The sequence below is a fragment of the Kogia breviceps genome, chromosome 5 (genome assembly GCF_026419965.1).
Source record: "Kogia breviceps isolate mKogBre1 chromosome 5, mKogBre1 haplotype 1, whole genome shotgun sequence".
Taxonomy (NCBI): Eukaryota; Metazoa; Chordata; class Mammalia; order Artiodactyla; family Physeteridae; genus Kogia; species Kogia breviceps.
In genome coordinates this window covers 134,278,836-134,350,924 of record NC_081314.1, presented here as the reverse complement: position 1 = coordinate 134,350,924, position 72,089 = coordinate 134,278,836, and the positions used below count along the sequence as shown (strand labels likewise).

Genomic DNA, 72,089 nt, shown 5'->3' with positions numbered 1-72,089 from the left:
AGATGTAAACGGATTATAAATTATAGAAAAAGGACCAGAGAACAAATAGGAAGCATAAAGACTGAGGGCTTGTTTTTCCATATGGAGTGTCTGGGAATACGTGTCTGTGTGTTTGCGCTTCTGCGTCTCTGTGTTTGGCAGGGGTAGAGGTTACAGAGGGAAGGAAGGCGGGTAAATATATCCTAAGCCTAGTGAAGGTATTTCCACATATTAGTGTACAACATGGACTATTTGGAGGTGATTCATGGTTAACAAGAGATGAATGTTAATATTTTTCCATTTTGAACATCATCTGCCAAGGGTTAGGAAAAGCTTCTTTTTATGCATATATAGTTGTTGCTCTTTATAAATCATGTACCCCATAATTTGGGGATTGCTTCCACCAAATGCCCTTTAATTCTCTCCATTTGGTGAGGGTTATCACAGTGTGTTATTTCTCAAGTCCTAAAGAGAAGTGTTAAGGTATCTGTGCATGAGTCACTGAGAAATGACTCAAAACTCATCTACCCCACATTCTTTCAGCTTCTCTACAGGATGAGTAAGGAGATTAATAAGGAGTGGGAAGAGTCTTCTCTCTCTTTCTCAAGCTGTCTGAGTCAGTTCTGGCTGCTATAACAAAAATACTGTAGACTGGGTGGCTTAAATAGCACATATTTATTTCTCACAGTTCTGGAGGCTGGGAATTCCTAGATTAAGGTGGCAGGCAATTCAGTTCCTGCTGAGAGCTCTCCTCCCAGTTACGTGGCAGACAAAGAGACAGGAACCAAACTCATTTGTGTCTCTTCTTATTCAGGCATTAATCCCATCACAAGGACCCCACCTTAATGACTTAACCACCTTCCAAGGGCCCCACCTCCTAACAGCATCACGATGAGGACGAGGGCTTCAACATGATGAATCTGGGGCGGACACATTTAGTCCATAGCACCCAAAAGAACCACTTACAGGGACTGGGGTGTCTTGCAGGAGGGATTATGACATCTCACCACCACTACTCTCTCCCCACTGAACCCCACCCCCCGACAGCTGATGCCCACTAAATTGGAGCAACTCCTGGACCCCGCAATGGCATGGGTCCTGGGTGGAGTTTCTCAGGGAAAAATGAACTAGAGTTTCCTGGATTTGTGGGGAGGGATACAGGTGCCCGACTCTCACCTGTCAACACCTAATGAGAGGCTGGGCTAGGGCTCCCTCCTAAGCGAAGTGAAGAGAGGGCCCACACTTTCAGACTCCGTCTGGAACCAGGTGGGGAGTGTTCTATGTGTTAAATGGTCATTCTGGCAGGTAACCATCTTGAGAAGTCTTGAGTGGACCCTATGAAGGGAGTCTGCTTGACAGAGCAAAGAAACCTTTGTAGAAGAGGCTGTGGGAGGAGCTCCATCAGAGGAGGTTGCTAAGCACAGCTCCTAAGCAGTCATCCAGACACAGGGTTTACTTCATAACCGGAAGGTCTTGAACTCAAAGCCAGAGAATGAGGCAGCCCGTGAGGGCCCTTTGGGCATTCTCACAAACCACTGCAGGAGAGAAAGTGTTGAGTGTGCATTTGAGCATCTGTGCCCAGAGGGCCCAAACCACCAAACTGCAGCAGTGCCAGCCAGCTAAGCTTTGCCTCTCCTCTGGCACTCCCCACCCTCCTGCATCCTACCCTGGAGGCGTAAGAAAGAGCCGGTAGTCTGTGAAAGATAAGGTGGAGGTGGAGGGAGTAAAGAAGCAGACCACACAGCCCTGTCCCAACTGCAGACCTCCAGGCCCAACAGACCTGAGCTAAGTGGGGGCGGGGAAGGGGGAGGAGGGTTGAAAGAAGATTATTTTCTACTCTGCCTCCTGAAAAGTCCAGCCCATTCAAAATGGGTTCTATATCCAAAGCACAATTATCAAGCAATGGGACTGGTCCCCTTATGTGGTATATAAACCAATCCGGAAGGAAAGGCCCAAGGAAGATGATGTTTAAACACCATTAGCATTCCATTTAAAGTAAGGAAAGAACTCGCAGGGAGCCAACCATTCCTGCTAGTTCATTTTCTGAGGTCTTTACTGGGGGTCCAGTAAGCAGTGTACACATCTGAAAACTGAGTCTCTTAATTACTTTAATTTCAAATTTTAAATGCCAGCTAGAAAAGGATAAAATATACCAAAGGTCTTGGTAAAGTCGTTCAAAAGTAGTATAAACAGAAGCGGAAGATGGAAGAGTTATGGTAGCAGCAGTGATTTCCCAGCGCCAGGCTCGTGTGATTTTCAGTGTACTCAGATTTTCCTCCGTCCTTTTTCTGGACACCAGTAAAGCCTCCCCTAGAGACTACAGGTGTGAGGGTGTCTTGGACTTTATGTCAAGCACTTCTATCATTTGTCTAGCATCATCTAATGGACCACTTACATTATTATTTCCAAGAATATAACTCTAAACAATGGTTCTACAAATATTACGAAATTTGTTCTCATCTGAGGTACAAAAGGGCTTTTTTCCTACATATCAATACATAAACTAGAGAATAGCAATAACAAATAAAAATGTTGCGTAAATTTTAATTTAACAAAGGAAAGAAAATATTCCTAGGGCTGCATTGTTCAACATATTACATGTAGCTATTTAAATCTGAATTAACTAAAGTTTAAAAAATTAAATAAAATTGAACTACCATGTGATCTAGCAATTCCACTTCTGGGTATTTATCCAAAGGAAATGAAATGTGTCTCTAAAAGATATCTGTACCCTTGTGTTCAATTGCAGTGTTGTTCGTAATAGCCAAGACATGGATCAGTAAACGAATGGGAAAGGAAGACGTGAGACAGATAGATAGATAGATGTATATACATATAGATGTAATATATACAATAAAATATTATTCAGCAATAAAAAAGGAGGAAATCCTGCCATTTGCCACAACATGGATGGACCTCGAGGGCATTATGCTAAGTGAAATAAGACAGAGGAAGGCAAATACTATATGACTGTAGAATCTTAAAACAAAATTTATATGTGGAATCTTAAAAAAAAAAACCAAAACTCACACATACAGAGAACAGACTTGCAGTTACCAGAGGCAGAATGTGGGAGGGGTAGGCAAAATGGCTGAAGGTGGTCGAAAGGGACAAACTTTTAGTTTTAAGATAAATAAGTCCTGGTGATGTCAGGTACAGCATGGTGACTATAGTTAACAATACTGTATTGTGCATCTCGTAACTATGCAGTGATGGATGCTAACTCGATTTATTGTGGTAATCATTCATATATATATATATATATATATATCTCACATCATTATGTTATACACCTAAAACTAACACAATGTTACATGTCAATTATATTTCAATTTAAAGAAATAAATTTTTAAAAATTAAATAGTGTTTTGGTCACACAAGTCATGTTTCAAGTGTTCACAAACCACATGTGCCTAGTGGCTACCACATTGGACTGTGTAGATATGGAACATTTTCATCATTACACAAGGTTCTATTGGACAGCGCTATTTTAGAGTTTCAGAGCCAATCATTTTTGACACTGAGAAAACACTCCTTTCTCCTCTGCATGACTAGATTCTTAATATTTTAATCCTCAGTGAATTGAGCTTTTATAAAATATGAAGGTACATGCTATCAGAAGCTTGTAAAAACAGAATATTATTTCTTATTTTAGAGACAGGCCAAGTTCCCTTGATAACTCTATTTTTAAACCGCCTTACTAGGGCCAAAAGACTTATAGAAATCCAAAGCTGCAAAACTTTTTTCCTATAAGCCTGAATGCCTTTCAGATTGCTTACAAACCATAAGAATTCAGCACTGGGAGATTTAAAATGTTGAATTAATAACCTCATGCATTCAGCTTTTTCTCAGAAGTTTTCATGGCTTCTCTACTAAGCATACAATGCATATCTTCGTATTACATTCTTTTCCCATATTTGACATTTTCACTTCCCTTTTGCATGATACATATTTTAATGTATTAATGCTACATTATCTGCTGATGTGGATAGATATTCATGCGAATATTACAGAAAAGAGAACATTCGGGAACATTTTTGGAATTCTGTCATCTTAGAGTCTGATAAAACTAGAGACTTTTTATTTGCTTGGAACAAGAAAAATTATGAGTTTTGAATATTTTAGAGTTCATTATACAGCTCTTCTTCTCCACCAAAGAACAAGCTGAGGAAATCTTTGTCAGAGTTTAAATTTTTCTCTAATTACTTCCTCCGGAAAGACTTGGAAGATTGGGTCATCAAAAACAACATTCGTTGTCTAGGGAAGACATGTTCAAATCTCAGAAATTTTATCTAATGTTTAGCCAGAATATGTTATTTAATCTGTCTAGAGTGGGAAAATCTGTGTTTAACCTCTAAAGTCTCATTATGATTTTTTTTTAAATGTCAGCAGCTTATAGGGAGACTGAAAAGGCATAGCTTCTTTATAAGCAATATGGCCGCCAACACAGAGTAACACCTCCATGTCCTCCTGGTACACTGAAGCCCACAGGGAAACAACCTGGCTAGAGAATTCTACATACATACTTGTGTGATGTTGACTGTGGCTACCACTGCACGGTTCTGGTGCCAGACTTCTGAAAATAAATTATTGTGATGAAGAATGTTATTTTTCATATATACAGAATTTTTTTAACTCTTAGGAACCTTTTATAAATGGAAAGGGATGATTCATACACCTCCCCCCCATCCCCATTTCTTACAGTTAAAGAAAGACAGAGAGACTGACTTTAGAAAACTAACGGACAATATTCAACAATATGCAAAATGTTTTTTAATTTTCTAAAGTTTACTGCAGTCCTCTTAGTATTATCCCAGGCCCAGCATGTGTTTATATAAAATAAACCACCAATGATATTAGAATCCAGAGGAAGGAAAGAGTATTAAAGGTTTGGATTGAAATGAACGGTCAAGGTTTTGAATTTCCAGGAAGGGAAGCATTGCAATGAATTCTAGATGGAGTAGGCAGGGAGAGAAGGAGGTGACAGGAATGAACTAACCTCTGTCAGGAAGAGTAATAATGCAAAATGCTGTCATCAGTGATTTCAGACTTTAGAATGCACAGGAATCACATCTTTCCAAAATGTAGCTTTTGATAAAATAAGTCTGGATTAGAGCCTGAGATTCTGCATTTCTAACAGACTCCCAGGTAATCCAATGCTTTGCTTCCATTTTGAGACCACATTTTGAGTAATAAAATTGTGATAGATTCAACTACCACAATCACTAAATAAATCACACTTATATTGATGCTTTGTTGTCTAAGATCGGCTTTCATATGTTTTACTTCATTTGATTCTAAATGAATGAAACAGGATTCTGTGAGTATCTGCTCTTATACGTCACCTCAAATCTCCTACATTGCCTTTCCCAAACCGGATGTGATTAGATATGCTGGCAATAAAAATGCTCTTCACTCAAAGAAGTTTGAAAAATGTTGGGTTAAACACAGTTAGATAAGTTCCTTTACTACAAACCTTTCAGAGCCTTTAACACAAATGTACATTATGAATCTTCAAGAAAGAGAATTGATCACACATAATGCTTTCTTCGTAGTAAAGCTATTAATACTTCCTGGAGTAGCTTCCTTACGCTGTGAATAATGAGGTTTTGAATACAAGTTCTGAGGTCTCATTGGTTCTTAAGTTCACAGGTACTACTTTGCTCAGTGCAAGTGGTGACCTATACTTAAGTGAAAGTCGCTGATAAGAGAGTTTTCAAAGATGACCAAAGCATCAGGTTAGAAATAATGATCACCTTCGGGCCAGTCAGGGCAATCTTTGCAATCAATCAGATGAGATTGAGCAGAGAGCGACTTCTGTAGAAAACACTGGAAAGAGCATGATGCTGAGAATGTACAGAACACATGTTACAGAATTAGGATGTTACCATTTCATGCGGTACAACATAGCTATAACCTGTTAAGAAATGATGGTGGCAAACAGAACAGACCAGTCTTCTGTGTACCAGACAGAAATGGACTGACTCATGAAAAGTAAGGCGCGAAGTGCCCAACCCAGGGATACGGTTTAAACAGAAGTTTTCCAATTGTGCTGCATAGTGCCTTGTAATCATTGCCTTTGCAAGTGAAGACTAAGAGCAAATGCTTTGCAGCACGAGATTTGGGAAGTCTGATCTCACCCTTGCCCACTATGATGACTGGATAAGAAGCTTCTAACTATATGAAATACGTGAAGCCCAAAGCTTCAAGAAATACTTCTCTGACGTTTACTTGGACAGGTCCTCTTGAAATAAATGGTAGATTGAGGGTTTCCCTACAACAAATGGACACAGGGTGTTGATGGGCCACTTCCTTCAGTGAATTCTGAGTTAGCCAATAATAAACTTCTTCCTTTTAACATAAAAACTGAAAAGAGCTTCAACCAAACTGGCTTTATCTTTTTTTTTTTTTTTTGCGATACGCCGGCCTCTCACTGTTGTGGCCTCTCCCGTTGCGGGGCACAAGCCCCGGATGCGCAGGCTCAGCGGCCGTGGCTCACGGGCCCAGCCGCTCCGCGGCACGTGGGATCCTCCCGGACCGGGGCACGAACCCGTGTGCCCTGCATCGGCAGGCGGACTCTCAACCACTGCGCCACCAGGGAAACCCTAAACTGGCTTTATCTTTTATGCATATGTAGAATTTTATGTTTTCAAACTTCAGGAGAAGTAGCAAACATACTCTCATGATAGCTAAGGAGGCTCCCTGATATCAAAGTCTCATCTCATATGGAACTAGAATGCGATGATTCTCAACACCTGGAAAACTTATTAAACACAGATTACTGCAGCCCACCCTAGAGTTTCTGATTCAGCAGGACTGGGAGAGGGCCTGAGAATTTTAATTTGTAACAAGATCTCAGGTGATGCTGCTCTGCTGGTCCAAGACCCACACTTTGAAGAAGACTCCTAGAATGGAAGGAGCCTTAGTGATCACCTGGGCCTTACAGAGGCAGAGTCTGAGGAACACAGAAGAACTTAGCACCCAAGCTGGGGCCAGAAACCATCCCCTTGACCACAAGTCACGTGCCATCCCTGCAGTAGACCCAGATCTCCGCTGCTTCAGTCATGTCGTTTCTCAGAATGTCACACAGCTCCTCCCTACACTTTCCTCCTCTCCATTCCTGTATCAGGAAAAATTGTGAAAGACTTTGACGTGGGCAAAAAATTACTGGGTGTCCTGTTCATCTACCTTTCTAGTCTATCTTTGCCTTTTAATGTCTTTCAGCTATTTTATGACTCTAAAAGTTGTAGAAAACTGATAATAATGCAAATGATTCTTTTCTGTAAAAATGCAAGTGGGGCTTCCCTGGTGGCGCAGTGGTTGGGAGTCCGCCTGCTGATGCAGGGGACACGGGTTCGTGCCCCGGTCCGGGAAGATCCCATATGCCGTGGAGCGGCTGGGCCCGTGAGCCATGGCCTCTGAGCCTGCGCGTCCGGAGCCTGTGCTCCGCAACGGGAGAGGCCACAACAGTGAGAGGCCCACGTACTGCAAAAAAAAAAGCAAGTGAACTGAGCCTTGTGAAATAAAGTTGATGATTGTGTTATTAACCAGATATGCCTCTATTTGTAAAACTATTTCAGCATTCTCAGTTGCCTGTGTGTATGTGTATGTGTGTGTTTCTTTTAATTCTCTCTTGATTTTGTAACACCTTACTGGATCCCACATTAAGTAATGAGTTAAGTAAAGTCACTGGCATGTGCTCATTTCATATTTGTATGATTTGTGTATCACAATTTTACTTTTTTAAAAAACATTATCTTTTAACATCCCCAAAAGGGTGAGTCTTCTTGAATGACAGATTAAGGATCTTCAAAAATCAGCTCCTTCATAGAAGCAATAAAAGCAGTGTCAAAAATTGTCCAAATCAACTTTTTCCGGAAGTCTGGAAATTAACTAAAGGATTGCAAAATTCCAAGGAGTGTTTATCAAGAAAAATCGTTGAATTTTGGTAAGAACAGCTAGCTGCTTTGTGGCATTTTAACTTGACCTAATCCCATCTTCCTCTCCCCATCTCCATAGTAGCCTTGAAAACAAAAGGCATCACAACTAGGGTAGTTGTGCAAACTAGCAGACTAGCAACCAGTGGAGAGGGAAGAACGGATTTAGAACTTCCCAAAAGCCCTGTAGTTGTTAAGATTTGACCAGTGCAGCAGCTCATTGAAAATCCCCATTCTCAGGGCTTATATTTATTTGACCTGATTCAGGACATGCTCTGTGCCAACAGTCCCATCTCTAGGGAATTTGCTGGAAAAAAAAAAAAAAAATCAGTGACAGTTGTTTAATATTGCAGCTCACTGGGATGATATTACTGGGCAGAGTTAACCAAAACACTTAAAAAGAACAACTGGGGGGCTTCCCTGGTGGCGCAGTGGTTGAGAGTCCGCCTGCCGATGCAGGGGACGCGGGTTCGTGCCCCGGTCCGGGAGGATCCCACGTGCCGTGGAGCGGCTGGGCCCGTGAGCCATGGCCGCTGAGCCTGCGCGTCCGGAGCCTGTGCTCCGCAACGGGAGAGGCCACAACAGTGAGAGAGGCCCGTGTACCACAAAAAAAAAAAAAAAAAAAAAAAGAACAACTGGGGAATGAGAGGTCCATGCAGAACTTTTAAAAGCTCACGCATATTCTTAGGAATCTAGAAGACCATCATAGGGCTGTGTGTTTGCACAGGAAAGACCAAAGAAAGTTCTAAACTCTCATTGTTAGCTTGCCTTGATGCTCTGCACAAGCAGAAAGTAAAGGCTAAGGTAGAATTGTAAACTGCCTGCAGAATCGTTGAAGATATACCCCAACATACACATATAGCCAATCAACAAAAGCTGGGAGAGTTACTGGTTCAAAGCATTTATGAGAATCTCTTCTAATCATGAGCTGAGACTTCAATGGTCACACATGACAAAGAATACAGACTTTACAGAATTAGTCCAGGAAAGTCACAAACAAATGAATAAACAAACAGCAACAATAATAACAAAAACAAAAACAGCAACAACAACAAATCCTGGGGACAAGACAGTGTCTGATTGTAAGAGTCAAAGCAATACATTATTTTAAATGTCCAGTTTTCAACAACAAAAAAAATGAGATACACAAAGAAATACAAATGCATAGCCCAACCAAAAAAATAAATAAATAATCAGTCAATTCTCGCTGACTAAGTCCAGATTTGGACTTACTAACCAAAGACTTTAAGATGAATTTTTTAGTTCATCTAGTGAACTAAAGGAAACCATGTCTAAAGAATTAAATGAAAGTATAATAATTCAAAAATACAATTAAGAAGACAATTCCATTTAAAAGAGTATAAAAAATTAAGTATTTAGGAATAAGTTTTTTTAAAGCATAAAACTTGTACTGAAAATCTATAAAACATCATTGAAAGAAATTAATATCTAAATAAATGCAAAGATATCCCATATTCATGGATCAGAAGACTCTATCATTAGGATAGCAATATTCCACTAATTGATCTATAAATTCAATTCAATCCCTATCAAAATCCCATCTTCTCTTTTTTGCAAAAATTGACAAGCTGATTCTAAAATTTACATGGAAATTCATGGAAACTAAAATACACAAAGCAATCTTGGAAAAGATGAAGAAAGTTGTACGATTTAGACTTCCCAGTTTCAAAACTTACTACAACATTACAGTAATTTAGACAATGTGGTGCTGGTGTAAGGATAGACATATAGATTAATGGAACAAAACTGAGTTCAGAAATGAACCCTTACATTGATGGTCAACTGGTTTTCAGCAAGACAATTCAACTGATAAACAATAATCCTTTCAACAAATGATGCTGAAACAACTGGATGCAAAAGAATAAAATTGAGCCCCTACCTAAACACCATATATAAAAATTAACATAAATTTGACCATGACATTGTGTTAGGCAATGGTTTTTTAGATATGACACTAAAAGCACAAGCAACAAAAGAAAAAATAGATTAATTCAATTTCATAAAAAGTAAAACCTTTTTGTGGTTTTATTTTACAGTAAAGAAAGTGAAAAGACAGTCTACAGAATTATAGAAAATATCTGTAAATCATATTATATATCTGATAAAGGGCTTATATCTAGAATAAAAACAAAACAAAACTCTTACAACTCAACAATAAAAAGAACCCAACGAAAAAAGGAGGAAGAATTTCCTCCCTGTAAATGATACTCATAAAAAGATACTCACTATTAGTCATTAGGAAAATGCAAATCAAAATCACAATTTGAGGGCTTCCCTGGTGGCGCAGTGGTTGAGAGTCCGCCTGCCGATGCAGGGGACGCAGGTTCGTGCCCCGGATCGGGAAGATCCCACATGCCGCGGAGAGGCTGGGCCCGTGAGCCATGGCCGCTGAGCCTGCGCGTCCGGAGCCTGTGCTCCGCTGGGGGAAAGGCCGCAGCGGTGAGAGGCCCGCGTACCGAAAAAAAAAAAAAAAAAAAATCACAATTCGATGCCACTTCATACCCACTAAATGGCTGTAATCAAAAAGACCAGTAAGAACTATTGAGAAGGATGTGGGAAAGTTGAAACTGTCAGACATTGCTGGAGGGAATGTAAAATGATGCAGCCATATTGGAAAGCAGTTCGGTAGTTCCTCAAAAAGTTAAACATAAAGTTGACCCAGCAGGGCTTCCCTGGTGGTGCAGTGGTTGAGAGCCCGCCTGCCGATGCAGGGGACACGGGTTCGTGCCCCGGTCCGGGAGGATCCCACGTGCCGCGGAGCAGCTGGGCCCGTGAGCCATGGCCGCTGCGCCTGCGCGTCTGGAGCCTGTCCTCCACAATGGGAGAGGCCACAGCAGTGAGAGGCCGGCGTACCACAAAAAAAAAAAAAAAAAAAAAAAAGTTGCCCCAGCAATTCCTAGGTATATACCAATTCCTACTCCTACCCAAGAGAACTGAAAACATAGGCTCCCCCAAAAATTTATAAATTAATATCCATGACAGCATTTTCATAATAGCTAAAAAGTAGAAACAACTCAAATGTCCATCACCTGTTGAATAGATAAAATGTGGTATATCCATGTAATGGACTATTATTCAGCATGAAGTACTGATACATGCAACAACATGGACGAAACAATATTTTTCTAAGTGAAAAAAACAGATTCAAAAGGCCACATATTATATGATTCCTTTTTTATGAAATGTCCAGAATGAGCAAATCCATGGAAACAGGAAGTAGATTAGTGGTTGCCAAGGGTTGAAAAAGGGGGAGTAACAGCTGTGGTAACAGCTGGGGTGGTAAAAACATTTTGAAATTAAACAGTGGTGATAGTTGCATGACTCTGTGAATATACTGAAAATCACTGAATTGTACACCTTATTTTTTCCAGGTTTATTGAGATATAATTAACATACAGGATTGTGTAAATTCAGGGTCTACAGTGTCATGATTTGATACAACTATGTACTGTGAAATGATCGCCACACTAGGCTTAGTTAACACCTCCATCACCTCATATAATCATCATTTCTTTTTGGTGATGAGAACACTTAGATATACTCTCTTAGCAGCTTACAAGCATATAATATGATACTGTTAACTATAATCACCGTACTGTACATTAGATTCCCCAAAACTTATTCATTTTATAACGGAAAATTGTACCCTTTGACCAAAATCTCCCCATTCCCCCGCCCCCTTCCCCTGACGACCATTCTACTCTCCGTTTCTAAGAGTTTAATTTATTTTTTTAGATTCCACATATAAGTGAGATCACACATATTTCAAGGTCCATCCATGTGGTCACAAATGGCAAGATTTCCTCCCTTCTCTGGATAAATAATACTATATATTACAGCTTCTTTATTCATTTATCTGTAGACACACTTGTTTCCATATCTTGGCTATTATGAATAACGCTGCAATGAACGTGGAAGTGCATATATCTCTTCAAGATCCTGATTTCATTTCCTTTGGCTATATGCCCAGAAGTGGGATAGATGGATCATATGATAGTTCTATTTTTAATTTTTTGAGGAACCTCCATACCATTTCCCATAGTAACTGCACCAATTTACATTCCCCCTAACAGCGCAGAGGGATTCCCTTTTCTCCACATCCTTGCTAATATCTTGTGTCTTTTGATAATAGCCACTCTAACTTGTGTGAAGTGATACCTCATGGTGGTTTTGAGTTGTATTTCCCTGATGATTAGTGATGTTGACTGCCTTTTCATGATACTCTTTGGAAAAATGTCTGTTCGATTCCTCTGCCCATTTTTTTTTTGCTATTGAGTTGTATGAATTCTTATATATTTTTATATGAACCCCTTATCAGATATATGGTTTGCAAATATTTTCTCCTATTCTATAGGTTGCCTTTTTATTTTGCTGAACATGTCCCTGTTAACCAAACTGGAACACTGAATGTATCTTCCCCACAGAAATAATACTACACGTACTTCAGCCACTTGGCAGTAGGATATGCTTGGGGGGCTAACTCAGGAGTCCTCCTAACAATCTTAGAGGATATGTAAGAAACAGAAACTGCATTCCCACTTCCAAACAACCAATTTATAAATAAACGTTTAGATCAAACTCATTCATTCTTCTGTTCTTCAGCCAAAGATTACGCGGGCCTCTCACTGCCGTGGCCTCTCCCGTTGCGGAGCACAGGCCCCGGACGCGCAGGCTCAGCGGCCATGGCTCACGGGCCCAGCCACTCCGCAGCATGTGGCATCTTCCCGGACCTGGGCACGAACCCGCGTCCCCTGCAACGGCAGGCAGATTCTCAACCACTGCACCACAAGGGAAGCCCCTAAGCTTCTAAGTTTTAATAATCCCAATTCTTCTGAGAGGAAGGGGTACTGGGGAGTCTTTTTTTTTTTTTTTCTTTTTTGCGGTACGTGGGCCTCTCACTGTTGTAGCCTCTCCCGTTGCGGAGCGCAGGCCCAGCGGCCATGGCTCACGGACCCAGCCGCTCCGCGTCATGTGGGATCCTCCCGGACCGGGGCACGAACCCGTGTCCCCTGCATCGGCAGGCGGACTCTCAACCCCCGCGCCACCAGGGAAGCCCAGCCAAAGATTTTTATGTCTGTCCTTCTTTCTGTTTGTAAGCAAACTGATGCTGCAGTTCTACAGGAAACTCTTGAATATACGTTCTGAAAACTTACCTGCGGTGACCCAGGACCTTGGCCAGAGAGACCACAAGAGGAAGATGAGCAGGGGTTTTCCTGAGGGCGTGGCAATAGTAATGACTCACGCTACTTCCTTATTCTAACATTTTCTGTCAGTGGGGTGGAGAGAGCCCAGTCAGGCCTGGGGGAAACCATCTTTATTTAGAGGGTGCCCTTTGTATCATGCCTGCTTTATTTTTTTATTTTGCGGTACGCGGGCCTCTCACTGTTGTGGCCTCTCCCGTCGCGGAGCACAGGCTCCGGACGCGCATGCTCAGTGGCCATGGCTCGCGGGCCCAGCCGCTCCGCAGCATGTGGGATCCTCCCAGACCGGAGCAAGAACCCGCGTCCCCTGCATCGGCAGACGGACTCCCAACCACTGCGCCACCAGGGAAGCCCATGACTGCTTTTTGTTTTCCTTTTGCCACAATGCAAACAGGGAAATTAAAATGCAGAACAAGATAGAGTTTAAGATGACAAGAAGAGTCATCTGTTAAATAAATGCAACATACACTAAAATTAATTCCCTAGTGTATGCAAAAAAGAAAGGCAAACTCAGCATATTTGTTTTTTGTATGTAGTCAGGTACTAAATGTCTCTTGAATCATACAAAGCCAATAAAGAGAAAAGAGACCAAGAGGAAAACAAGAAGAGAGAGGAGTGCAAAGAAGAGGATAAGTGTGAACATAAATTAGCTTTCCAGTGTGGGTAGTCTAGATAGTATCTCAGTTCCCCAAACGATGTTTGTTTTGTAATTTCACTGCATTACTCTTTCAGATGTTTTCTCTCTGAATGGCTAGAGGTCCACAGTTCCAGACTGTAAATCTGTCTGTTAAAGTAAAGCACTCATGTCCTTTCTAGATCTCTCCACTCATAAAAAGAGGAATAACTGAGGTTTCTATACCTTGAGAGATTTCTCAAAGTATTGCACAGAGATTAAACATCAGCAATTATATAATGCTATCCATAGCTTAAAACGGAGGGGAAAGAAGCCAAGTTGTTGAAACCAGAGCCAAAAAAGAATTGCTGTTTGGTTCATTGAACCATACTCGTTTTGAAATACTATAACTCAGATCATTCAGTGAAAGAAATATGTTTGCTTAAAATTTTTTCTTCTTTATTAAAAAGAGAGACAGAGTAAGGAAGGCATGAATTGCTATTCCATAAAACAGGTATAATTAAACCCACTGTAGGTGATGTTATAAAAATTAAATTTTAAAAATTATAGGTAAAAAACTACAGATAAAACACAGTGTCTGGCACATGTATCTGTAAGACTTGTCTGTCATAGTTTTTACTTTTACTGTTCTTACTCATTGTTATTATTATAGAGGTGGATCTGAGAGTGACAGAGGGCCTGCAGTAAATGGATGACTGATCCAAATCATTCAGAATGCTTGTGTTGTATCTCATAGACCATGTACAGAAAATAGAATGATATTTCAGTTTGTATTTGAAAGTATGATTAGTCGATACCAGACCCTCAAAAGAATCCTTAATTTTCATGTTATTATCCAAAATGAACTTCAGTGCCAAATTCCTGTATGTGAATCTTTGACCCCCCCCAATAATTAATTGTATTCACTAGCTAATTTCTGAATCTTGAATTATTTATAAATACAAATATGTAAGATGCACCAAAAACACCTTTTAAAGAAAAAGTATGAGAAAAAAATGTGAAAGATTTTGAACTTTACTAAGTGTCCTGTCCAACTCATACATCTGGGTTATCTAGGCCTTTATTTGCCTCGAACTAGGCTATTTCACAACCTTTTAGATACAGACGTTAACTTAGAGAAAATTAATTGTAGTGCAAGTAATGCCTGTCCATAAAAATGCAAATTGTGTTCCTGTGGATATTGACCAGTTTTACCAATTTTGCATCTATTTTTAAATTGACATCCTTTATCTGACTATAAATGGGTGCTTCTCTTTTGCACTGGTTGCAGAAACTATTGGTCTCTCATTAATTCCTGAGTTAAGTATTAGATACATGTACATTTTATATTGTATGAAAGTCATGATTTTATCCTCATTAAAAATTTATCTTTTAATAAGTATAAGCTTCAAATGTATATGACTCTCTGAGGAACACATCTGAAATTCAAACAAGTTACCTCCCTTGCGCCAGAATTATCTTCTTGTGGTTCCTGAACAGTCACTGTTAGAAAATCAGTAAGTCAAACATGGCTGTGTAAGCTTACTAAGTAAAGAGCAGTGCTCTGGGCATTTTTGGATAGCTTCTTCTACACACACACACACACACACACACACACACACACACACACACCTGCAAAGTTTCTAAGGCAACGTAGAAGTAGTTTAACCAAAATGAGTTAAGATCTGTCTAAAGGACTTCCTGGAGAGAAGATATGGAAGCCAGATGTAAGTTAAAAGAGGACAGCAATATTTGCCCATCTCACAAGAGTTTATTCAAGGCTACTACTCTTTGATGTTTTAAATTAAAATTTAATTAATGTCTTTTGAGATAGAAAAGCACTGAAAACATTTTGTTCTCATATTTTATTATTATAGTTGTATTTTTTTAATATAAGAATAGAACTCTTCAGCCTTTCTCTAGGAAATAGGTTGTTAAAACTTCAGACCTTTCTTTTAACTTATTTTAATCTTACATAATTACAGAATTGAATATTTTACAACTATAATACCATTCCAGTTAAGTAACATTTTATATAATTGAAATAATTATATGGGAGGAAGTTGGTCAACCCAGCTATATAACTATTCCTGTAGGTTATAGAATTGTAAAGACGTTTAAAACATATTTCTATGGGAAGGTGTAGTGTTTCTAACAAAAGTGGTATCAAACTATAATCATATGAGTAGCTGAAGATTATAAATAATGACCTTTTAATGATTATGACTAATGATCTTAGTGGGTGTTTAATAGAAAAGGGGAGAAAGTATGAGAATTTTATTGTGTGTCATCGATGTGGAACACTTAATAAAAGATTACAGAAACCTAGAGAGAGCTTTTTAGAATGAACTGCAATATCTGTTTTTAAAATTATTAATACTTCTTTTACTTGTGAGTATTCTTCATGCATTGCCTGTTATTAAACTTATTAGAAGGTGAAATAATTTTGTCAATCACTACTCAGGCATCACTTCCCCTGCAAAATAATCCTTGATGTCTACAAGACAGAAATGTTCTTTCCTTTCTGCTCACACAGTGTATATGCCATGGGTACTCAGTAATTGCTAATTATACATGGGTCTATATCTATAATGAATTCCAAAATAATTGCTAGTTGAGTGATCATAGATGAGCAAATAAACATTATGAACCTCAGCAAGATGTGCCTAACAATTGTTATAGTATTATTGTGTATGCTTATTATATATAATAAGTACAATAGTATTATAGTATTATCGTCAAGATTAAGGGAAATTACATATGTTGTCACCTGGAGCATAGTGAGTGCTCAATAAGATTATATAAGTATTTCCACCTCTTTCCTACATCATAAATAAGCTATTTTTGTCTGTTTCATTATATATTTGCCATAGAGCATATTACCATATTTACTACAAAATGCTAAATAGATATAATAAAAAATTGGAAGAAACCTAACATTACAAGTTCCTTTAATACAGGAAGTCCAGTCCAATCTTAATTTTAATAAACAATTAAAAACTTTTAGTATTAGTATGTCCCAAATATTCCATGAGATGTATATATACTACTTGTTGTTTATCTTGAATTCAATTTTAATCGGGCACCCTGTATATGTGTTTAGTAAATTGTGCGCCCCCACTCTCCCGTCTTGCGCTGTAGTATGGTCTTATGTCACCCGTCTTGTATCACACCATGAGTCATAGGTGTTATCCAGGCTGCAGGCTCTTGAAGGCCTGGGACTGTGTCCAGTTCCTTTGTGTCACCACCACTTGTACCTCACCCATCCTGATGCTCCACACCAGTGTCTCAAATGCCACTGAGAGAGGAGGATAGGGTCCTCATTCATTCTTTCATTCCTTCCTTCAGTTATCAAATATCCATTAAATACCTACCAGCTGCCAAGCACTGAAGTATATTCTGCAGATACAACTTTAAACAAGATACAACTACTGTCCTCAAGGAGCTCCCAGCTCATTCAGGAAGACAGGCATGTCAGGAAGCCATTTCAATCAGTACGATAAATTCTAAAATAGGGTAAGATGAGAACTCAGGGGAAAGGCACCAAACCCAGTCTTCAGGGGTCCAAGGAGACGTCTGAGAGGAAACAGCAGTGAGGCAGAGACCTAATCGTTAATAAGCGTTAACCAGGGGATGGCAAAGAAGGCATTCCAGACAGAGAGAGTGGCGTGAACAAAAGCTGAAAGTAAGAACGAACATGGCATCAATGTTTACTCACTGAATTAAATCTTCCTTTCAGTTCAAGTTTTTTCTGACCCATGGATGCCACTGTCTGAGGACTCAAGCCTCTTAACAGGTTTTCTCAAGGAATTCAATGATGACAGCTCTTCTTTCTCTCTTACCTCATCACCTCTAGGCTGGTTTCTTTTCTCCTTGTAATCCAAGCATTTTGCTCAATAACGTAGAGCTAAAAGTGACCAGCTGTCTTGGCTTCCTCACCTTCCTTTCATCGGTCTCACTCTCCCTGCTCCATCCAAGGTTCCTTCTTATTTTTCCCTCTGTTTACTTCTTCCAACTCTTGTTCTCCCATGGAGACTGACGCCTCTAACCATAGCTATTTCTAATCCTCTTTAGGTGATTCCCCATTCCTGATTCCCTCATTCTCTCTTTCCTACATAACCCAACTATATTCCATATAGTAGTGGTGAGACATTTGTAGGGTTCCAACACTAAAAGTGCAATCACAAGGGAAAAGAAAATCACATCCCTGGTGAGAGGGATAAAAAAAATGAAGAAAGGAAGTTCACAGGTGAAACCCATGGAAGTAAAGCTGCTTCTCAACAATGCCTTCTGGACTCACCAGCTGTTCTTAGTCATTTCCACAACCCTAGCTTGTAGCACAAAGCAAGCACTCAGTAAACTGTTGATGTAAGAATGTGCCTTTTTCTAATTTTCTAATGTACCTTGTTCTAATTAAATCTTCAGTTATGGCAAGTGGTAGAATTGAACAAATATGATGAACAGTAGCTAGCTGTCTGTATAAGTGTGAAGCTAGGAATTTGAATATAGAATTTGTGATGACACGGTATTTGTGATGGTTAATTTTATGTGTCCAGTTGACTGGGTCTCGGGATGCCTTGATATTTGGTGAAACATTATTCTGGGTGCTTCTATGGGGGGTGTTTGGGGAAGAGAGTAACATTTAAATTGATAGACTGAGTAAAGGAGATTGCCCTCCCTAATTGGGTGGGCCTCGCTCAATCAGTTGAAGGCCTGAATAGAGCAAAAGGGCTGACCCTCCCCCCAAGAAAGAGATTCTTCCTGCCTGAAAGTTATAAAATTGGGACATCAGTCCCTCCTAGGTCTCAAATGTGCTGGCCTTGGACAAGAACTATACCACTGGCTCTCCTGGTTCTCAGGCCTTCAGACTCAGACTGGGATGTACACTATCAACTCTACTGAGTCTCCAGCTTACAGACTCACCCTGAAGATCTTGGAACTTACCTGTCTTCATAATTGCATGAGTAATATATATATATATATATATATACACACACACACACATATATATATGTATGTGTATATATATATGTATATACATATATATATGCATATATATATACATATATATATGCGTATATATATATATATATATATATATATATATATATATATATATATATGCTATTGGCCCTGTTTCTCTAGAGGGCCCTAATACAGTATCATAGGAAATAAGGTAGTCAGAAGCTACTTTGATTATAATACCCGACTCTAATTTAGCTTATAAATTTTTCATGACCCAGGTACATCCCTTCTCCCTGGGTAATTAGATCACTCTTTACTACATGTGGGTGATTTGATTCTTATAGGCCATTTTTCCATATTAAATGTCAAGGTCCTTTGAAGAATATTCCTAGTTTGTTTGGTAGGAATCGATCCCCTACAAACGGCCCCACAATGTTTGCCACTTGTGTATCCATGACAATAAAGCTGCCTCAGGTACTGCATCATATTAGGGGTGGTCAGAAGACAGGGAAATGTCTGTGAGCTCTGATATTCAGGAATAAAAGGTAAAAAACTAGGTTAAAACCAAGTAATGCTTTCTCATCAGACACTCTTCTGTCCCATACCATTATACAAAAGTAAAGATTGCAGAAGTAATAGAAGATGCAAGGACATGGGATGAGGGGATGAGGTGAGAGTTCAGTGAGGACTTCAAGGCCATCAACGTGCTAAATGTACAACGCTAAGCAGGGCCAACATCACAGATGTGCCGTCTGCACAGATGCTCAGAGGGCACTGCACTGACTTTAGCGCTCTACCATCACCATCTTGAGACTCTTAATAAGTTTTGAAACAAGGGGCCCCAAATTTTCATTTTGCACTTGGCCTTGCAAATTATAAAATTGGTCCTGGTGCTACGTAAATCTTCCTTTAAGTTTGGTAACCAGTTGTAAGTTAAAAGTAAATGTTTATTCAACTTTCCACCTACTGATTATTCTAATGGTCTTATGTTAGGATCCAAGAATAATAGCAAACCAAACTGAAATCCCATCATCCCATGCTCTTCCCACAGAGGGAAAGAACAGCAGGCAAGAAAAGACCTTGAGCCACAGCCATCAGAAACTACGTAACAACCGGTCCTCGTGCAGATCTTGAGAAGAGATGCAAGTTAATTAGCAGTATTTACAAGAGCTTGGATAAGTGCTTCTAAAATCAAGGACTGAACCTCTAATAATGGGATGACATTGGCCCCCCGCCAGTGAAATGGCTTCAAAATGCTCAGTCGAGGAACTGAGTAAAATAATTTGGCACCATTGTCAAAACCTTCTTCTGCCATCTTTCACTCTTGACAAACTTCCCTTGGTGTAAGAAAAAAAACCTGCCTACAATCTGCAAGTGTATTACTTGCTATACAAAAATAATCACCCTGACTTCCATTTCAGGCATGAAAAGAGACCAAATATCGTATTTCTAGGTTTTGGACAACACATTCATATAAACACAAATGTTCATCAGAGCTTTCCATTTGTCGAAGCATTTGTATTTAACATACTCTGGATAGGCATTAAAAGTGCAGGAATTTGAATATGATTAATATCTTCCAAGAACTCTCATCTGGTGGGACAGAGGAAGGCACTGCCACCCAATCTGATAAATGGAGAACTTGGCCTGCTGATGTGGCAATACTTCTGACCAGCTACCAAAATAAAAGACTGCACCAACATCACTGCTGACTCACAACTGACCTGAAGGTTTGAGTTTCCCTCCCGTGGCAGAATATCCTACTTGTACCCTACAAGTTTCACCCCCTATACTTCTCTCCTTCTTCAATGCTAAGTTCCAGGCAATAAGATTGTATTAGTCAGAGTTTGCAGAGAAACAAAACCAATAGACATACATATAGAGAGAGATTTATTATAAGAAAATGATTCAAGTGATTATGAAGACTGATAAATCACAAATCTGCCATCTATAAGCTGAAGACCTAGGAAAGCCAAAGGTGTAGTTCCCATCTGAAGGCCAGCAGGATTGAGACTGAGAAGGAGCCAATGTTTCTGTCCTACTCTAAAGGCAAGAAAGAACCGATGTCCCAGCTCAATGCAGGCAGGCAGGAAGAGTTCTCATAGAAAAGTCAGCCTTTTTTCTCCATTCAGGCCTTCGACTGATTGAGTGAGGCCCACCAATATTAGGGAGGGCAATCTGCTTTATTCAGTCTTCCAAGTTAAATATAAATCTCATGCAAAAGCACCCTCACAGGGCTTTCCTGGTGGCGCAGTGGTTGAGAGTCCTCCTGCCGATGCAGGAAACACGGGTTCGTGCCCTGGTCCGGGAAGATCCCACATGCCGCGGAGCAACTGAGCCCGTGAGCCATGGCCGCTGGGCCTGCGCGTCCGGAGCCTGTGCTCCGCAACGGGAGAGGCCACAACAGTGAGAAGCCCGCATACCGCAAAAAAAAAAAAAAAAAAAAGCGCCCTCACAGACACACACAGAATAATGTTTGCCCAAATACCTGGGCACCCTGTGGCCCAGTCAAGTTGACACATAAAATTAACCATCTCAGGAAGGTCATTGGAAGCATATTGTGGCAGCTCCCAAGATAATCAGTCCACTCCTAGGCTGCTCCCCTTCTTTGTCTCTTCCTCCTCCAGCTGCCACCATCTTGGACCATGACAACAAGGGACATACCTAAATAATGGCAGAAAAATTGGGGGCCCTGAAGATTTTATGGAGCAGAAACACCATATCAGCCCAGGACTCTATATCCCCAGTCTTCTACATCAGAGAAGAAAGAAACTTGCACCTCGTTTAATCTGCTGTTATTTGGTGATGATGGTTTGTGGAAAAGGAGATCTGTGAAAGCTGATGCTAATCCTAACTGATATATCTCCCTTTTTCTCCCATTTCACACTACACGAGAGAAGGATGGATTGGGCAACAAATTAGCTAAAATACCTATGACTAGAAAGAGAGAAAACCCTAAGACCTGTGGAGGCCTCAACTCTACAGTGAAGGTAACAATCAAACTTTATACAGCACCGTAAAGCTTTAGTGCAGCCTTTCATGACATTACTTTATATCTTTCCAAAAATAACCTTGTGAGGCAGAGAAGCTTTATGTTTTAATCCTCATTTTTCTCTCTGAAAAATCTAGGATTGTCCTGCTTAGATGATAATTTGGTTTTTGTTTTGTTTTTTGCGGTACGCGGGCCTCTCACTGTTGTGGCCTCTCCCGTTGCAGAGCCATGGCTCACGGGCCCAGCCGCTCAGCGGCATATGGGATCTTCCCAGACCGGGGCACAAACCCGTGTCCCCTGCATCGGCAGGCAGACTCTCAACCACTGCGCCACCAGGGAAGCCCGATAATTTGGTTTTGATTCTTCATATTAAGCTAAGCAAAACCATTCAGTGTCAAGTGGGCAACAATATCTTATTCAATAGAATTCCATCACTTTACAGACATTTATGGAGAGCTTTAAAACTTCTTTATAAATGCAAATTAAGTCTTAAAACAAGATTAGTACAGTGACATTCTGTTTTAACCTGATGGACACCAAAATGACTTTGCTAAATTTAAACTGCATTTCAATGGAAACCCATGGTCACTGTGTAACCAAAGGATATTGAGCCTGTTGTTTGTTTGCTGTGATCGTTTGTAGATAAAGCAAGGAAACACTATTATTTGTGTCACAGTGCATGTTAGCATTAAATGCTAGGAGAAATCCTAAAGCCGCAAGAACTCTTTAATTTAGCCCAGAGTTTCTCAAACTTGTGTGACTATGAATCAGTATTTTGGTTTTTCTGGTTTTTTTCTTTTCTGGTTTTGTTTTTTATAAATACTTTACATTTCAAACACTGGTGTTGCAAGAGCATGTTTTCAGAAGCACTTTCTACTTTGAAGGCACTTTCTTCTCACTAAACATACTGCAGGGTAGGACACTGTTGTTGGGGACAGGGGACGGAGGATTACATGGCTGAACTTGCGGAGTTTTCTCCATACCACCCTCCTTAATTAGGATTACCAGTATTACAATAAAAATACAGGATTCCCAGTTAAAATTGAACTTCAGATGAACAGCAAAAAAGAATTTTTTTGTTGTATAAGTATGTCCCATGTGATGTTTGGGACCTACATATACCCAAAATCTATTCATTGTTTACCTGATTTCTGAAATTCAGTTTAACTGGGCACCTTGTATTTTTATGCGGGCCTCTCACTGTTGTGGCCTCTCCCGTTGCGGAGCACAGGCTCCGGACGCACAGGCTCAGCGGCCATGGCTCACGGGCTTAGTTGCTCCGCGGCATGTGGGATCTTCCCGGACCGGGGGACGAACCCGTGTCTCCTGCATCGGCAGGCGGATCCTCAACCACTGCGCCGCCAGGGAAGCCCGGGCACCTGGTATTTTGCCTGGCAACCCGACCCCTAATCCATCACCAGGGAGGAGGCGCTTCTGCTCGTCCTGGTTCACATTTCCAGGCATTTAATGGGGCTTTATGACTAGGAAGGAGCGCTGGAATCAAATCACAAGCCTCTGCCCCCAAGTTTGTAAACAGTCTCTCCATGAAGTTCTCTTTTTTCGGCCTCGTTTTGTGCTCCTCTCCCTTACAAGGACCCTGAGTAATATCCAGTAAGACTGAGATGTAGGGCAAATGGAGATGCCTTGCCTGAGCCTTAATCCGAAATCTCAAACTCAAACCTAGGTTTGCAGAAAGTCTTGCTTTGGGGGTTTTCGCACCAACAATAAAGAGGTTCCCTTTTTCTTATTTCTGGACCAGCTAGCTATAGGTCCATCCATGCCAGTCAGTAGGCTTAATATAAGCTATTGCTATCCCTACAACTCGTATTCTTATTGGCACCCTAAATATCTGCATTGACAATATTGCAATGGTTGTGTAACGGTTTGGGGGTGGGGGTCAGTGTACTCAAATGCCATCAACACCCATCTCTCTCTACTTTAGAGAAAAGGAGAACAGACCACCAAATACAGCATAAAACCCCCAAATCTGATTGACTGGCCAGATGTTCTAAGAATACTTAGGGCTGGACACAGTAACACGTTAAATTTAAATTTTTTTAATCTGAAAAAAAGAAAGCACCCCACCTTACCCATAATCGATTTCTTGCTTTTTTTCCCAGCTATTTTTAAATAATCAAATCACCGTAGTCTCTATAGCATTCTGGAGATTACAGGGCTTGTGAGTCATATCCTTATTTACAGGAATGATGGGGGAAAGTCAGCACTTCAGCATTTACTCCATTTTTGAGAAGTGAACAGGCAATTAAAAAGCTCAGGGTGGCGTGGGCGGGGGTGGGAAGCCGTTTAATACATAATTTTACCTTGTCCTACTATTTCTTTATCTTTTCCTTTTCAAGACTCAGATCTGAGAGAACGGCCACTGCCCAGACACGTCCAGTGACAGATACAATATGTTAGTGTAGCAGATGGCAGACGCATATTCTTCCTTGTTTGGCTGTTAAAAAACTTGATTCTTCCTTTTTTTCACACTGGCTCAGTCCTTCTCAGAATTTCTTATCTTAAACTTCTTAGTCCAAAAGAACGAAAAGTTTTTAGAAGAGAAACTCCTTGGGGAAAACTTTGTTTTCCAGCTTGTGTGTGTGACTCAGACCATCACCTCATGGCCGTTACTGTACCCTCGATAATCTACTCTCATAAAAGCCTCTTCTTTTATCTCCCTGCCCCAGAGCTGTCTGAGAAATGTGCAAATAGGAGGACTGATTAGGAACATTTTCAAAGTTTCAGAGAGCAAATTGAAATCGATATGATTTTAACACTAGAACTTAAACCCCCCCCCTGAGTATATAAGACACTTTTCTTTCAGGGAGCATTTGTTTCTAACCATGGGAAATAATATATTCCCGGTTAATTAAAACATAGAAGGTTAGAACTGGAAGGGTGTTCAAGGAAGCTAAAGGTTAAGGCTATCAGCTTTGTGGGTGATTTCACCTCTGCCTTGTGGACATTTCACATGTATGACGTGATCTGCACGTGCATCTTTGATTATTACCATTCCTTAAAAATAACATGGACAGGGCTTCCCTGGTGGCGCAGTGGTTGAGAGTCCTCCTGCCGATGCAGGGGACGCGGGTTCGTGACCCGGTCCGGGAAGATCCCACATGCTGCGGAGCGGCTGGGCCCGTGAGCCATGGCCGCTGAGGCCGCGCGTCCGGAGCCTGTGCTCCGCAACCGGAGAGGCCAGGCCCACGTACCACAAAAAAAATAATAATAATAATAACATGGACAGGTGGAAAATATTGTCTCAAAAGTTCTAACTGCTTAAGAATATCCTCTTACAAGCTGTGAGTTTGGCAACTTTGAAACATGAAATAAACATTAAAAAAACAGATCTTAGAAATCTCATTAAAAAGCAGGATTATTAGTGTCACTCAATTAAATACGTTTATGGTGACAGTGGAGGTAAATTCTGTCTTCTATTCTAAGCCAAGCCACGTGATACGATTAAGGGTTTACCTTCTCTCTAAGGAGAAAAATAGTCACTAAAATGACTTCTCAGGTAAAATGTATATAATAACCCTATACAAATAACCCTATCAACTGTATAGCTAGCTAAATCTGTATAGTATAAATAACTCCATACAGTATAGCACTCTAAGCAACTTAAAATGAAGTAACTTAACAAAGAAAACCCTTAAAACATGTTACCCTAGAAGATAATGTGTTAACATGTTGTCCCTGTACTTGAAAGTCTTCAGTGGCTTCCTAGTGTTTTTAAGATTAAGGCCAAAATTCTTAATGTGATCTTCAAGGTCCTGCCTTATCCTGCAACCTCATCTTGTACCACACTCTCCATACCTCTTCATGCTCAGCCACATGGGCCTCCCTCCAAGTCTTTGAACATGCCCCAGGGCCTTTGCACATGTTTCACTCTGTCTCGACACCTTCCTCCTCCTGCCCTCTTTGCCTCTTTAGCTCTTACTCATCCATCAGATCTCAGCTCAGTAGTCACCACCTTGAGGAAATCATACCAGACTCCACATCTCAGTTAGATTCTCTTTTGTATATGAACTCATAGACTATATTTCTTTTCTGTTTGGCACTTACCTCATTTATTTGTTGTATTTTTTAATCTATTGCCACATAACAAATCACCCCAAAATTAAGTGGCATAAAACACCATTTATTATCTCAAAGTTCCTGAGACTCAGGAACAGGAGCAGCTTGGTGGGTGGCTTTGGTTCAGAGTCCCTCACGAGGCTACAGCCATTTGCAGCCTCAGCTGGGATTAGAGGACTTGCTTCGCAGTTCACTCGTGTGGCCTCAGGTCCTCACCACGTGGGCCTCTCCGTAGGCCTGCTGGAGCCTCTTCAGAACACGGCAGCCAGCTCATCCAGAGCAAGTGATCCAAGAGAGAATGGAGGAGAAGGAAGCTCTGTGTCTTTATGACCTGGGTGTAGAAGCCACGTACGGCCACTTCTGCTTTCTTCTGTTTGTCACAAACAAGTTAAGTCCACCCCACACTAAGGGGGAGGCGAAATAAGCTCTACCTTCTGAGGGGATTTTTGGATATATTTAAAACTACCCCAGGTAGGTATTTAAGTAAATGTTTACCTTCCTTACTAGACTAAGGATTCCTTGACTACTGGACCCACATTTCTGTTGTGCACTGTTGTGTCCCCGACACCTTCCAGAATGCCTGGCAAAGTACAAGCATTCAGAGAAAGAAAGAAAGATGGAAAGAGAGAAAGAGAGAGAGAGAGAGAGGGGGAGAGAGGGAGGGAGGGAAGGTAAAAAGTCAATTTGCATTTGAATCCCAGCCCTACGAGAAACACTGTACAAATTATGTAACCTTACTTTCTGGCTTTGGGGAATGGGGATAATTATAGCTACGTCTCAGGCTGTTCTGAGAATTAAATAATATAGCCTATATGACGAACCTGGATTTTTCTGGCACAGAAAGGGCTCATTAAACATGACTTTTGTTCATCTTTTTGCTTCAGTGACACCTGCCATCCATCCCAAGGCGCGTGGGCTCTCCTTCTCATTTTGTCTCTCCCAGCCCTGCGAGTCTGCTCCCCTAACCCAGCTGCAGCCACTCTCCCTTGCTGCACACTCCCTCCTGTTAGCCTCCTGGCAGTTTCTGGTATCTATCCATCCATCCTGTACACCGCAACCCTATTCATTGTCTTCAAGACCAGCCCTGACCATTCACTCCTCTTTTCAAAATGTTTATTTTGTCCAAACTCTCCCACAACCAGGGCCCAGTGGAACTTCTCAACTTAATTTGTCACTATCCCCCTACATATACCCTCTGGGAAGACTATCTACTGCCTCCCAAAGTGTGGAACACTGGGATCGTGTCATTTATTTTTGCTGTTATTCTGCCTTGCACTTGGTGAGTAAATAGTACACTTCTGTTGAATTGAATTTGAATTCCAGATCCCTCTTAGCTCCTTGTTTGTACTGAGTTAATGAGACATCCAAGCCCAGGTACCAGAATGACATCAAGATACCAACACCAATGAGTAGAGACTGGGCGTTTAGTCACCTGTAACCACATTCTTTTATGTCTATATAAACTAAATGGCCCACAAATAGCAAATTCTTTAGCAGAGCAATTACACGGTATAATGTGGGTTACATTTTTCTTAAATTCTAGCTCAAAAACAAGCACTTCATCTTAATACTAATAGAACCTCTGTGCTCATTTTTAATGCTCTATAAATTTTTCATTATTGCTGATAGCAAGAACATTGTAAACATATTTGAAGATATAAAATTCTTAAATGATTCTGTGTTATACAGACGATAGACAACAGTAAATAAGATTGGAGGAAATTTGTCAAATGAATGAAAAGATGAAACTGACAATATAAGAAATTTTGCCTTTAGGTTTCTCTGATAATGCTACAAAAGTAGATGTTTTTATATTTTTAATGAATAAGAGTTTGCTTAAAACTCACACTCCTATGTTGAATCACTATGTTGTACACCTGAAACTAGTATAATACTGTAAATCAGCTATACTTCAATTAAAAAATATTAAAACACACACACACCTATAGAAATACTTACTTTTGAGTCACGAATAGATATCTTTTGGAAACATAGTAAAATTCCAGGCTGAGACTAGAACAGATATGAAAACTATTTACTCAGTGTCTCCTTAACATAATAACAGTGTGTTCAAATATTTTGACCTGGTAAAATTATTTTCATTCTAGTAGAGCAGAGAGATTTGGGAACTGTATTTCCATGCCCTCCCCTCCCATTTTCTATAAGGTGCCATGACTGCTTGAATTCTGTAAACACGTGTAACCCTCTTCAGATGGGCAGTGATCAACAACTAATCGTTGTATTTAAAGCTAGGTAACTCACCCTTCCTCCTTCCATTCCATTAACCTTAGATTTACATAAATTTAGTCAACAAGTCCCCCTTTATATTAGTATATATAAGCCTTGGGGGTATTTTTAAAAGAAGGCTCATGTAACATTCAAACTTCGAGAGCTCTCAAAAAGCTTCATTCTACAAATGAGGAAACTGAGGGTGAGGACGCTCAGGACCTATGGACACACACCATATGTCAGGAAACCCATGGCCCTGCATCATGTTTCCGCTTGGCATTTGCCCAGCTACCCAGTGATTAGTCTAACCCAAGGTGCATCAACCTCTGTGCCGTTGGCATATCAGGACAAACAATTCTTCAACAATTCTTCATCACAACAATTGTTGGGATGCTGTCCTGTGTATTGCAGGATGTCTCGCAGCATGCCCAGCCTCTACTCTCCAGATGCCAGTAGCACCCACCCCCTCATCCTTGTCGTGACAAGAAAAGTATCTCTAGACTTTGCCAAATGTCCCTTGAGGGTAAAATCACCCCCCGGTTGATAACAGCCAGTCTATCCCAGGGCATCTTATGGTTTTAATCAGCTATTCTCTTTTATGTTTTCTGGGAAAATACTTTAAGACACCAATGATCATATTCAGTATAGAGCTCTGAGTTATTTATATGAGAAACCACAGTCTTACAAGAAAAGGGACTTCACTGCTTTTTTGGCACTTCCAAATACAACTAAGAGCAAGTTCTGACTAGGGTTAACCCATCCCAACCTCATAAATTGAGGTTAAGTAAGAGACAAAAGACAGACTTGAGAGTTTTGATCTATGTTTAATGAAAAAGAAGTTACAGGAATAGAAATGGACATAAAACAAGGAGATCAATTTGGCAAAATATGGTGATAGAACAAGGGAAAAATCATTTTAATCTTAAATTTACTCATGTATTCTTATCAGTTATCATTGATCCAAAACATCTCCTTAAATCCAAAACAGAGTAATAGTTAGAATTTTACTGTTCAAATTACTGGGATGTTTTCATGGGAACTCACCAAAGTAATGTCCAAACAATACTTTTCCATTTCTCCCAGAACACACACAAGCAAAGGCAGAGATGTTTACCAGGAGGTAACGTGGCACGGAGAAAATGCAGCCTTATCTGCTTTTTATTACAACAGCAAGTTAGCACTGGCAAATGTGCTTCTGGCACAAACATGCTTTCTGCTAATATTTTCATGAGAAAGCTTTTATGATATGCAACCATTTATTCTTAGTACAATCAATCATTGAGGGATTAAACCTAACTCTGGTGAACATAAATATATTTGGAGAAGTTTCTGACAGTTCAGATTAGAGCACCGTAGAAATATTAAAGATGTGAAATTTTAAAATACACGGATATGAAACTGCAGTGAGCATCTTACTGGTTTGTTTCATGGCTGAATTCTGTTCATGATTCTTAGTAGAATCAGTCAATGTTCTATTTCTATCATTTTCTACCCAGATCTACAGTATGATTGTATCTTGCTAAATAAGAAAAAAAAAAAAATCTCTGGAAACGAATTATGATCTCTGAAAACATCTGGTAATAGGTTTGTTTTAATTACCTTATTTAAAATAAAATAACCCTTCTCTCAAACTATATCAGGCAAGCATTAAACTCATTAGTATAGACGTCGGCCATGTGGGTAATAAGGAGAAGCGATGGATTTTAACTCACTATCCCTTTAAAATAAAAATCTTTTGGCCAGTGCATAGCAGCCACCAACCTCTCGTGCTCACATTGAATAATTTCAAGTTAGGACGAGCCCTGTCTCTTCTGATACTGTATTCTTAGTTTCTCCAGGTGTTCTATACATTGGGACTGGGCCAGCTTCAATGTCCGATTCTCCTCCGTCAGTGCCTCAAATTCCCGAGCCAGCTCAGCGGCGTCCAGCTTCTCCTTTTCTGCCTGATCCAGCTTCGCAATGAGCTCCTTTCTGAAGATTCAGGGGGGCAGGTGAAGAAGCAGCATAAAGTGTAATGCAAACAAATTAAATTATACCGCAACAGCATAATGGAAGTCGAATATGTCATTCCACTCTTCTAAATTTTACCCATCTCTGCTTGCCTCCAATGAATTACTTTTATTTTTCCAACTTCACAAATGTTAGATGCCTTTATTTTATTCCAACGCCTCGTCTAGATAGATCCAAAATATTAAGCATATACCACTGCAGATCTAGAGAACAAATGTAATGGATACCAAGGGGGAAGGGGGGAATCGGTTGAATAGGGAGATGGGGATTGATATATATCCACTATTGATACTATGTAGAAAATAGGTAACTAATGAGAACCTACTCTGTACAGCACAGGGAACTCTACTCAATGCTCTGTGGTGACCTAAATGGGGAGGAAATCTAAAAAAGAGGGGATGTAAATACACATAAAGCTGATTCACTTTGCTGTACAGTGGAAATTAACACAGCATTGTAAAGCAAATATACTCCAATTAAACATAAATAAATAAATAGAAATAAAATAAAACAAACATATACCAGAAAAAGCTCAATAAGTCCTTTGACAGTCAAAAGGGGTGATCTTTTAAAGAGTACAACAAATGATAAAAATGATGACTATTTTGTAGGAAAAAAACAGAAAAATTTGTTTATAATTTAAGATGCTATTGTCTTACGGGTAGGTGAATCATAGTTTGTCCCTTACCTAAGTTTTGTCCTTCAAATTCAGTTATTATCTTCCTTTGTTTTCTATTTCTGAGTTTAACAAATCTTTACTAAGCAAAATAACACATCTTTATGAGGAAATTCCAGTTGCCTCCTGCAGATATTATTTTCCATGTCTTTCCCTAGTCCTTATATATATCTTGTCGCCCTAACTAACAAAGCAATATCTCTACGTTTGGTGCTGGCCTGACTCCTGAATTTAGGAAGCAAGCTAAGGTTATTGGAGGGAACTTGTAGTGATGACGCCTAAAACAATAAATATTGGTAAATAATTCATTGATGTAAATACACATAATACGGAGTTAAAGATTTGCAGTCTATATTTAGATTTAATAAGCATGACCACCCAAAACAGGCCCACTCCCCTTATATGTGTCAGTTAATTCTAAACTAGACTTAACTGAATTTTCCTTTTCCTCAACATAAGGGTATGTCATACTTCTTTCTCCTCTGTATGCAAAAGTGCAGAGACCTGGAAGACCACTTGAACGAAGTGATTAAACTTGACATCATTAGTAATGAGACCAATAGATGCCCCATGCATCACAAAAGACATAACATCTTTTCTGTGGTATTCCTGCCAAAAAACGTACACATCAGACAACCTCAACTTGAGGAAAACGTTACAAAAGCATTTGAAGCCTGTATGCTTCAAAATGTTAAAACAGCTTCATATTTAGAAAAACTAAAGAGAAATGGCAATGAAATGCAACGTGCAGTTCTGGATTGGAAAAAACATCTGTGAAGGACATTATTGGGAAAGTGATGCAATTTAAATATGGCCTGTGAATTAGATAATACTACTGTATCAATGCTAAATTTCTTAACTTTAATTATTGTATTGATGTCAAGTGAGAGAACGTCCCTGTTCTTAGAAAATACTCACTGAAGTATTTAGGGCAATGGAGCATGATATATATATATATATATATATATATATATATATATATATATATATATATATACCTACACACATATATATAATTGTATATGTGCATGTGATATAGATAGATGGATAGACATCCCATCTCTCTAAGAGAGAAAGAGAGAGAGAGCCCCAGTAGTATGTAGTTTTGGGAGAGGGAGAATAAAACACAACTGGGGAAATTCTTAATAATTAATGAATGCAGTAAAGGAAATATGGGGGTTCTTTTTACCATTTTTGTAACTTTCCTGTAAATTTGAAACTATCACACAGTTGCCCCAGGAAAAGGTTAAAAAGCAAATCAGAATAGAAGTTCTAGTATTTTCTTCCTGCATTCAACAGACTGCTTTTTTTTTTTTTTTTTTTTTTGTGGTACGCAGTCCTCTCACTTTTGTGGCCTCTCCCGTTGCGGAGCATAGGCTCCGGACGCGCAGGCTCAGTCGTCATGGCTCACGGGCCCAGCCGCTCCGCGGCACGCGGGATCTTCCCGGACCGGGACACGAACCCGCGTCCCCTGCATCGGCAAGCGGACTCCCAACCACTGCGCCACCAGGGAAGCCCCAGACTGCTTTTTTACGTACCCAATTTGGTGACCACTGAGCAAAACCAGGCACTGAAAAGAAAGTGCCCAACAGGGACAAAGGGAAGATAATCTGGAACATTCATATGCATATACACAAGGTTCCTTTGGGCTCTTATTGATCTTTGAATCTTCCATAGTATTTGGAATATAAAGGCTCTCAGAGATAAATTAGAAATTTGGGATTAACATATACACACTACCATATATAAAATAGATAAACAACAAGGACCTACTGTATGTCACAGGGAACTATACTCAATATCTTGTAATAACCTATAATGGAAAAGAATCTGAAAAAGAATTTATATATATATATATATATATTTGTATAAAACTGGATCACTTTGCCATACACGTGAAACTAACACAACCTTGTAAATTAACTATACTTCAATTTTTAAAAATGGTTTAGAAAAAGAATATAGGGGTCTTCCCTGGTGGCGCAGTGGTTGAAAATCCGCCTGCTGATGCAGGGGACACAGGTTCGTGCCCCGGTCCGGGAGGAGCCCACACGCCGCGGACCGGCTGGGCCCGTGAGCCATGGCCGCTGCGCCTGCGCGTCCGGAGCCTGTGCTCCGCAACGGGAGAGGCCACTACAGTGAGAGCCTGCGTAGTCGAAAAAAAAAAAAAAAAGAATATAGGGAATTGCCTGGTGGTCCAGTGGTTAGGACTCCACTCTTCCACTGAAGGGGGCATGGGTTTGATCCCTGGTCAGGTTCAGTGTGGCCAAAGGGGGAAAAAAAAAGAATATAAAGTCTCCCAATAAATACTTATTGAATAAATATAATTGAAGAGTAAGGTACCTCAGAGACAAAGTATATTTTAAAGATGAGGAAACAGAAACTCAAAGTGCTTAATATAATTGGAAAAAGTCACACACCTAATAAGAAACAGCCATGAATCGAACCTATCCTTCTGATTAAATGCTTAAGGTTCTTTGCCTCTAAACATAGTTTAAGCAATAAATGTCAATAATTAAATATTAGTAACGTTTCTTATGTAACTATCTTAAAGAAATTGATTAGTAAAACTTATGTAAGTAAAAAGAGACATGCCTCTAAACCCTTCCTGTTCTTTTCCTCCTTTCAAATTAACTGTCACACAAATAATGGCTACTGTCCAGGCTCCGTATCTGACCTCATTTAAAATTCCTGAGGATATCTGTTATTAGTTTTGACCAGCAGGGAAAATAAATCACAAAATCACAGATTTTACAACTAAAAGGAATGGTCGTGATTGTCTAATCCAATTTTCTTGCATTGGAGAAAGTCAATAATAATTTCTTCCTTACTGGAATCAAGAAGACTCAATTGATAGGTTTCTAAATTAATTTCATGTATTTGATAAACAGTTACACATCTATTTAATGAATACTGTCAAAACGTCTGTTGCCTCCTGTCCAAGACCTATTTATATAGACAAATTGATGCTCATTCATTAGCAATTCATAATTAAATCCCAGCACATCAACCTACAAAGATAATCTTATAAATAGATATCTGAGAAGCAAGTCAATATGTATAATTGGCTAGAATGTGGTCCTGCCTTTGATGTCTTGTTTATCATTTCCCTTCAGCGTAGTGTGATAAAGGTGTAGAAGACCATCATTACAGGAATCTTATTTATACCATAGTTTTCCAGATGATGTACCTCAACAGTGAAAAGGTCATAACCTTGGGTCCGCCATAGATCATCTGCTGGCCCCATCCTAAGCCACATGCCTGGAAAAGTTTTTATTTGCTAAAACAAATGGGGGAAGGGGAAATCCAAGTGAGTCGGTAAAGAGAACTTTAAAACTTTCTGCAAGCTAGTTTCAAAATGAAGGAGATTCTTTATGTTGTAGGAGGTTGGGAAATGGATTCATCACTAATACAAGTATTTCTCTGTTTCTGGAAAGACCAGAATTCTTGGAACTTTCTAAGTTAACTAAAGACTTTTATTTGGAAAAGACAAAATCCTAGGCAGTTTAGCCCCCAGGAGCTAAAGCGTTTTGAATAATAATATAACAAAGGGTCTTCCCTGGTGGCGCAGTGGTTTAAAATCCATCTGCCGTGGGCTTCCCTGGTGGTGCAGTGGTTGAGAGTCTGCCTGCTGATGCAGGGGACACGGGTTCGTGCCCTGGCCCGGGAAGATTCCACATGCCGTGGAGCGGCTAGGCCCGTGAGCCATGGCCGCTGAGCCTGTGCGTCCGGAGCGTGTGCTCCGCAACGGGAGAGGCCACAACAGTGAGAGGCCCGCGTACCACAAAAAATAAAAAAATAAAAAATCCTCCTGCCAATGCAGGGGACATGAGTTCGAGTCCTGGTCCAGAAATATCCCACATGCTGCAGAGCAACCAAGCCTGTGCGCCACAACTGCTGAGCCTGGGCTCTAGAGCCCATGCGCCACAACTACTGAGCCTGCGCTCTAGAGCTGCGAGCCACAACTACTGAACCCATGTGCCACAACTACTGAAGCCCGCACACCTACAGCCCGTGCTCCTCAACAAGAGAAGCCACAGCAATGAGAAGCCCGCACACCACAACAAAGAGTAGCCCCCGCTCGCCACAACTAGAGAACACCTGCGTGCAGCAATGAAGACCCAATGCAGCCAAAAATAAATAAAATTTACTTAATTAATTAAAAAAATAATAGTGTAATAAAATACTATATCTTCTTTAGCTTAAATTGTGATTTAGACTGTACTGTTAGTGTTTCTTGAAAGATGTGTGTTCTAGCACCAACATTTATACACGGGAGAGGAGTAGATGCTTCAAGATGACAAAAAGGATGTGAAAGTCCACCTTCGTCTTATGCAGGTGGAGGAACAATAAATGGTATTGAAATGGAATTTCCAAAACACAGTCTAGACTTTGGTATTGAAGCCCTACAAATGAATGATGCAGCAAGAATAAATTTACCATATCTTCTGGGAGCCAAAGGGCAACACCTTACCTTTGCAGGAAGAAGTAAGATTTGCTCTAGAGTTTCTCAGCCTTGGCACAATTGATATTTGGGCCAACTCTTTGTTGTTGGTGGCTGTCCCAGACATTGGCATTATAGAAGGTTTAGCAGTATCCTTGGCCTCTACTCCCTAGATGTCAGTAGCACCTCCCCTCACCCCACATCATCACAAGCAAAAATGTCTCTAGACATTGCCAGTGTCCTGGGGGTAGTAGGCTGAGGAATCAGCTTAGTTAAAAACCCCTGCTCTACAGGAAATGGAGATTTCCACCATCAATCACCCGAAAAAGAGTTAAATTCTGGGTTAGGAATAAGGGGAAAGGCAAAATGTTTCCTCGTTCTGTGTTTTGTTTGTTTCCTTATTTTAATTAATTAAGTAATTTTATTAAAGTATAGTTGCTGCACAATATTATATGTTACAGGTGTACAATACAGTGATTCACAAATTTTAAAGGGTATGCTCCGTTTACAGTTATTATAAAATATTGGCTATATTCCCTGTGTTGTACAATACATCCTTGTAGCTTATTTTATACCTAATAGTTTGAAGCTCTTACGTGCCTACCTCTATATCGCCCCTCCCCTTTCCCACTCCTAACTAGTAACCACTAGTTTATTCTCTATATATGCTAGTCTGCTTCTTTTTTGTTATATTCTCTAGTTTGTTGTATTTTTTAACTTTCACATGTAAGTGATATCATCAGTATTTGTCTTTCTCTTAGACATAGACTTTTAAATAACTATGATTAATATATTCAAGAAATAGAAGAACAGATGATATATTTCAATAGAAGACTGTAGTCTACAAAAAAAAATCAAGAGAATACATCAACGGAAAAATTAGATGAATTCCAAGTAAAATCTAGAGTTTGTTAATAGTAATATATCAATGTCAGTTTCTTAGTTTCGACAAATGTACCACGCTAATGACTGGGGAAACTGGCTGAGGGAAAAATGTTTCCTCATTCTGTTCCCCTAAAGGTTGGAGTTTCTTTCCTTAGCAAGGGAGACACAATTAAAGGCACTCTCACTGAAAAGAGATAAATATTCTGTCCCTTTTAATGTGGTTCCAGGCAGAGAGGATTAGGTGGAGAGATACCTGGGAATGAGATTCCAGTTAAAAGACTGGACTGCCTATAATTAGGTATAAAAGGCCCAAATCATTATGACTGGGGCATAAATGGAAAGTGTAATCTCACAGTCTAATGAAATCTGGTATATTGGGATTTCATATAAAACTAAATCCTGAAACGAAAGAATCCCCTTGTCCACAAGGGGAGGGGGAAGGGTAAGCTGGGACGAAGTGAGAGAGAGGCATGGACATATATGCACTACCAAACGTGAAATAGATAGCTAGTGGGAAGCAGCCGCATAGCACAGGGAGATCAGCTCGGTGCTTTGTGACCACCTAGAGGGGTGGGATAGGGAGGGTGGGAGGAAGGGAGACACAAGAGGGAGGACATATGGAGTTATATGTATATGTATAGCTGACTCACTTTGTTATAAAGCAGAAACTAACACACTATTGTAAAGCAATTATACTCCAATAAAGATGTTAAAAAAAAAAAAAAAAAGACACCCCTTGTCCACACCTCTGCCTCTGAGTGAAGAGCCAAGACAGTTCTTTGGTACTCCTACTCATTCACTTGACAAGTATTTGTTGAAATCCTATTGCAAACCAAGCCCTGTCCTCAATTCTCGATAGACTAGTTAGTCTCGGGGAGTGGATCTCCACTGTTGGAAACCGAACTCAAAACCTATAAATTATACAAAAGGCATCTTATCCATATTTGACATCTTAGGAAAGAGGATAGAACTTTCCACACATTACTACATACCCTGCAAACAGTTGTGGAGAAATACCTCAACTTACTGGTTCTTTATGACAGTGGAAACCTGCTTTCTGAGGGCTGTGTAAAGATTTACAAAAAAATGTGCCTGGAATGAAAAAGCGAGGTTTGGTTTTCAATGTTTTCGAGCGGTGGTATCGTTTTGCAAAGAAAATTGTACCCTGAAGTGAAGCAAATAAAACACATAAAATTGAACTTCCCCCGTTTGGCCCTTGTACAGTACCCTGCCCCCCGTCACCCTCACCATCCCCAATCTCTGAGAGGTTTCCTAGAACACAGTTTAAAAGCCTCTGCCTTCAGGAATGCCCATAAAGAACTAAATGTTTCTGATTAATCATAAAAACCTCTTGTTGTTGGAAATTTCAGGATAAAGTAAATACCATGACTAAAAGCAAATCCGAATAGGGCTATTTCTAGACGATGCTTTTACAAATTACTTGTGCTCCCTTTTCCGCATCCTAATAGTTCCCCTCAATGAGATGTTGCTCCATCAATCATCATTTTATGTATCTTAAAACAGGCATGAGGGCTTCCCTGGTGGCGCAGTGGTTGAGAGTCCGCCTGCCGATGCAGGAGACACGGGTTCGTGCCCTGGTCCGGGAAGATCCCACATGCCGCGGAGCGACTGAGCCCGTGAGCCATGGCCGCTGGGCCTGTGCGTCCGGAGCCTGTGCTCCGCAACGGGAGAGGCCACAACAGTGAGAGGCCCGCATACCGCAAAAAAAAAAAAAAAAAAAAAAAAAAAAAAAAAACAGGCATGAAATTACAGGCCTTATACTGATTGTGGTACTCTCATATGAAAACTCTTCTCTAATGTTTTGCAACTAAAATTATATACAACATTTTTAAAGTCAGTCATAAAAAGACAAATAACTCTATTTAAAAATGGGCAAAGGATCTGAATGGACATTTCTCTTAAGAAGTCACAGAAATGCCAAAAAGCACATGAAAAGATGTTCAACATTTTTAGCTATCAGGGAAGTGTAAATGAAAACCACAAAGAAACATCATTTTACGCCCACTAGCATAGCTATAATCAAAAAGACATAATAGGCGTTGGCAAAATGTGGAGAAATTGGAAACTTCATACATTTCTGATGGGGATATAAAACGGTGCAGCCACTTTAGGAACAGTCTGGCAGCTCCTCAGAAGGTTACACATTGGGTTATCATATGAGCCAGTAATTCTACTCTTAGGTACACACCCAAGTGAATTGAAAAGATACATCCACACAAACACTTATACATAAATGTTTGTAGCAGCATTATTCATAATAGCCAAAAGTACAGACAACCCAAATGTCCATCAACTGACAAATGGTTAAATAAAATGTGGTATAACCATATAACGGAACATTATTTGACAATAAAACAGAATGAAGTACAGTCATACCTCATTTTAGTGCACTTCGCTTTATTGTGTTGCGCAGATATTGTGTTTTTTTTACAAATTGAAGGTCTTTGGCAACCCTGCATTGAGCAAGTCTATTGGCACCATTTTTCCAACAGCATTTGCTCATTTCATGTCTCTGTGTCACATTTTGGTAATTCTTGCAATATTTCAAACTTCTTCATTATTATCATATTTGTAATGGTGACCTGTGATCAGTGATCTTTGATGTCATTATTGGAAAAAGACCACGATTCGCTGAAGGCTCAAGTGATGATTAGCATTTTTTAGCAATAAAGTGTTTTTTAATTAAAGTATGTATGGTTTTTTTTTAGACATAATGCGATTGCACACTTAATAGATTACAGTATAGTGTAAACATAACTTTTGAATTCACTGGGAAACCAAAAAATTTGTGTGACTCTCTGTTGTAATACTCGCTTTATTGTAGTGGTCTGGAACCGAACCTGCAGTACCTCTGAGGTCTGCCTGCACTGACGCATGCCACAGTAAGGACGAACCTGGAAAATATTATGCTTAAAGAAAGAAGCCAGTCACAAAAGACCACATACTGCATGATTCCATTTATCTCAAATATCCAGAATAGGCAAATACACAGAGACAGAAAGTAGACTAGTGGTTGCCAGTGGCGGGCGGGAGGGAATGGGGAGTGACCACTCAGGGGTACAAGGTTTGTTTCTGGGGCGATGAAAATGTTCTAAAATCGTGATGGTGGTTTCACAGCTCTGTGAGTCTACTGAAAACCACTGAATTCTTTCTTTTAAGTTATATAACATTTTTCAACCTGACTTTGCTAAGATTTTATCTTTTTCTGACAGTCTAAGTCAATCTTTTATTTTTTATTTTTTTTGCGGTGCGCGGGCCTCTCACTGTTGTGGCCTCTCCCGTTGCGGAGCACAGGCTCCGGACGCAGCAGGCTCAGCGGCCATGGCTCACGGGCCCAGCCGCTCCGCGGCACGTGGGATCTTCCCGGACCGGGGCACGAACCCGTGTCCCCTGCCTCGGCAGGCGGACTCTCAACCACTGCGCCACCAGGGAAGCCCTAAGTGAATCTTTTAAACACCAGAGCACCTCGCACAATTTTTCATATATAGAGCAGAAGAGTGGTCTCTCCTCTGAACAAGATAAAACGCAAAGCAAGTTTTACTAATTGTAAATCTATTTGTAGAACTAATTATAGTTTAACCATATATATAAACCATATATTTTTAATACTGCCAAACAATTCAGTGATAAATATCAAATGCCATAAAATATCTGTATCTCACTTCCATGAGTTTCCATTACACACACAAAATCTATATGTGTTCTATAAAAATGCTTATAATATTTATTGAAGAAAGTATGTATACATTTTATGTTACCATATAAGTAATTATATAAAAATACCTATTCACATCCAAAAGGCCTAGAAAAAATAGGCAAAAATGATAGTAGGAGTTCTGTAAAGATGTCAGAATTCTTGGTAAATTTTTAAAGCTTTCAATAAAATTGTCATTTTTTTCAATTGAGAAGAGAAAATTTCCAATGAAAGTAAGAACAAGCTTTTTGTATATCACTGGTCAATAAGCCAGAAGCTATTCTTGAAATTAAATTCATCCCATGCTGAATTTGTAATCCCTGAAAATGTTTGATTCTCTTTATCCACCCAACAGACATGATTTAAAACAATAGTTATAATCAACTCTTGTCTCCCCTCTGCGAGGTCTCCCAAACTAGGTCCAGGGAGACCCCCTCTGGAGATGAGAGAGAAGTTCAGCTTAACCTGTGCCCACACGGCTCCAATATTCAAAAACTCTCTTTTAAAACACCTGATTTAGTGACTCTCTGTGTGTCCAGCGTATGCTAGCCAATCTCTGGAAGCAACATAATCAGCCCCACTTTATTAAATGATGGGGAAGAAATTCTCATCCAAATCATCAAAAAAGCGGAGAGTGACTTTACTTGGGTCACATCCATTTGGCCCAATTTATCTTGCTTGAACACAAAGACTCTTCAGGAAAATACCTGTTGTGAAATGAATTTCTGCTTCAGTAAAGTTAATGAAAACATGGATCACCTTTAACCCTTGGAGGACCAAGTTCATTTATTTATAGATATAAAATATAACCCTACTTTGAATTTTAACAATGTATCTTAGCAATTCTTTATTGCTGATATTGACTCCATATTTTAAATACAGACCATACAAATTACAAATTTAAAAAATACATACATGGAGGACATAACAGTTTCCTATCATCAGCTACTGTAAATCACCCCTATTCATATTTTACCCTACGTGCAGCTCCCTCTTCAGTGATCAGGATCCAAAGAGATGTTAAAAGGGTATCCAGGTCTGCAGGGAACTATACATAGTCGGAAAGGACAGAAACTTCAGTGGATAACTATTGATAACACTAGCCCACAAAAAGTGCCCGAAGAATCATTCCAGTGACTTTTCCTTCACCCAGGAAAAGCAGTGATCACTGTGGGATGGTTGGGCTAGGGATACAGGCTAAGCTCTTTTCAAGGCTAGCATTTGGACAGGTGAAGAGGAAGGAGGGAGACTCTATACTGAGAGCCTGGAGTGAGCAAGGGCACCGAGGTGGGAAAAGTGAATAACGTAGCTGAAGACGAAGGATGAGCTAGAACATTCTGCAGAGGTACTAAGGCCCGAGGTAGATCTTTCAATGCAGGCCAAGCACTGGGTGCCCTTCTCTAGCAATAGGAAACCATAGGCAGGGAAAGCAGTTATAATATTACATTGATCAAGATTTGAAGTAACAAGTCCTGATCCCAAATGGCAGAAGTGGGGGTGAAGAAAAGGAACTTGAGAGACTTTGTAAAAAAGAGAGGAAAAAAAAAAAATCAAAGAATTCGGTCTTTGTCTCACATCTAGTCAATTATTAGGAAGAAAAGAAAAAAAAAAAAAAAACAACATCATGGTTTCAAGAAAACTCCAAAGTTCAAAGAGGTTTAGGGAGGAAGTAAGACTCATTTTGCAGAAACAGCAGGAATATGTTTTAATGAAAGAGCAGATGAGTCACTCTCATATTGTTATCCTATTGTATTTTTTAATGCAATATACAAAAATATACACTTACGAAATATATAATTTAGTGGGTGAGTCTTGCATTGCCCCCACCCAAAAAAGCTACACATGGGGTTAATTTAAATAACACTGTACTTCCAGTCTAAAGTGTTTACAAATAAACACATAATCACCTGGGGCTTTTTTTCCTGTCACACCGCCACAGTTCTCACACACACACACACACGTACACCCACTAGAAGATACCTTTACAGGCTACTGATTATACAAGTCCTCCTTTAACTTAATCACTGGTCACATCATTAGTAAGCTTCCTCTGTTCCTTTATGAAACTGGTTTTAGGGCTCATATTGTGTGTAAATGGACAGTCTAAGCATTCCGACCAATTTATGAAAACTCTTAGGCCAAAAAGAAAGTCTCAGCCATACAAAGGAAAAGTTGTATTTCTGATCTCCTCATAGGCATCCTTCAGTGCCCTATAACCAAAAGTCCAGGTGAGACTTTATGTTTGAAGCAAGGAAGTAAGAAAATAACATGCTAACTGTGGTCTTACGGTGAATGTAGAAGTCTGACCCTAAAACCCATGCTTCTCTCTACCATATTATACTGTGCAGCCACTATTCTGGGGAGTCTCCAAAGGGTCCCACGAATTTCACAAATCTCTCAAAACAAAATATATTTCATTTATATTCATTTAAAAATTAAGTTGTACATAAACACAAAGCATAAATATTGATATAAATATGGAGTGATACCATGTATCACTCCAGTAAGAAGAAGGGAGGAAGCAGAAACTTACAGGCTCACAGTATGCTTGGATTATGTGTCACTCATTCAACAAAAATTTATTCAGTCTCTACATGCCATGCACTGTGCTAGGCTTCAGGAATATGATGGTGAGAGACACCTGATTACCCTCCCTTTTATGACACTGACCACTCAGCAGGAGATGCAAATATTCATCAAAAGATCTCCCTAATAAATGTGTAAGTACAAACCAACCAGTGCTATGATGCTTTGAAAGTATGAAACAATGAGGATCACTGGATAGACATTAGCAGAATTTAGTGCAATCAAAAGGAGGAGAATTCTGAAGCATAAAGTTATGAGTAAGTAATGTGATAGTGCTTTAATTAATTGAACTGCCTAATTCCCTATAGCAGAACTGTAATGGTAATAGAAGCTATCAAGATAAAAACTTACTGGACTATCGTTAGGCAACTAATCCATTTACATTATTCCAAAGAGCCATCACAGTGACTTCTTTACTTGAGGTGGGTATCCACCATTCAAGCATTAATTAAAATTCACCCCAAGACGAAGTGCTCTGGGGCCTTTGGGCACATTCACATGGAACATAATGTGGCTCTAGGTGGTATTTTGGCATCTTTAATTTCCTGAACTAAAGAATGCTTATGAAAAAATTAAATTTGAGTGGGAAGCACTCCCGTGGTTCCTCTCACTACTCTGTAAAGCATTTCATCTAGCGCAGTTCCATTTGGATCATTTCTAGAATCAAACGTGACATGCATGTAACCTCTGAACCACAGAACGTCAGCTCTCCTCCCTGTGTGTCTCCCTCCCTCTTGCCCCCGTGCTCCGCCTTTTCCTCCCCTGCTGCTCCCAGTCCAGGAGCCCTGGTCCATGACCAGCAGTCAGTATTCAGGCTGAGGGTGTGCTCAGCGGGACAGTACTTACTTTCTCTCCTCAAGCAGGGCGATTTCCTTTTTAACCTCACGGTATTCTTCTGCTATCTGGCAGTGCTGTTTGAACACCTGCATGGATTCCATGGAGTCATGACAAGGCGGCAGAGGCTTCACAAACAACAAGAAGAAGAAATCAGTCCATTTCCTTGTAGCAGAATAAATTACCAACCATCGTGCTCTACTGATGTTCTTTAGAAGGAGAGTTTTTGCATGAGAATAGCACTGTCAAGCCACATTGGACAGGGTTCAGCTCATTCTACCTGACTACAAATAGAGAAGTGGTCTCTTTGTATCCTCCCCACATACATCTTCCAGTGTTATTCCAGGGCATCCTCAGGCCCAAGCCAGAGCCATGAGACCCATTACAGATCAGTGACCTGCCATGCGCTGGAGGAAAAATAAGTCCCCTAATAATTCTGTACTTCTCCCCAGAAATCTTAAACTCTGCTTTAGAGAATTAGTAATGGGGAAATAGTTCAGTTGTCTGTTTCAATCCTCCCTTGTTTTCTGTTCCTGTAGCTCTATCACATCTTGTAAAGTGGAGGAGCCCTACAAGAAAGGAATCCAATGAACTTATTTATAAAACAAAAATAGTCACAGATATAGAAAACAAACTTATGGTTACGAGGGGAGAATGGGGGGGTGGGTAAGTTGGGAGATTGGGATTGAGATATACACACTACTAGATATAAAATAGATAACTAATAAGGACCTACTGTATAGCATGGGGAACTCTATTCAATACTCTGTAATGACCTATGTGGGAAAAGAATCTAAAAAAGATATACAAATACATATTTGTATATGTATAACTGATTCACTTTGCTGCACACCTGAAACTAACACAACATTGTAAATCAACTATACGCCAATAAAAATTACTTTTAAAAAAAGAAAAAAGAAAGGAATCCAAATTGAAAAAATGATGCTGGCCTGGAAATAATGCTTGCAAGAATTAACAAAGCATATGAAAGACAAAACCCCACATAAAACGATGCTTATAAAGTGTGTGGCCAAAGAGAACAAGGCTTCCTGTCTTTGCGTCTCTCCCATCCATGAGGGAAACAAAGGCCAGCAAGCAAGGCTTTCTAACCGAAACATGTTGAAAATCTTCTTTCCAGAAATTATTTTTAAAGAACTAGCTTTCCCTGAGTTTGTAATCCTTAGTTCTAATTAGTGGCGCATTATTTTATTTTATTTTTTTAAACATCTTTTTTGGAATATGATTGCTTTACAATGGTGTGTTAGTTTCTGCTTTATAGTGGTACATTATTAAAAGCATTACTTGGAGAAATACTAGCTAATAGTCTTTTAAAGAGTTTTTTAATCACCTTTTTCAATTATTTATAGAAAAATGTTATATAATATCTGAGAAATATGACTTAATTGTTAAATAGGCTCTTCTGTCTAATCCTCTCTTCACAATAGTCTTTATATGTAAACTATGTGTCTGACTAGGTCATAGTCTCACTAATTTTATATTAGTAAATGAGAACTAATGAATTTCTTACTACTTGCTCCTCTCACTATATATTCTTCAAGGACACAGATTTCTTTGGGTGTCATAGTTAGTGACCTCACCCAGGATGCAAAAGAAATTCTAGAAAGTTCTACAAAATTCCATTCAATCTGATTGATAAATAAGATGACCCTTCCTATTTATCATGAAGCCTCTGAATAGAGATCTTCTAAAGGAAATAAAATATGAAATAGACTTGGATGAAATTAACCTTTATGTGGAACATCTGTTGTGTTCTAATCCATGGAAATTCATCTAATAATTATATTACGTAGCATCTTTCCCTACTGCCCCATGAACACATTCACAGCATAAACTCAGCCTGTTGGAGCCATTATCTCTTTCTATAGTGAAATAACTTAAAAAGTAGTGCCCGGGAGTATTACAGTACAACTCACCCCAGGAGATAAAGCCATTGCCAAAGGCATTCGGAACTCCTGGCTCCTCCAATCCTAGAAATCACCACCCCGTCATCAATTTTCACCTGTTACACTGGCAAATGACCAGGTATAACAGTAAGGGGAATGAAAGCAATTTACTCTGGGCACCCTCACCAAGCTACTATTAAACCATCTGTGCCCTGTTAAAGGATTTGCATACTGGTAAGCCCCAAGACTCAACGCATCCTATTTCCCGTCCTTATGAACACTCATATACTACACTCAGTTCAGCCCATAACTTGCCACATGGAGGTACCTGAACCACAAATTCAGCATAGTTACCTATGTGACAGCCAGAAGATTTTAGGAGTCTGTGTTTGCATGCCTAAGAGGATACAGATGAGAGCAGCCGTGGAAAGGGAGAAATGCCCTTTGCTGCTAAAATTTAAAAGAAAAACTGAAAATTACAGATAATAATTTTCTTAAGCAGAGAAGAGTCCTCTTTTCCCCCTTGGCTTGCCAACCCGCAATGCTTTTTACTAAGGGGGAAATGTTTTCCTGACTTCTTTTTTTATTGGCACTATTTAATTGTGGGAAATTTGAAGATGTTTTTATGTACAGGTAACATGATCATGCTAAGGGGACATTAAGATATGGAGTATTTCAGGATATATTCAGTATCCACATATGTTCTCAGCAGGAAATCATGCTATATATGTCACAATATTTTCAAGATCGCCCACAATTAAGAAGTAGTGCTAATTTTTTAAAAAGCCAAAAATACTTAGTGTTCAGTGTTTCAGGAAGTAAAAAGATGCCAGGTGTCACTTCAGTTTCCGGCTCCTAAAAGCTCTGTCTATACCCAGCCTGACACGTAACTCAGCAGCACTGCACGTTCTTCCAATTTGTATGAAAGCACTAAAGAACAAAATTAATTTTTTTGTTTGTTTGTTTGTTTTTGCGGTACGCGGGCCTCTCACTGTTGTGGTCTCTCCCGTTGCGGAGCACAGGCTCCAGACGCACAGGCTCAGCAGCCATGGCTCACGGGCCCAGCCGCTCCGCGGCACGTGGGATCTTCCCGGACCGGGGCACGAACCCGAGTCCCCTGCATCGGCAGGCGGACTCCCAACCACTGCGCCACCAGGGAAGCCCAAAATTAATTATTTTTTAAGCAAGAAGGGAAGTTATATGGCACAACACACCACAACACTGTAAAATTATCTCATTAGTTGCCAGGGGCTGGGGGTGGAGGGGAGGGGAGTAAATGAGGAATTATTATTTAATGGCTAGAGAGTTTCAGTTTTGCAAGATGAAAAAGTCCTGGAGATTGGTTGCACAACAATACGAATTTTAAAAAATACGAATATACTTACCACTACTGCACTGTACACTTAAAATTAAGAAGATAACATTTGTGTTATGTGTTTTTACCACAATAAAAAAAAAAGATTAATGCAAAAAAAAGTATCATTAGACCCTTCTGCTGCCCCCAGCCCATCTTCTAAGCATTGCTACCGGGATTCCCTATCTGAGTCTCACTTCATTCACACCCTACCTTTCTCTCCTTCCCAAATTTCTCCCCAGGAAACTTAAAATTTCTCACCCCTTTATAATTCGAAGCCATGTACCACTAAACCCAAACGTTGCTGGACAAATCAAAGTGCCCTCTGGTCAGCGGGACCCACTGTTCTTAGAAAGCCATTTGACATCATTGGATGTTGACTCCAGTTCAGGAAATTCATCAAAGAATTTTGTAAACACATATTGTTCTCATCCCAACAGGAATTTACCTGATACAGAAAGTAGGACTACAGAGTAAAATGTATTTTCCTGCATGACATAGCACACTCTCATTGTTTCATGATATAATGTGGGTTTGTGTGTATGTGTGTTGTATCATAAGGTCCTCACTGAGGGTGACTCTCTCTTACCTTCTTATAAGCCCTGAAAACAGGAGAAAATATATGACCAACAGGGTTCACTGAATAAAGTGTTTACCCGAGGAAATAGATTCCTAAAATTCAAGCATAAGAATCAGGTTTCCAATTTAAAAATGGAGCTACTAGTAGGCTTACATCATGTGACATTTAAAACACTGGCACCCATGAATTAATCAACTGTACATGGATTTAAGATACTATTTAACATGTGTTCACATTAAAAAAAATTACATAAAAGGATGCCTGTGATAACCCAGATGAAAACAACTATTAACATCTTGGAATAAAAATTAACACCTTTTAAAAAAAATGTTTAAGTATAGTTGATTTATAATATTTTATTAGTTTCAGATATGTACAGCAAAGTGGTTTGGTCGTATACATATTCTTTTTTAGATTCTTTTCCATTATAGGTTATTACAAGATATTGAATATATTTCCCTATGCTATACAGTAAATCCTGTTTATCTATACAACTTTTTATTTCAGTTCTCATTGCTTGATTTTGACTATTTCATCCAAGAGATTTTCATACTTATAATCCTGTGCTGGACAAGCAATAAATAAACTCCGTGTTGAGAGTGAATTTCTTTTCTCTTCAGGAAGAGAAAGATTCCTTGTTAGTTTCTCCACAATTAGCCTACATCCTCCCATGGTTTGGATGCATTTATCACACGCTCTTGCTTAAAGAATGAAATATTGAATTTCAAAGAAAAGGAAGCCAGAGATATTTCATGTGAAAATGAAAAGGTAAAAGTATTCTTCAGGCACTAGGGGACAAACTCTGTAGGGTCACAGAAACAACTTTTCCGGTCCACTTGATACCATGGTATCTGGTCTACTCACAACCTAGCCAGTTCTAAGAAGGTTAAATTAAGACCTTCCCTTAACAGTGTCTCAAGCCAACTTTGAAACACATTTTCCCAAGACACAGATTGGGGTTTGGATGAGGTCAGAGCCCAGGAGGAGGCACTTCCTCTACACCCCCTTTCCTCTATCCCCCCTCATCCTCTACTGCCTGAGGATGGAGCTTGCAAGGGCTTTAAATTACATGGCAGTGTGAGAGAGCTGCTACTATCTCTGGTATCCACCCCAGTCATCTGGACCAATTTAACAAGATGAAGTAAGAGAGAAACCACAGGCTCCTGTTCCAAGAATGCTGTCTGGAGCCACACCATCCCATCCATCGGATTATAGCAAGCTCCTCCCGAAATGGACTCTGCCCTCTGGAAGGAGCCCCGTGGGAAAAGACCCAGCCAAGCATCTCTCCGCAAGAGGCAAAGCCAGCTTAAGCGTTTCCGTTTTCTACTTGGCTTCTTCAAATACTACTGGCCCCATCCACTTCAAAAATGTAAGAATTTAATTTTCCTCTCCCAGCTTCCCACACAGAAGATATATTTAGGAAGCTAAATATTCTACAGTTGCTGAGCAGACTGTATTTGTATTTATTCCTTGATTCTCAGTGTTATCTTTATTTGGGGGGCAGAATGGGGGTGTCTGGCTTAAATTTATTTTGCATTTTAATGTCCCCAAATTAACAAGCATCATTCGTTAAAACGAGATGGAAAAACACAGACAGGACTAATTGCAATATTTGAAAACTCTGTTATCAAGAATTGTAAACATTTTAAGAATTGACATTTCTATAGTATCTACATTTTGGTCCAAGTCAGCACTAGTAATAATTATATTACACATCTTATACATGATATAATATTGGAATGAAGGATATTTAAGTCATTTCTATCGATGTAGGCAATATTAAAGGAAGCGAGAACTCAAGTGTCCCAAACGCTTCTAACAATGCATATCATAATGAACTGGCCTTCTCAAAAAATAAATTAATTAATTAATTAAAGGGATCAAATTAAGCTCCAAGATATCTATATATGTTTTCTGTGTGGTCCCAGCAGCCAAAAAACCGACTGTAAGATACTTTTCCATGTGTGCGTGAGAGACAAAATGGCAGGCATTTTTTTCAGTGTTTTCTCTGGATGTTGCAAGACTAGTGCAGTAGAATCTTAGACTGCTAAGACTCCTCCGTTTTCTACCATTTTTGTTCCCCAGATGCAAGACCTAAAAGAAGTTTCTGGAGTGACTGCTCGGACAATAAGATACTATAGTACACAACCAAAGCTACGAAATTGTTTATTTGTGGAGGTGACATCAGTTTCTGGACTTACCAAACTCTGTCTGAGAAAAAAGCAAGTTCCATGTGTACCACGGAGACACCTGTTACCGTCTCCTCATATTAGACGGGAGGACTTTAGGAGGGATTGAAGCTATTGCTCAATTTGGTTTGAAAAAATAGTCATGTTGTTTTCCAAGTGCCTTAGCTTAAAGAAGAGGACATCAGCATCTCTGTTCCTAACTCCAAAATCCAAAGAGATGCTTCTCTCGTTTCATTTTACACGTATGAAGATACTAGTGCTTAAATATTTCATTCAATAAACAATGTCACTAGGGAAGGAAATTAACATTAATTGAGCAATTATTTTGCCAAGCACCGTGCTCTATCTGTTCATTATCACATTTAATCCACACAGCGATGTGAGATATTATGTCCATTCTGCAGGTCAGAAAAGTGAGGTTTACAGAAAGTAAATAACATGCCCCAAATCACAACACTAGTAGGTGTGGAGCTGAGGTCCCAATTCATGCCAGCCTAATGCCAGTGCCTATGCCCCAGGCACTGTCACTCCCATTACCAAGTTTATTACCATCTAGTCATCAGCCTGTCCTCCACCCGATTACAAATAAAACATATTCTTCTTTCCGGGGCAACAAAGTCCACAAAGCTTAGCTTTGGATCATCGATAGGTCAAACCACAATCTCCAAAACATAACTATGCGGTTAAATTTTAAGACAAATTTGGTTCTGACCCAGACCTTGGGACTATTAAAGGATTGTACCATCCTTCAGAAAAGGGAGGGAGGTCAATCATTACCTCTTCTTCAAAGAGAAGGAAACTGAGGCCTGAAGAAAAGCAGTGACTTTTCATTCATTCTTACAAATGGACAAAGAATTGAACCTCCTTTCTTTTGACCGTATGGTCTAAACTAGCTCTACCCAAACATTGCCCCTAATGGACATGAAGAATTTAGAAACCAAATTCCGGGAAAGGAATCCGCACAAAATAGAACCAACCTACCACCTGCCCCTGGGCTGAGGCCTATAAAGAGATGTTCATTTTAACACCTACCTTACCCCAAGGTCTCTTGCCCAACATTCTGCATTAATAGAGACATCGAGAAAATGTTTGTCACTGCTATTCTTGCCCAAGGCTTTTTTTGGCTTCTGTGAAAATAGAAGCCCCACGAATTACATGCTTAAACATGTCCACATTCTTGGCAAAGCAACCGAAAAATCTTGGGGGGTCAAATTGGTGATAGAGTATCTACCAAACAGATACTTTATAGCTGCATTTTATAAACTATGAAAGAACATGTAATGGATATCAGGAAGCCAGAATAGCTTTTACTAGGTTGTTCTATAACCACATTATGGCAACTTCGCAAGCCAGAAACTAAAAACTCTCCACCTATCAACATAATCTAAGCAGGCCACAGGTTCCACCAAAGCTGTAAAGAAATGAAGGCTACCTAGATTCGGAATCAGAGATCTAGTCTGAATTAGCAAACTTATGTAGACCAAAATTTGACCTCATATTTCTCATCCCTAAAGTGGAGACATAATAGTTAGCTTACACAATTGTTGCAGGGATCAAATGAGGTCATTTGTGGGGAAACCCCCGTTGCCTAGCGGTACTCAATATGCATGGGTAGGATTTAAATCTGAGGGTATTCAGAGAGTAAGGCTGGCAATAGTCAGCTGGCGTCAATTATTTTTCACTGGGCGCATTTATAAGGCTCTAGCAGAGATAGTAGGAGTCAGTTCATCCTCAAGCAAATAGTGACAAGCACAAGGCACCTCATATGCCTTTGTAACCTAACTTTGATTTTTCTGTAGAGGATTATGATGGTTGGTTAAATCCCAAGAGCCATTATTATGTGATAAAAGCACACCGGACTGATTGTAAAGACAGCCTGCTCCGTGGAATGGATTGTTCCTTTCATACATAAAGCATTTTCATTGCTTTCAACGGAGACTTCCTGCTGCAGAATGTCTTAAATTTATATGCTTATGCTAAGCATGGAAACAAGAGTCTGCTTTTAGATGTAGCTTTCTGTGTTATCTTTCCCCTCTCAATCCCTTCCACCTTATATTTTAGTTACTCACACCCTGGAGTGTAGAATAAAGGTAACTTGACAACAGCCTTAGACAGAGGCAAACCTAACCAAATGGCTTGACCACTGGTAAATGTTTATAACAAACTCAATCATATCGTTCAACCAAAAAACAAGCCCTTACTTAAATGCTTTTAGTGGTAGTGCTGGGAATGTCCTCTCTGTTCACGAAGAGGCAAAGCAATACCATATTTTAGGGTGGGGGAGTTGGGGGTATCATAACCCCCGAGTCTGCAATCAGCTTCTCAACTGACTAATTCATTAAGGATCAATGAAGATGAAATAGTCTCATTAGATTAAAATAATTAAGTAGACTTAATTTCTAATGTATGTCAAATGGAATTAAAGCTATAAAATTCAAAGGGATCTTGCGATGCTTTAACAGAAAAATTATCTGGATAATTGCCAGGGGTGCTATGAATCCTGGAAAGAATGATCCACGAGCCAGGGAAGACCATTCGTGTTCCCAAAGGAAAAAAACTGTCAGCACAAGAAAGTAGAATTAATGATCCATAATAGTGGTGGGGGAATATTAATCTAAACATGCTTTCCCTCTTTTATTTTCAAAATGCATTAACTCCTTATTTTCTGCTGACCCCTAAGATAATAAAATAGCTTTGTGGTGACAGTGAAATAAAGGAGAAAAACTGTGACTGGGAAAAAAATATAGTTATTATTTTGCAATCCCAAGTACACCATGAGCAGCACACACACAGCCCATCAGTGAGGACAGAACCCAAGCAAGGAAGGTTGTACGTCATGTAAGCACGCCAGACAGAAAAGCAGAGGAACGGCTGAGTCGTCCTCCATGGTGAGAAGAAGAGAGATTGGGGGATATGGTTAGACAGCAGGAACCAGAGACCCGGGTTGAAGACCCTGCATGGGGGATGGGAGAGGAAGGGGATACGATGGCCGATAGCTGCAGAGGAAATTTTAGAGGAGAACAGAGCTGTCTTTTGATAGCTGCAAGGTCCTTAGTGTAACCTGCTGAACAGTCTGCAGTAATCTCTACATTCCTGATATTGCTCTGTTGGCAGGCTTTCTGTCGGAGGGCTGTGACGATGCCCAGGACTGCACAGAGATGAGATAGGAGCTCCTCCAAGAGGTCTGGTCACACCTGAGTTGTGTTGGATAGATTTTTCAGGGGACCATCCCAGCAGTGGAGCACCAGCTCTTCAGACCCAACCTAGTTGCTTCCAGGTTTTAATTCAGTGCACTGGGCACAGAGACAAGGACTGGAGCCAAAAAAAAAGGATTCTATCTTGCGTTGCATAAGGGCTCATTCTTGGTTCTTCTCACCTCTGTCAAGGGCTGCTCTGGTCCAGGGGTCCCAAACTCAAATGACTTCAGGACACCAAACGCACCCACAAATGGGAAATGCTACCAAGTGTAAGACAAGAGGAAATATCAGTTGGGAACTGGAGGTGGCAGACCCCTCCCAAAGGCTTTCAGAATCAGTATTTAGAGAAAAAAGTGGTGGCTAAGCAAATATCTGTGCACAGGATTCGAGAACCCTATTAGACTGGTCTAAATGTGACAGCAAGGTGAAGTACTCAGGTGAACATTTGACCCAAGGCCAGTATCCAGGTATTTTAGGCAGAGCCTCTTCCTAAAGCCATCTTTCTGGAATCACCATATACCACCTAAAGAAAACTAAAGTGTCATAAATTAGCTTCTTTCAAATAATTCTGTGTTTTAAAATGAGATATCTTTGATAGGTCATCCATTGACCACACACACAAAATATTTTTCTCATAGGTCAAACCAGACAATATTCAGAAGCTTAACTTAAAATAATTACATTCTATTACAAATTGTCAGAGAACTGGGGAGAGGGTGAGCATGGATTAGAGAAAGGAAGATTATTCTGAAGTCTCGCCACACATGACAAGTGTCCCTTGTGGTTTATCACTAAATCACTAATCCAAAATGGGCCAAAACTGCAATAGCCCAGAAACATCCACAGCCAAGGAGAGCAGGGACCAGCCCTGTCCCCAGGCTCCAAAACTCCTTAAAAGTAGGAGTTACACCCTAAGTTCTTTTTTAAATTAATTAATTAATTAATTAAGTTTGGCTGCATTAGGTCTTCGTTACTGCACGAGGGCTTTTCTCTCTAGTTGTGGCGAGCGGGGGCTACTCTTCGTTGTGGTGTGCAGGCTTCTCATTGCGGTGGCTTCTCTTGTTGCGGAGCATGGGCTCTAGGCATGCAGGCTTCAGTAGTTGTGGCACGTGGGCTCAGTAGTTGTGGCTCGTGGGCTCTAGAGCACAGGCTCAGTAGTTGTGGCGCACGGGCTTGGCTGCTCCGCGGCATGTGGGATCTTCCCAGACCAGGGCTTGAACCCGTATCCCCTGCATTGGCAGGCAGATTCTTAACCACTGTGCCACCAGGGAAGTCCCCTGAGTTCTTGCTGTTCTCGTGCTATAGCCACATAAACAGACAGGGGCATTACCTGAGGGCTTCATGACCTTGCAACCCTAGAAATGCAAACCTTGATGACGTGAAATGTCACCCACTCTGTCTCCAGGTCAGTCTTTCTCAATCAGGCCACTTTTCCACTCACTGTATTTTGTGAAACTAAGGAGGAAAGGAGAAAGACTGCAGAAGAATCCTTACCTGTAGCTGCTGGTCTAGTTCTGGAAAGACCAGAGGAATGGCGTCTTCAGGAGGTGTATCATCTAAAACATGAAAATAAAATGATTCTTCACTATTAGAGCCCTCTCTCTCAGGAGAGTTTCCTTGCCTGTTACCGTCTTCGGACTTGCACCGTCAGTATACATCGGTTAGGGACAGAAAGAACGCAGAAGGCAATTTTGCTCATTTTTTGGTACAAACAGAAGCACAGAAGGTGTAGTTGGCTTGAGCAAAATTTTGCAAACAAGTATCAGAATCCTCAAATGTTCAGTCTAGTAGTTCTCCAATTAAGAAGTACTGCTTATCTTTCAACACTCCTACGTTAGCCAAAACCAAAAAAATATGATATTCAGGAAAGTGCTTTATTTAACAAGGTAATAATGAGGTGACCAGAACAACCTCACTGGGACAGAAGAAGGTGTTAGTGAAAAAAAAGTGTCAGCTCTGCCCTGAAAGACTCCAAGGGTGGCAAGCTTTGATGGGTTTGCCCTCCGCTCTTACCACAAACCACCACTGACAGGCAGCTGACCCAGAGCTTCCTCTGGGTTACAGTGGGTGACAAGCAGTAACCCGATCAGGGCGTTTCTTCCCAACGCACCAGGCAGCGATCCCGACCCAAGGCCCATACACTGTCCTGATGCGGGAGAGCCCGCAACTCTGTCCTCAGCTGCCTTCATCGGGCTGACTGGCAATGGCCAGGTGTTGCTGGATCAGAAGAGGTGGTTCACAGAGGCATCAGAGGAAACCTGAGAGAAGTTTATCCAAATCTCTTCAAGAACATACTTCTGCTACCCTTGCCATAGCCATAAGGCTGACCTCCTTAGACTAAAAAGATGATGAGAATTGTACCATTCAATTACTTGGCAAGGAGGAGACTTTTTCTACTGCAGAATTTCTAATGGAATTCATGCCAATTGAATTCATATGGTAAGAAAAGGTAAGAACCTAGCTTAAGAAATAAGGTGAGTGGAGACAACTCTATTCCCCTTCTACCCCTTCATATGCAGAAGTAACCACTATCCTGATTTTAGAGGTTATCATGCATATGTATTTATATTTTTATTATGTATGTATACACCCACAAACAATATAGGTAATATAGTATTACTATGCATGGATGATTTTAAACTATAAATTGAATCACATTGTAGATAGCCTCCTAAAATTTGTTCTTTTTTTTTTTGATTAACATGTGTTTGAGATTGAACTAAATAAACTTAGTTGCAGTTTGTTCATTTAACTGATATACAGTATTCACTCATTCATTTATTATTTGAATGTATTTGTCCATTTTCCTATTGGTGAATATTGAGTTCCAATTTTTTGTAATAATAAATAATGCTGCAATGAAAAAAAAAAAAGAAAAGGAAGAAAAGCTGTGCATACAGTCAGAATAAAGTGCTTCTCAAGAATAATACGATCTTGAAGTAGAGCATTTTGACCCTCACTAGGAAGTTTAAAGAGTTATGGCATCTAGAGCAGTGAGTAGCTATTGGTGTTTATTCCATTATTTTCTACAGATAAAGATAGAAGTATAGCGGTTCAGGTTGGGGTTTAACTAAGTAATTTTAGCACTAATAAAGACTGTCCTTGGAAGTTTAAAAAAAAAAAAAAAAGAACATACTGCTGACCTAGCTCTGGTACTAGAGGACAGCCCTCTTGTCAGCAGAACCTCTGTATCTGGCTCTGTGGGTTCACTAGCCATAGATTTCCAATCCTTGTTGACAACATCTATCACAGGTATGACTATGAGAATACGATGAAATACAGGCTACACGAATAATTTCAATACCAAATCTATTTTAAATTATAAGAAAGAAAGACCATGCTTTTTATGTTCTCACTACCATAAACAAATTTATTTATAAAAACTGTTGAAGTTCTCTTTGAACCAGAAGTAGTAATATGGGCCATACACAACACAGAAGCAAGCATCCTCTCCCTACTCACTGACAGTACTATCCAGAATAAAACGCAGCACACGAGGAGCTCCTGGCTTCTAAGAGATTACATTTCTTCGAAGGCACTGAAGATAATCACCAGAAATATCATTCAAACAAGGACAGTATTCACCTCTTCCAAACACCTTAAGGGCCTCTGCTATACTTTAGTCAAGAGTAGTGTAATAATACTCCCACTTGAGTGGCTTCAGACAATGGCAATGGGGAACCAACTGTGAATCCATTTGTTCCTGTAGCTGCCAGACAATGGATGCCCCCAGGTTCACGGACGCTATGTAGCTGCAGAGAGCAAGTAGAAACAGGGAAATCTTCCCAAGACTCTCGATGCAGGCTGGAGTGCCATTTCATAAGGAAGCAAGGAGAGTCAATCCCTTGGCCCTTGGAATGTTTTCTTCTACTCGGAGGTGACAACTTCTGCCAAATACTGTGGCTTTTGCAATCCACCCCATCATTTCAAAGAATTGCACAAAAAAACAAATTTTTTTTTAAAAAGACAGAAATAATCATTTGTTTCTACTGACCCTTTGGAGAGAGACTTTATTATAAAACCTACAGTTTGTATATAAAATGGACTTTGGTCTAAGGTGCATTTCAATTTACTTCAATAAAATATCAATAACCCAAACATCATGATTATTTCTGCTCATTGAGTTCATGGCTGGAACAACTTGGTACAGGTAAATGGGAACATCTTGTACTTTGGCACCCCAACCTTAATAGTCACAGATGAGCAGCCACTTTTTAGAAGGAGAAACCACTTCTACAAAGTACAGAGCAGATAGTACATTCTAGAATTCTAAAAGACAGCCAGGAATGGAACTCAAGACTTCCTGGGAAGCCTTGTTCCCTGTGAAGTCACTCTCCTTCCTGCTTAATTATAAAAAAAAAAAAAAAAAGGAAAACAGATATTCATTTGCATTACTATAGTAAATAGCAAATATCTGGTATGACCCAGAATTAATAAAGCCCATTATAAAAATCTGTCATTACTGATAGTCACACCATGTAAAGGCATATATATGGGACCAAGCTGATAATTTTGCAGATAATTAAAGGCTTAAGATTAGATTCCTCAAGTTGGAAAATAAAAAGTCTAATTGATTGACATAGAAATAAACATATAATAAATATTTTAGAAAGACAAAATAAAAGCAAGAGTTTTGTTAAAGTTGATTTAATCCAAGCAGGAAATGGCATTGGAAAAAAAGGAAACCAAAGACAGATGTAAGGAGATGACTGAGTTTGAAAGCCAGTCCTGTATTTCACTGCTTGATGCCATCTGGTTTAGCTGGCATCCCTGCCAGCCAGAAATTTCAGTGCTTGCAAAGCTGCTTACAAAGCTGCTCCAAGTTGATGTGTGGTGTGTTTACTTTTAAACAGTGGCTGCCTTCTTTGACTGGTTTTAAAAATAGGCAAATATTCTAAAAGCAGAATCATGAATCACAGGATTGGGCCAAAAAGAAAGAAGGAAAATGACTTAGGCAGACTAGTAGCACAGCTGTTCCACAAACATTTGGCCAAATCGTTGTAAAACATTTTGACAGTGATATCAGATCGGAGTTCCTAAGAGCAGTTAAGTTTGTTTTGACAATTGCAGAAGCACAAAGTAAATTGTACAGTAGCTATGCAAGTCACCCCCTTGGAAAATTTGTTTTTTTTAAAAAAAGGAGAGTAATTGCTAGATATGTCTATAATGTGATTAAAAATCAGAATGCAAGTACTTTTTTGTCAAAATTTATTTATCAATCAAATATTTATTAAATGCCTATTACATTCAAGGCAGGGACTGAGGTTCTATGCCAAACTGGCAAATCATTTTACCACATTTTTTAATGCATTAAGAAAATAATTCATAGGCTTCCTTTCCAAAATGGCACCGTGGGCTTGATGGACCAAGAAAAAAATGTATCCTCAGGAATTTGTTAAAGGACGAAAGATAAAGGAAAGAATGAGAGAGGAATTTTTTTTTTTTTTAAATAAGCAGATGTTCACTGCTTGTTTTGCAAACACAACGTGACTAAGTCAATGGTACTTAATATAGAACTTTCTGATTGGTATCCCAACCATTATGACATACCATAGTACATTTTATGATGGGCTTGTCTCAGTGTCTATTTAGCAGCTGTTGGGTTGCTTTGGTGGTTACTCTGCTTCAGGTTGCCTTAAATTGTCTGCTCTGTGCTTCTCCATGAATCAGATAAGGGAGGCCCATTGGGTCTGTAATCCAAATCCTCACTGTTATTTAGTAATTGTGCAGCCAGAGCTCTCGGATAATGCTACAGCTGGAAGGAACTGGTGGTCCTCTGGTCCCAGACTCTCAGAGCAGAGCTGAGGACAAGGGCCCCACGAAAGGAAGAGTCTCGTACGACTAAGGGGTGTCTGCCCACCCAGGGCTCTTCTCACGCTGCCCTGTCCTCCTTCACCTTCTGCATCATGGCTTCCGATGCACTTGTATTTCGTGAGCCAGTAAAATTTTCCCCAAAACATTGGCAATCATGCCCTTAGACTGTCCAAATTTTTATTCAGCTAGTGAAGATTCCAGAAACAACGACCGTGTATCTTTAACATCTCTTTATGACAGAGAACATTTTAACACCAAAATTATAAGACAAATATAATCTTAGAATGCACGTGTATCCATCATAATGGATAAATTTAGCTTTATAGACAAACACACACACACACACACACACACAACCTCACCGTGCTGTCCTTATTTCTTTTGTTTTACATCAGAGAGGAAAACGTCATCAGAACCAGACCAGGTCTGCGAACCAGTATTTGAGAACAACTGCTCTAGACAACATCTGGACTCTGGACTTTGGAGTCAGCTCTCTCTCCATCCCACTGGGTCTTCCATCCTAAATATTGTACAGCTGGGTCTATACTGGGAAACCCTAAATCCTTGGTAGAATGAGTGTCGGTTCCCACACAGAGAAGAAGACCTCAGGAGAGGGAGAAGTCACGCTCAGAGAACATCCCCAAACCTCCCTCCACTCCCCAACCAGGAACTTTGAGAGGCAGCTCGCCCAGAACCCGTTCAACCCATCTACGCTTCCGGCAGTCGAAGCCGGCTTCGTGGGAATGCGCCTGCGCAGTCGCAGGAGCTCTTCGCCGAGGCGGGTCCGCGCTTGGTTTAATGATCCGGGTACACTGTCTTGAAATTCTTAATAATTTCTGAAGAGCCCCAGAATGTTTGCACTGTGCCTCTACACATTACGGTCCTGCCTCCAGGACAACCCCTGAGTGCTGGTCTCCTGGAGACTGTCGTTCAGGGCACCAGGGGCAAACTGACACTTGAGGTAAGTGAGTTGGGGCAGTGGCTGCACTGCAGAGGCTCATGAAAAACCTCTCCTGGTAACTGTTTGCCTGTGAAGGCTCCTAACCACTAAGGACACAGCAGGTTGGTGCCCTTTGGTAGAATGGATAAACCTGCCTTCGAATCTCTGGGTTGACCACTTTTTAATTGGTGAATGTGGACAATCAACATAATCTCTTTGAGACTCAGTTTTCTCCTCTGCAAAATGGATGTCGTATTCCCTGTCTTAGAAACTTATTAGTAAAGGAATGCATATGTCACCCATTTCACCTAAAGCCTGGCACCTAGGAAATAATCAGTAGTAATAATGAATGCTTAATATAATCGAGTTTAAATTCCTTTTCACCATAAACTCAATCCAGGTGGTAATGGGGAGGCAAGGCACGTGTGTGTGTGTGTGTGTGTGTGTGTGTGTGTGTGTGTGTGTGCCCGCATGCACATAGGTGAGTATGTGTTTAATGATGGGGGTTGAGGGTATCGTCATCATCCGAATAATCCAAAGAGAACCGGTAAGGTCAAGATCACTGACTCTAATTACTGAGTTCTCCCCGGGCCAAGTTAAGGGGAGATTTCCCTGGTGTGGCCACAACCTCAGCTCTCTTCATTTAAGTCTGAATTTTAAAAGCGTTTCTCTTTTACTTCCTTATCAAAGCACTTTCTATATAAAACGTTGTAAAAAAAATTTTTTTAACTTACACATGAAAGGTCTTTAAGTACTTTCCCTTTAAATCTAAATCAAGATTCACATTTTATTTTATTTATTTATTTATTTATTTTTTTGCGGTACGCGGGCCTCTCACTGCTGTGGCCTCTCCTGTCGCGGAGCACAGGCTCCGGACGCGCAGGCTCAGCGGCCATGGCTCACGGGCCCAGCCGCTCCGCGGCATGTGGGATCTTCCCGGACCGGGGCACGAACCTGCATCCTCTGCATCGGCAGGCGGACTCTCAACCACTGCGCCACCAGGGAAGTCCCACATTTTATTTTTAGAAATAAAATAAGTGACATAAGTTTGCAAATCACATTATCAATACATCAAAAAACTATTTTAAACTTTCTGGATACCTTGGTTTTTGTTAGAGCATCATATCATTTTGAAACACATCAAAAGCTTTTTTAACCTTTGCTTTCTGCTTGTTAAACATTAGAGATGCGAATCTTATACACACTGAATTTCCAGGGCCCATAAAATTAAAACTATAGATATGGATATGGTAAAGGTAGAGCTTTCGTAGGATACCTAGCAGATTGTCAATTGTTTATAATTAATAAAAATCACCATGTTACCTTAACCAGTACCTAAAACGATCAGGCAAACAAGATCATACATCAAATAGACTGAATGATATTTCTCTGCATGGAGAGACCTGATTCAGTTTAAAGACAGATTTTATGTTTCTTTGAAACACTCATCTAGTCACTATTATTGTAGCTATCATTTTGTGAATCTTATTGATTTATCCTTCTGTAAGAATATTTTGACTTATTTAGCTTAAAAACATACTCCCTCACCCAGAAACATCTGCTTCAAGATGAACTCGTTGGAAGTATATTTATTTGTCAGACACCACTAAATAAAATTTACCTCTCCCTTTCTTCTTTCCTACTCTATGAAAACATATCAGAACTAACTTTCCTCCATCATTTCCCAGGACCATTGGGGAAGCTATCTGCTGACAGGAACAATCATTCTTTTCTCTTATTACTCGGATCCTACATCCAAATGGGCAATAAAGTAAAAACAGCCCCAAGGGCCTGGCTCTGAATCCCTTCCCATTATTTATTAACTGCTTGATTAGAGGCAAGTTATTTAACCTCCCTTAGCCAATGTTTCCACACCTGTAAAATGGGTATAATAACATCTTCCTGCAGAATTGTTGCCTATACTAAATTGATGAGATAGTACAGGGAGAAGCACCTAGGGACTCCATAAGCATTCATTTCCTTTTTGACCCTTCTTTACAGCCTTAAGCAACAGATTCCAACCAATAAATCCAGTCGTATCTCAAAGAATCTTCACCCGATATCAGAATAACAAACTCAGAGGGGTTATAGATACTGTATTATTGATTTTATAGTATTTGATAATTAAGTTCTACTGTGCTTCTCAACTCTGTGCTCTGTAAAGGATGTAAATATAGCAGACTGCCCCCCACTCCCACCCCACTCTTGAGTGGTTTCCAACTTATTGTTATCAGTACATGCTGAGACAGCCCTAAAGGTAGGGTCAGAGTTGGGACAGAATGCAACGTGGGAGAGTTCAAAGAGGCTCACCCAGCCCATGTCCCCAAATGCCATCCTTACCAAGTTGGCTGGTAGAATTCCAGCGGGAACTTTATCCCTAGACCTCCTACTGATACACAAAAATACACCCTGAGAGAGATTTAAAAGGTAAACCTCGACACTTATTGCTTAGTGTGAATGAGGTTTTCCAGCGTCTTTCCCAAAAGCAAGGATTGAGACTGTGAAGAGAAGAGAGTACGGAAACTTTGGGGCCCTGAAGAGGGACAGAGAAATAACACCAAAAGGTACCAGAGGGAGAAAAAAGTTGAAGGAAAGGGACAATGACAAGTGACATTTCACCTGCATCACAATTTTGCTGAGAGCCAGCTTTGCGCATGTAATGCAAAAAGACATTCACACAATACTCAGTTAAACGAAATTCAAGGATAGCCATTTCAGCTACTCCACATAATTCCCACTACCACACAAAACACCAGATGTGTGAGGACAAAATAGTATTACTTAAGCAGAGTGGGTCTTTACTTTTTGGGGGTTTTATTTGTTTGTTTGTTTGTTTTTGTGGTACGTGGGCCTCTCACTGCTGTGGCCTCTCCCGTTGCGGAGCACAGGCTCCGGACGCGTAGGCTCAGCGGCCATGGCTCACGGGCCCAGCCGCTCCGCGGCATGTGGGATCCTCCCGGACCGGGGCACGAACCCACATCCCCTGCATCGGCAGGCGGACTCTCAACCACTGCGCCACCAGGGAAGCCCGGGTCTTTAGTTTTTTTAAACTAAAGGTCTTATGATTAATTCATGCCCAGATATGAAAAATTCTAATAGCTTGAAAAAACTTTTTTTAAACAAATTGTTGAAATCTAGCAGCTAGGGCTGATACCAGTATCCTTGATTCTAAATAACAACCAAAAAAAAATTTTTTTTTAAGCCAAGGTCTAGATTTACACCAGAATGTGACAGATTTGGGCTCTGCTGAACATAAAGAAAATTCTCAAGTAATTAACATCAAATCCTCACGTCTGTCTAACTCTAAATTCTCTCTAATTGGAGAAGGGACAGTGAATCTCTAATAACCCAAGAAGTGGGATTCCTATTTCTCTTCTGCACGTTTTCTATTGAGAAAACTAACTTCATGACGGTCCCAATTTAGAAAGTCAACTCTTTGGAATTCCCAGTTTGGAGGTAATACCAGTCATATCATAGTTTATTAAAGACAAGCATTGCTGGGAAGTTCCTGGTGGTCCAGTGGCTAGGGACTCCATGCTTTCACTGCCGAGAACCCAGGTTTGATCCCTTGTTGCGGAACTAAGATCCCAACATATCGCAAGCCTCTCGGTGCAGCCAAAAAAAATAAATTAATTAAATAAAATATATTCTTAAAAAAGAAAAAAAGACAAGCGTTGCTGCCTCTGGGAGTTATGGCTAGCTAAGTGTTACTTAAGGACGGGTTCTAATCGTAGGCTAGAAATGGTGATTGTATTTTAGAAGGCTTTCATCACTTTGTCTGTGTACCATGATAAAAAGCCCCTTGCATTTCTCTCATCTCCCCACATTCTAGACTATCTCAACTGAACACTCACCATTTTCATCATATTACTCCCTTGCACAAGAACTCTTGAAACTCTATTGCTTCTGATCAAATCCAAACTCTTTCACTGAACTTTTAAGATTGACTTGGTAACTCTAGTCTACTGCTATCTAAAATAGACATTCTACCTAAGACTCCAGCACAATGCCCAGCTCAGAGAGGGGCCCAGTAAATGGCAGGAACTCTTCCACAGTTCACACCTCTGTTCCAGCTGAAGAGAGTTTTAGTATTTCCTGAACAAATTGTGCTCTTCCTGACTTAGGTTTTGCTCACGCTTTCTGTTTGAAGGGAAAAGGAAGAAGAATTGTTAGAAGATGTGTAGCTTCCTTTTCTTATACCTGGTATCCAGAAATGGCACCTTTGCTACACTACCTTTCTATATACTACCCGCCTTCAAGCCCAGGATGAGAAGCTGTTCCCATCTGCTCTGGGTGACAGATTTTTCCCCATAGGAGAGATCATATTGTACTTCTGCCTTATAAAACCCATAGGAGAGATCATATTGTACTTCTCTTTGCACATATCACCAGCCTTTGGCAGAATGCTAGAAATATAGAAACTAAGTAAAGCTCAGCTAACTGATAAGAGCCAAAGCAGAGGTACCCACAATCCACCAACTGGATAATTACTCCCTAAATAATTACAGCTCAGTCATACTATAAACCCTACCTTGACAAGAAGTACAAGTGTGAGACGTAGGTGAAACACAAAGCTGCTTCAAGGTTTATACTTTCCTTCATTTTCCAGAATCAATCATCACAAACACAGGGGCTAGCTGAGTCCTTAATTTATGTCAAGTGCCATGCTACATGTTTTATCTATATAGTGTCATTTAATTCTCCCAACAACTCTGTGAGTTATTACCATACACATCTTATGAGAAACTGAAGTTCAGCAAAGTTGAGTGACTTACCCAAGGTCATACAAAGTGATGGAAATGGATCTAGAAACCACAGCTCACTGATTCCAAAGCCATATTCCCTTAACCTCTACACTAAATTGACTCAGATAAATAGGCAAAAACAAAAAAGAAAAAAAGAAAAGAAACGGTCCTAACGTGACCAGAGGAATAAGCACTGTATTAGGCTTGTAAGAAATGAACAAGTCAACATTCACAGGCAAAGACATCTCCTTTTCTCATGGACTCTGCTTACTCCTCAAGAATAAATTCAAGAATAAGGAATTACTCCCTAAAAGTTTACCTTCGTTTTCCCATTTATTGTAAAAGCCTAGGATTTTTCCTTTGTTTTCCCCCTAAGTGTGTGGTCTGTGGACCACATGCACTGGAATTCAAAAGGCGTGCGTAGTGTGTATGATGACAAGTGTTGCTTGGTGTGACACTCCACACACTCCTTATTCGAGAATTCAGAGGGAGTGTCCCCAGATATCTGCAAGGCATCTTTCTGTGCACTTGTAAGCTCAGGTGCATGGGAAAATACAGATTGCTGGGCTTCAGTCCGAGCCTACTGCATGAAGGAGGAGTGGGGCCATGGAACATATGTTTTTGATGAGTGCTCTCGGGTGATTATTTTAAGAAAGATGGAGAAACACAGAACCCCAGCTCCTGTCTTGGATTCTCTAGTTAGGTGCCCTTTTGAGAGATATGGGGACACATTGATCATTTTACAAAATTTAATTTTAGAAGGTTCTTCATAAGGCTTCATGAGCATCTTTCTGTAGAACTGGAAATCAGGAATTATTTGAAATAAATGACGATCCTTATTTGAAGCTACTGTATCAAAAACTGTGAATTTCAGAAGTGGGCATTCTTGGGACATTTGAAAGAGACTGGAACAAACCAATCTAAAATGACTGATGAAAAACATGCAGGAATTCCCAGTCAGGGGCCAAGACGGTTCAAAGGGTGGTGGCAAATCAGTTACAAGTTGTACATCTTGTACTTCAAGGAAGAGTCTATTCATGTAGCCCAAAGAGCAAGATCCACCTCTCCACGGTTCTTTTCTGTACATAAATTAAATGTTGTTAAAATGAATATGAGGGACCAATATGTGTATCTGTGTTGCCCAAAATTATGATATAATAATATCGTTTAAAATAAACAAGCTTTATATACTAAATTTTCTCTGTAACACTGTTGATTGCGACAGGACTTGTCCTGCTCATGTGGGACATGAGCACAAGAAAGAAAATTGTACATCTTCTTTCTCCCTTGGGATTTTGGGTTTACATGTGTCTGTCTTGAGAGCTAGCCACTCAAGCACTGATTATTCCTCAAAATCTTGCATTTATGAAATGCGTAAAAACAGAAGGAGCTTTTCTTTTTTGTTTTGTTTTTAATTATAGACTTTATTTTTTTAGTGCTGTTTTACGTTTGCAGATAAATTGAGCAGAAAGTACAGAGAGTTCTTACATACTCTCTTTCCCTACAAACATAGCTTCCTTTTCTTCCTAGAGAATAATGAAGAGTTCAGACAGTCCTGTCTAGGGACCTGAGTTTAAATCATAACTCTGTTACTCACTAACAGTGTGGTCTCTGGACCTTGATCTCTGTCTCTGCAAATTGGAAACACTAATGCCTACATCGCATGGTTATTTTAAAGATCAGGAATAATATAAGTGAAGATCTAATGCAAAGACAAATGCAATTCATGGTAGTTGTCATTTCTTAGTTGAGACGGATTGGTTTGCCTTTGGGGAGGTTTCCCCTTCATCGTCTTGCAAGGCAACTTTGATTGGGAATATAATATAACAGCGGCCATGGGAAGAGTGTTGGAAGAACACATGATGAAGAGTCAAGGCTTCACCTCTTCCGACTCTAGAATGAATTCTCCACTGGGGGCTGCATAGTCCAGGAACCCCAGGGCAGAGGTGTCACCACCATAATCACTTGGTATAGGAAAGTCTAAATGGGTTGTGTAGTGTCAGACTTCACAGAGCCCAGATTCTTACTTTGCATTATTCTGGGGAAGAACCTGTCCCTTTTCAATCATTACTTTTTAAAGTATTCCTTCCTACAGGAGCAATGTAGGAGGGAAGGAAGGAAGGAAGGGAGGGAGGGAGGGAAGGAAGGAAGGAAGGAGGGAATCAATCCTCAGAAGATGCAAGGTTTAAATGATAATGTGGTTTAAGCATATGACTATGTGATTTTTAACAGATGACATTAGACTGAAAGCAAAAGATGACACCAGTGGAAGAGATCCAAACTTTCCCTTCCTCACTGCTGTGACCTCACACCACCTGAGGTCCCCTGTCAAAGACGGTGGAACTGAGTATGTGTGTTAAGAGGTCATTGAAGGAAGCCATGACAAAGGGCTCTAAGTATGGCAGCCTCACCTCAGACCATACTATTTCAAGAAGGTCCGCCTCACCTGTCCCATTCATCACTCCCACTGAAGCCTGTTTATTAGCCGGAAGTGTGGGAGCACCAGTGAGAAACCAGCATTTGGAACTTAGGCTTCAGGAAATGCTGCTGGAACCGGGACAGTGATATTTTTATATTACCTAGCCAACTGCCAGATCTTAATAAACATTTCCTCATGCAGTTTAACAATGACATAATTTGTTCTCATTAGAAATTGTTATAGCTCCATGAATTTTATAATAAAAGAAAACTAAAATGGAAAAAGTAAAACAATAAGAAGAGGGACTTCCCTGGTGGTCCAGTGGGTAAGACTCCGTGCTCCCAATGCGGGGGGCCCGGGTTTGATCCCTGATGGGGGAACCTAGATCCCGCATGCATGCTGCAACTAAGAAGTCCGCATGCTGCAACTAAAAATCCTCACGCCACAGGAAGGTCCCGAGTGCTGCAACTAAGACCCGGCACAGCCTAAATAATGCCAGGCATGCATTTTTTTTTTTTTTTTTTTTTTGGCCGCACAACCTGCAGGATCTTAGTTCCCCGACCAGGGATCAAACCCGCGCCCCCTGCAGTGGAAGCTCGGACTCCTAACCACTGGACCGCCAGGGCAGTCCCCAGGAATGCATTTTTAAATGCCCTTTGCAGAACTAGAAAAAATGATAGTAAGAGGGCGGCAGGGTGGGGAGGCAACCCTTTCCCTCAAAGCAGAGCATACCTGAGGCATTATCGAGGCTGAAGGCAATGCGTACTGGCTTATCCGCAGGTACCCTGGCTGTGCTGATCATGTGGGCACCTGAGCCTTGGCCTTCCTCCTGGTCTTCCAGCTGTAATGACAAGAGAGAGCCATTGTCACTTTACCCGACCTTATCCCTCGAATACTCAGAGGCCTTTGGAACTTAGAGGGGAAAGTTAGTAAGCACTTCTTTCTTACTTTAAAGATATCCCTAGCGCCTAGCTTTCTTTCCCTACACCTGTCCCATTTATAATTCTTTTTCTGGCTTATAAAAGCATTTGCTTTGGAAATACATCTAGAACAAAATATAAAAGATGGGGCAAAATCTCCACCCACCTCACTTTTTTAGTATCCCTTACGCTGACCAGTCCAACCCTGGCCCTTCGAGGTCTTATATAGTATTTTATTTTTAATTGAGGGGGATAAAGAAGTCTTAATAAGGCATCAGACATCTCTTCACACTCAAAAGCCTAAATTGGATCTGAATTATTGATCTGGGAGTGGTAACAAATAACTATCATGGAATTATTTCAAGAATACCAAAGACTATTTTAAAATATCCTCCAGTTATATTATGAATAGTATGTGCTTTAAATATCTGATTAACTACCTGTTAACCTACCAAACATTTCTAAGATTGTGTGATGTGAGCAAAAGACACATCCTAAAAACATCCTATTGATGATCTACATCACCTACTAAATTACCATTTAATAAACTAAGATAGAATGGATGGAAAAGCATGCTACAGATGATATGGGTTGGGGGTGGGTGAAAATACATGAATATTTCTTTGTATAATAATTTAACCAAGATATTTGATAATTTTTGTTCAATGGGACTAGGAAAAGATATTATAAACGCAAGATATCTTTGTCATGTAAATCCATATCTTTAACTTTTCTATTTTTAGTCATGCTTCCCCCTAAGCCCTCTACTTTCCTTCTCATGGAGACAGTAAACCAAAAACTCTGAATGATCTTTTAAAGAAAATGTCTCTAAAAATGGCAAAATATAAATCATCTCTCTAACCATCCTTAGCGAGATTCTGGGAACTGCTTTAGCAGGACATTTTCTCACAGCAAGCTTTCTGATTCTTTCCCATAACTTTTCTCTATCTAAAAATAGTGTCTAGAAGACTGAATTTTGTTTTTACAATTATTTATAGAGCCAAAGCGAATGCGTATATAGATAATATATACATTTAGACATACATACATATGGAGTCATCTTATCACCAGTATATGAGAAAAGAACATGCTTATATTAAACACCTAGTATAGCTTTGGAGAAAACCCAGCAACTGTTCACCACCCAGTTAGAATCATATTTGGCCCATTCCTTGAACACTACAAGTAGCAATGAACCATAAAGCACTCCAAGTCATGTCATTCTAAGTTAGAAAAGAAGTATTAATGTGAAACATTCGACTCAAGAAAAGGGTAATATAAAATCACTGTTACTTGACTCAAAATTTGTTTTATCTTAGCTCTGACATACATTTCTGTGTAGTGTCGTCTGCTTAGAATCAACCATCTCGTTAGCCACCTGTTCCTAGGGAATAGAACAGACTGTCTCAAATTTAACAAAACAGACAATAAAAAAACCCCTTAAAGTTGTAGCCAAAAGAAAAAAATCTTATTGTTATGCCCTGTACCATCCCCAAACCATTTTATCGTAACATCTGAGGACGAAAACCTTCACTCCTCTTTTGGCTAAATCTCCCAACGCTCTCCTGCACCAAGAAATCAACCACAAGAGGTGGAAGTTTGCCTCCTGGTATTTTGTAAATAGATCTCTGGCAGGGTTTCCAGCCACGGGAAATGGAATTGATCAACACAGCTAATTAGGGTCCCTCCCCTCCACACAGCAGAGAACATCTGTCCGCCTCCCAAAGGATGGCGGCGGCAAAGTTGGGTGGATTTCGAGTTCCACGCGGTGTCAGCCACAAGAGCCCCTGAACCAACTTGCCTTTTCATCACACCGCCTGGGGAAATGGGCCACTGAGTCCTCTCGGCGGTAGCAGAGCTTTGGTTAAGTTGCTGGTGCTCTGAGCGTTTAGTTGGGTTTTCACACCTGTCGCCTTACCTCACTTAGTTGAGTGTCTGCACTTGTGTAATCCAGGGCCAGCCACTGCCTTGGCCGGTCGTTGCCTTTGTGGAGGACAGACCTAGTGGCAGAGCAGGCTGCACCTGCCGCATAGCAGCCGCTGACAATCTGAGAAGCGGTGACAGCTGGGAGGGCGGCTCGCTGCTACCTGCTGTCCCCCAGACCCCGGCGTCCCACGGGGCCTCCCTGTTGCGCTTCCCTCCACGACCCCTCTCTCCTTTCCTCGTTTCTCCAGCAGCCAGGATGTTGTCATGCTTCTAGAAAAAGCAAGAGCAAAAGAAATTCCCTCCTCCTGTCAGAGGCATTGATAAACAGCAAGTTGTGGAGAGTCCAAATGTTTTAATTCATTAGTCCTGGCAAACCTAAAATACAAACAGACTTGCTTCACAAGACAGGAATGTCTTCAGCGTGACCCAATCGGTGTCTGTGTCTATTCCAGCAAACTGGCAAAGATAGCATGACTCCAGTCAGCAAAAATGTCGGCCGCTCCAGTCAGCTCCCCGGGACCCAGCCAACTCGGACAGACCACAAGCCGACTCTCAGATGATAGCAGCGATGATTCGGCTTAAGAACGTGAGGTCTGAGGTTGAGCTGCTGTTGGGCTTGATGACTTGATCCCATCTACGATGCAACCGACCGCAAACCGAGTCAATGGTAAACAGGAAGGGAAAGTTCAAACTATTCAAACGTTTTAATAGCTATCAACCTGAAGATGGGTCATACTTTCAAAGAGTTGGATGGTGATGTTGAGGTTAAATTATTAAACACGTATCCAGAGAATGCACAGACTGGGAGAAAAATCTTTGCAAAATACATACCAGGTAAAGGATGGGTATCCAAGATATGAAAAGAACTCTTAAAACTCAACAGTAGGAAAACAACCCAATTTAAAAATGGGCAAAAGATATGAACAGACACCTCACCAAAGAAGCTATAGAGATGGCAAATAATCATATGAAAAGATGCTGAACCCCGTACGTCATTAGGAAATTGCAAATTAAAACAACATTGAGCTTCCACTACACCCCTCTTAGAATGGCCCAGATCCAAAACACTAACAACACCAGATACTGGTGAGAGTGAAAAATGGTGTGGCCACTTTGGAAGACAGTTTGGCAGCTTCCTGCAAAACTAAACATGTACTTACCATTATGATCCAGCCATTACACTCCTTGGGATTTACCCAAAGGAACTAAAAACTTATGTCCACACATAGACGTACACACAGATGCTTATAGCAGCTTTATGCATGATTGCCAAAACTCGGAGGCAAACAAGAGGTCCTTTCATAGGTGAATGGAATAAGCAAACTATGGTACATCCAGACAATGAAATATTATTCAATAAGAAAAAGAAATGAGCTATCAAGCCACAAAATACATGGAGGAAACTTACATGTATATTATTAAGTGAAACAAACCAATCTGAAAAGGCTACATATGGTAAGATTCCAACTATACAACATTCTGGAAAAGGCACAATTACGGAGACAGGAAAAAGATCAGTAGTTGCCGGGGGTTTAAAGAGAGGGAGAGAGGGGTGGAGAGGGAGAGGGAGATGAATAGGGAGCATAGGATTTTTAGGGCAGTGAAACTATTCTGTGTGACACGATAATGGTGAATATATATCATATGTTTGTCAAAACCCATAAAATGTACAACACCAAGAGTTATAAACTACAGACTTTAGTTAATAAGTCCGTGTCTATATTGACTCATCAACTGTAACAAATGTACCATGCTAATGCAAGATGTTAATAATTGGGGAAATAGGGGAGGAGAAGTGGTGGGGGAGGGGATAGAAGGGAACTCTGTGCTTTTCACTCATTTTTTTTTTCTGTAAACCTTAAACTGCTCAAAAAATGTTAAATAAATAAAAGAATTTAACAGGTTTCCTTGGTCTAATGAATAAAAGGCTAATTTGTTATGCTATCCACAGTAATAAGGGGCATAGATTCAGATGATTAAAAACATTCACATATAAACCTATTCGCATTTCTAACTGTAAATCTTTCCAGGAATTATTATTACTGTTTGATGTTATTTTATGGATAATAATATCGTCTTACATATTGCATTAAAATTGATCAAAAAGACTCTTTTATTAAATAAATTTTTTCATTTTTATTTATTTATTTTTGGCTGTGTTGGGTCTTCGTTGCTGAGCACAGGCTTTCTGTAGTTGCAGCAAGTGGGGGCTGCTCTTCGTTGGGGTGCACGGGCTTCTCATTGTGGTGGCTTCTCTTGTTGTGGAGCATGGGCTCTAGGTGTGTGGGCTTCAGTAGTTGTGGCTTGTGGGCTCAGTTGCTCCGCGGCATGTGGAATCTTCCTGGACCAGGGCTCAAACCTGTGTCTGCTGCATTGGCAGGAGGATTCTTAACCACTGCGCCACCAGGGAAGCCCCAGAAAGAATCTTACTCAAAAGAGTTTATCTTCATCTTCCCATTAATCCTATGAAATAAACATGGCCAATACTGTCATCCCTATTTAACAGATGAGCAAACTGAGACTCAAACAATTTAAGTAAAAGGTTCAAGGATAAATGATCATTATGGAATAATGACCCAGATAAGATCCAGGTTTTCCAATTTTTAGTTCGTGCTATTTCCACTATACCAGGATGCACTGTGTATGAAATATCAAATTGAGTTGTTTCATTATCGATGTCTGACACTCAACTTTTGGAGTGAAGGAGACAAAGGTATAACTTCCTGCATGATCTATTAGCATCCAGGTTCATCCGACACCAGCCATCTTTACCGTGACACCTAAATTCAACCTCAAGGAAACCGAAGTTGTGGATCTTGTGTGTGCTGATGCGGAAGTGGATACCAATTCTGCACTGACTTCCAAATCAGCCCATGGGTGTGTCTTCAGAAAAGCTGGTGGTGACGAGGACATTGCCAAGGAAATCAGTAACTG

At 40.2% G+C, this 72,089-nt stretch overlaps 1 protein-coding gene across 4 annotated transcripts; it reads right to left on the bottom strand.

The window, feature by feature from the left end:
* Nucleotides 1-28,819: 28,819 nt before the first annotated feature.
* On the bottom strand, nt 28,820-69,686 carry MAP3K7CL (MAP3K7 C-terminal like). Of its 4 annotated transcripts, XM_059065443.2 has the most exons (6): nt 69,148-69,389; nt 68,560-68,613; nt 67,042-67,150; nt 53,886-53,947; nt 43,177-43,292; nt 28,820-29,985 (listed from the first exon to the last, which is right to left on the bottom strand). In XM_059065443.2, the coding sequence occupies exons 2-6, from the start codon at nt 68,593-68,595 to the stop codon at nt 29,805-29,807; spliced, it is 504 nt and encodes a 167-aa protein (XP_058921426.1). In that variant the 5' UTR covers nt 68,596-68,613; nt 69,148-69,389; the 3' UTR covers nt 28,820-29,804. The 4 variants fall into 4 exon arrangements, with proteins under 4 accessions (XP_058921426.1, XP_058921428.1, XP_058921429.1 ...); XM_059065445.2 differs by lacking the exon at nt 68,560-68,613 and having other exon boundaries at nt 28,821-29,985; nt 69,148-69,686; XM_059065446.2 differs by lacking the exons at nt 68,560-68,613; nt 69,148-69,389 and adding an exon at nt 69,031-69,092 and having other exon boundaries at nt 28,822-29,985.
* Between the last annotated feature and the right edge of the window lie 2,403 nt (nt 69,687-72,089).

Coding starts and splice junctions, on each gene's coding strand:
- MAP3K7CL (XM_059065443.2), bottom strand. CDS start 68,595: ATGGTTGATTCTAAGCAGACGACACTACACAGAAAT. Junction 67,151..68,559: donor AGACGACACTACACAGAAAT/GTATGTCAGAGC, acceptor TTGTCATTACAG/CTGGAAGACCAGGAGGAAGG. Junction 53,948..67,041: donor CAGCCTCGATAATGCCTCAG/GTATGCTCTGCT, acceptor TTCATGTTTTAG/ATGATACACCTCCTGAAGAC.